This window comes from Mixophyes fleayi, chromosome 5, assembly GCF_038048845.1.
Source record: "Mixophyes fleayi isolate aMixFle1 chromosome 5, aMixFle1.hap1, whole genome shotgun sequence".
Classification (NCBI taxonomy): Eukaryota; Metazoa; Chordata; class Amphibia; order Anura; family Limnodynastidae; genus Mixophyes; species Mixophyes fleayi.
In genome coordinates, this window is record NC_134406.1 from 21,058,745 (window position 1) to 21,130,833 (window position 72,089).

The 72,089-nt window shown below is 39.9% G+C and overlaps 1 protein-coding gene across 1 annotated transcript; it reads right to left on the minus strand.

The window, feature by feature from the left end:
- Positions 1-18,811: 18,811 nt before the first annotated feature.
- Positions 18,812-54,457, minus strand: COL1A2 (collagen type I alpha 2 chain). Its single transcript, XM_075211795.1, has 50 exons — positions 54,250-54,457; positions 50,921-50,973; positions 50,027-50,110; positions 49,293-49,343; positions 48,905-48,949; positions 45,429-45,482; positions 45,294-45,347; positions 44,630-44,683; positions 43,557-43,610; positions 43,156-43,209; positions 41,968-42,012; positions 40,804-40,857; positions 40,034-40,078; positions 39,727-39,780; positions 38,886-38,984; positions 38,729-38,773; positions 38,118-38,216; positions 37,948-38,001; positions 37,760-37,867; positions 37,052-37,105; positions 36,862-36,960; positions 36,528-36,581; positions 35,810-35,908; positions 35,594-35,647; positions 35,088-35,141; positions 34,841-34,894; positions 34,375-34,428; positions 33,559-33,603; positions 33,219-33,317; positions 31,130-31,237; positions 30,797-30,850; positions 30,005-30,058; positions 29,869-29,922; positions 29,723-29,776; positions 29,516-29,623; positions 29,178-29,231; positions 29,024-29,077; positions 28,170-28,331; positions 27,275-27,382; positions 24,914-25,021; positions 23,972-24,025; positions 23,249-23,356; positions 22,407-22,460; positions 22,176-22,283; positions 21,968-22,021; positions 21,751-21,858; positions 21,232-21,481; positions 20,583-20,767; positions 20,040-20,282; positions 18,812-19,250 (listed from the first exon to the last, which is right to left on the minus strand). Exons 1-50 carry the CDS (start codon positions 54,317-54,319, stop codon positions 19,104-19,106), a joined length of 4,071 nt encoding a protein of 1,356 aa, XP_075067896.1. The 5' UTR covers positions 54,320-54,457; the 3' UTR covers positions 18,812-19,103.
- Between the last annotated feature and the right edge of the window lie 17,632 nt (positions 54,458-72,089).

The window sequence follows — 72,089 nt, forward strand, 5'->3', positions numbered from 1 at the left end:
AAATGCAAAGGAAACATCAGGTTAATTATATAGATTGAACAAATTTCAGGTCACAGGAAAGCCAGGCTTTCCTTTCTTGACGTTTCTTAATATGGAAACCTAACTAAGCTTTCCATAGCCTCGTTAAAGAGACTCCAGTCTGCAATCTGGCAATATCCTAGATTTACGTCTCTCAATCCTGGCAATCCCAGCATTTGAATATGAATAGAATTTTGGGATTTGAGAAATTAGGCCGGGAGAAGCCTGCCCAAAACCTGACCCTTACCGAAAATGTTGTTTTCTATCATTTTTATGGGATCCATTCTGCAGGGCTGCATTTTTAATCATGTTTGTATTTTATTACAATGCATAGGGTAGTTTCCCATCATACATAACCATTTCAACTAAATATTACCATCTTACTTAAACCAAATAACGACATGGACACCAATTTAACGTTTGGAAAAAGAATATTAAGTTATTGTTATAACTGAGGACTGGATGGCCGAGAACAGGGCAGTCAGACTATGCAAAGCCAATAACGGTGGAAAGGTCAGACCATAGTACCACCAACCCAGGATCAGACCTTATCTATTGGGCGGTGCTAAAAAAATCTGTCCAAACGGCTTGATTACACCCCCTCTGAAACTGCCGGGATAAACCTTTCCCTATCAACTGAGGGGTCCTCCCCACAGGCGGACCAGTAATATGATGACACTGAAAGGGGGGTAGTGACCTGTGATTAGATGAACCCAGCACCATATGAAAACCCACTGACTGCAATGCTCTCCTACCACTAATAGTAATGCATGTCCAGAATAAATACAGGGTGTAACCCAGTGGTTTCCAAACTTTCTCAGTTCGAGGCAGTCTTAGGGTCACCATCATTTTTCCAAAGCACCCCTAGGTCAAAATAATTACTGGGTAGTCCCGTTTTTTAAGTAGTTGGGTCAAAATGACGTAAGATGTATTTAGACCCCTTCACCATCACATTGTGCCCCTTATACATATCACACTCTGTGTCCCCCTTTTTGCCATCTTACACTGTGTCCCCCTCCCCTCCTTCAGCGTTCCTCTCTCTGTCCCGCTCCCCTCCTTTCACATCTATCTCTCTGTGTCCCCCTCCCCTCCTTCAGCGTTCCTCTCTCTGTGTCCCCCTCCCTCCTTCAGCGTTCCTCTCTCTGCGTCCCGCTCCCCTCCTTCAGCATCTCTCTCTCTGTGTCCCCCTCCCCTCCTTCAGCGTCTCTCTCTCTCTCTGTGCCCCCCTTAACTCTCCGTTTCTTTACTAACCTTATTTCCTCATTTTCTGCTGTCTTCTGTCCTGATGTCCTCTCTGCTGCTGCTCCTCACTGACACCGTCGGACATGATGACGTCACGCCCGGCAGTCAGTGAGAACAGTGGGGAGGAGGATCCGGCGCTGGATTGGTAAGTTCATTTTTTTTTTTTCAAGGGCGATCGCGGCACCCCTGTGACAGCGCCACGGCACCCCATGGAGCCGCGGCGCACACTTTGGGAACCGCTGGTGTAACCTTAACTAAATAAAACTGGTAGGGAGGGAGGGAGGAATCTGGATGCAGGAACAAGAGGGAGAACTGCAGACACTGGTGAGCTATAAAGGTTCAGCCAAACCCTCCTCTTCTTTCTATTGGTTGTTGCTTTTTGTATGTGACGGTTGAATGGTAAATTCTCCTGTCACTCCCCGCATGATTTTAACTACGTTCTGGCTAATAGCCTCACTTTAACAAGTAACATCACATATATATATTTTACTAAACACATAACAATTTTATTTGGATCAGAAACAAAGGTGTATATTTTATCTTTTAAATGGTGATGATTTGACGTCTTGGTCCTACCTTTCTTCATCTATTCAGCTTTACAGCGGATATAAAAATCTACACACTCTTATTAAGATTGCAGGTGTTGGTGATCTAATGCCTGAAGATAAGTCTGGTCAAACCTTTTTCCACCTTTAATGTGAGCTTTCAATCAACAAAATCCTATAAAAAAGAAGTAGACAATATTTTAGCAAAAAGAAGTGGAAAGAAAAACATACAAAACCCCGGTTGCATAAGTGTTCACACCACCTAATCTAATACTTTGTGGAAGTGCCTTTTGCTTGTAATTCCTGTGACCTACAGATTAGACCGATCTAATCCGTTATCTGGCAGTTCTGAGGTTGGCATCCAGTACCAAGTTCTGGCCAGTGTGATAGGCCAGAGGGAACCATCCACAGCAACCCTGATTTAAAGGAAGTGGTCAGGGATGCCCAGCAAGTGGGTATACACTATCAGTGAGAGTTAAGCAGAAGGAAGTGGTTCTAGGTGCCAGCAAAGGAGCCTAGTGGTGGCAGAAGGCCTCTCCTACTGCGGTTAGAAGGGCGTATTTGGAATAAAGAAAGGGAACGGTGGCTAGGCAAGCCCAGCCAGTCCCCAGCAACACGGACAGGGTGCCATAGGAGGTCCATCCTGTCACAATAGCTTCCATCTGAAATCCAATAGCTTTAATAGCCTCCTCCACCCCGTGCAGGAATTCAGGGACGTGCTACATAGCTATCACCTAATAACCTACATATTCTACTGTGTCATATATTCCTGTGACTTGTATCTCTGTGTAATAAAGCAGAATGTCAGTCTTCAGTGACCTGAATAATTGTTTGTGACAAAGTATGATCACAAAGGGAGGAATAATAAGTTGTGGATTCTGGAGCTGCTTCTCTCTCTGTTGTTTTACGACAGTGACCTACTTTAAAACAGCACTACCTCCTAGGAAAATATTTTGCTTACTTGCCCCCTACTCCTGGCTGGTGCCCAGGGTCTGCCACAGGCAGCCATTCGATCCGGGGTTCTGCCAATTTCTGTGATACAAACCCCAGCAAATTAATTTTTTAGCCAAACTTGAATGGGGAAGGAGGGAGTGTCAATCACAAACTGCCTTCTCTTGATTGTAACTTGCGATTGGTCCCCCTCTCACACTACCTCCTACCTTTCTGGTTTTCAGCCATCGATGTGATAGAAACGGAGGGTTCTATAGAAAAACCGCTGCACAGAACAGCCCCCCGGGGATCTAACTAAGAGGAGAATGGGGCAGATTAGTAAACTGTTTTCCTAGGTTATAGTGCAACTTTAACATGAAATAACATAGTTTAATATGCAGCAAACTTTTCAAAAGCAGAAGTGTACTCGTACTTGTCACATTTGATAGTAAATAATACAATTTTTTTTTTTAATCAAAGTAACTTTAAAGCATTTTTATCTTTGATCTTTATTTCATTATGTAATCTTAGATGACATCTCTGATAAATCACCTTCACATTAAGTAATTCTGTTTCCACTCTATCATCCTATTTATAAAATTATGAAAAATGCGTTTTTTTTACCTCTGCAAAACTAATGGTGACATTTTGACATGTTGTCTTGTTATCTATTATGAGCCAATCATATATATGTCCACTAAAAGAGGCTTCCATTTCTGCATATACTTTCTTATTGTCACATAAAACACATTCATATTCTTGAATAAATAATATGCACACAGACTGGTTGAAACTAATTGTCCTACATTTCTTTTATGTGCAAGTAAAATTGGGAGAAAATTAAACACTTCTGAAACAGTGGCCCTCACCACAGATCACTGAACAAAGGTGAGCTCAGTAAATACATTAAGCATTATTTTGATATGTTGTAACCTGTCCTCGAGTTCAAAAGTCTTGGTTGAGAGTAAGTGTGTGCGCATAACTTATGTTATACATATCTTGTGCATGCCGCTTGCACTTGGAGAGGCGGATCAGGGGCACAAATGCGGTAGAATGAGGGCGTACAGATACAAGCTCAGCACGTCCCTTTGAGATGCAACTTATTTTGAGTTACATGGATCTTGAAATATGTTAGCTACTTTAAGTAAATTTTGCATCAACATAAATGTGAAAATTGCGGAACTGATGATCTTTGCATCGATATGCCAGATTTAAGGTTGAATGCACCTAATTATGCATGCAACTCAAAATTCAGAAATGCAAGGGTGCAGACACATCTTTTCTCAAACACATACGGGGCACTTTACATTCAACCTTTGTTATGCACGTTTTGTAGCTATCCAATAATGATTGTCAAATCCCGATTTGTGTGTCCAACGCACAAATATTTATTCTCAAAAAGTAGCAGAATAATTCAAGTGAAATAATAATAAGTACAGCCGTTTCTTATCGCAGGCGCTCTGGATCCAGTGAACAGTCATTCAGGTCTGAAGTCTGTGGTCAAGATGACTGAACACTAGATGAAAAGCTCCTGCTTATATGCAGACAGAAATACAGTAAAACAATGTAGATGGTGTGGCTTGCTTCTATTGGTCCAGGTTTCAGAAAGGTCCAGGAGGTTGCAGATCATAGGCTAGTTCAAACTAAAGAATCCAAAGGTGGGGGTCATCTCTCCAGTGGATGTGCTCCGATCTTACCGCCAAGACTCCAGTTTCAACTAGTCCATTAGCATTTTATAGTCAGTATCACATTAAAGGTTTATTCCCTAACATCAATAACTAGAGTATGCAATGTGCGATCTCTTCCCTGAATGAACTGGATAGCTGCTGATGAATAGGGGATTAAAATGATACCAGACATAACACATTTCCTTTAACCTGTACCATATGTTTTACTAACATGCATATAACTTATAATATTACACATAAACACTACTATATTTCGACATAAATAACTATGTGTTGCAACTACAATTAATGTGTACTATTTATAAATGTGAGTGTTCGTGCGAATGTATATAAAAGTGTAAAAACTGTTTATTGCCACGTGTTGCGGCTGGATACGCCCTTCCAGGCCGTAGCGTGCTCTACGCATATTTTCGGACAAAGACAACCAAGTTTGCTCGATATTAATTGAAATGACTTTATCCAATTTGCTGACTTCGACACCTTAAAGGGTAGATTTACTAAAGCTTCTAAAAAGGAAAAGTGGAGGTGTTGCCCATATCAGCCAATCAAATTCCAGCTCTCATTTCTAGAATGTACTATGTAAATGATAGCTATAATCTGATTGGTGGAAAACCTCCAATTCTCCTTTTTAGAAGCTTTAGTAAATCTGCCCCTAAATCAAACCCAAAATGAAAATGTGGATATTTGAGAAAGGATGTTTTTTTTTTTTAAAGATGTTCTTATATTATTTTAGCATGCAAGTCACCTTTCTAAACATAGTGATGACGTTTGTCTTACACAAATAAAATAGTACTTATTGTGTTTATTGAACAGCTTTTATATGTTAACTTTCTTTCACTGGGAAATAAAATGAGTCTACTAACCCCTGAAGCACTACCAGACCTAGTCCAAAGTCTCCAATTTACAGTGTTTTTCACTGTAATAAAAATAAATAAATAAGGGAAGGAACACTCAGGGACTTTAAAATGTAAATTTGCAGGTCACAGTATTGAAATTGTTGGTTAGTTACTTCCTTGTCTTGCATGAGGAGAATGCTGGGTTGTTACTGACGCTTCTTTTACTGTATTAATGAAATTTGCACTATATCTTTACTGACATTAGCAAGCTGTAGGCAGAGACAAACAGACACATCAAAGCTGGGATTCCTTGTTCTGCTTTTCATTCATTGCTTAAACGATCACTAAGTACCTGCTACATTATGAATGCATACATCCAAGTTTGTACATGACAGAAGGATGACCGGATCCACTAGCATGGTGAAGCTGGTAGTGGGTTGTATACTGTGAGAAAATTCCAAGGGGTTGAAGGAAAAAGAGATGCAGTTCATGCTTGTACTCCCCTCTTTATTTACCCAACACCCCTGTTATAAAGACAGGAAACGATGCACACTACATCATCATCATCTATTTATATAGAGCCACTAATTCCGCAGCACTGTACAGAGAACTCACTTACATCAGTCCCTGCCCCATTGGGGCTTACAGTCTAAATTCCCTAACACACACACAGACAGACACACACAGACTAGGGTCAATTTGTTAGGAGCCAATTAACCGGCCAGTATGTTTTTGGAGTGTGAGAGGAAACCGGAGCACCTGGAGGAAACCCACGCCAACACGGGGAGAACATTCAAGCTCCTTACAGCTAAGGCCATGGTCAGGAATTGAACTCATGACTCCAGTGCTGTAAGGCAGAAGTGCTAACCACTACGCCACCGTGCTGCCCTACAGAGCCACTGTGTAAGACTTATGGATACCAGTCGACCATTTGGTGATTATCAGTGTTTGCCAGTTTGGACATCCATGCAGACTTTTCAGGACCAAGTTCCTCTAAAGCTGTGCATAGTAACGAACAACACTAAAGGCATATCAAGAATCAGTGAAAATGTTCATAGACTTGCCTTACGCAAACACATAGGCACGTGTCAGAGCTACAGACTTTGCCACCTGTGTTGAGTAAAACAATAGTAAATAACCACTCCTAATACTTTGTGATGAAATCAGACAGCAAAATCCAGATACAAGGTCACCACCTTCCTCAAACAAAAAAATCCCATAAACATAGAAAATAATGCTAGCATTTTGCAGGCCTTTACGATTTATCCTTGGTGAAGTCAGGTGAGAGGTGACTTGAATACAATGAAATTCAATCTGCTCGTTCGATTAAGACAACCGTAAGGTAGAGCATTTAGAGTTTTGAAGTGAAGGAACCAATAAAATATAATACCTTGTAAGCCTTGCCACTGAAAGTTGTTGTGTTTTCAGAATCATCAGATAACATTTTATAGGCCTTCACATGTAAGTAGATTGAATTATTTAGAAGTAAAAAAAGAAATTGAGTCATTTCTAGACTTGTTTATATCAAGAGCAACCTGTAAAACTTGTCCTTCCTTTATGTATAGTAACATGCTATGCCTATGGCATGTCTTTTTATTCATCATGTATACAGAGATTCAAAACTTTATACTTTGACAGACATATGTTCCCATGGTTCAATCTACGAAGACGCCCCCCACAAACTGATGAGCTGGTCAGTACACCTATAGTACAAAACTAAATGGCATAAACATGTTGCCATAACTCCCATCATTTAAAATTCTTAAATCGAGACTTTGCCATGACTCCTTCAAAAGGTGGGCCGTGGTCACATGACATTAGGAGCGTAACCACGCACCCCCAGTGGCGTGTCTTCTAAAGTGCTAGGCCACCCCTAACCCGCCTGCCCCCAAAACCCCTTGAGTTCCTGTGTACACTAGAAACAGCTGGACAAATGTGCTGACCAGCTGAACAGTGAAACACTCCCCTCCAAATGGGACAGTTGGGGGCTATGTGTTGCAAGCAACATTAGTTACATGTAGGTTCTGTGGAAGTACAGCTCATCTTCACTCCCCTCTCCAAACCCACCTAATCCAGCACTGACCAATGTTTAACAAGGAGAGTCCTAGGGGATTGGCGAGAAAGGGGAAAGCTCTGTGGAAATTAGAACATAGATATACGGAGCTACTCCAGGGGGGGTGGGGATATTCATTCTGGGACTGGAAGCTGCAGGGTGGCTGGTTTTCAGAGTTGCCGTTCTCTACCAGTGAAATACATCGGCGGATCCACAGGTCGTCAAGTCCGAATAGCCAGGTAACTGTAACTCCTTAAGCTAGTGGGGTAAGGGACAGATGATGTGGTAAACCTGCCTGGTATTTATTTACTGTGTGTATATAATATTCTAGTTATTGTTTTTATTACAATAAATGTATTGCTTTATTTTCTAACTGCATTTGCCTGAGTGACTATACGAATCCTAGAAGGTACTAGGTAGACTTCCCTGGCATAGTAAGGCCCCCGTGGGTGGCCAACCAGAGTGAAGTTGGTAGAATTGGGCCAGAAAACCCAGTATCTTCACAGACAGTAATGGAACACAGTGATAATAGTAGCGCAGTAACAACAGAGTCACCTAAAGCTGTAGTATTGCCAACCTCAACATCAGTGACAGTCAGAGATACCCCGAAGATGTGGAGACCAGGGGGAGATGTGGGCAGAGGTAGAGGTCACACGAGGACCTATCAGAACAAGGCCTCCTACATAAAAGATGTACAAAAGAATAGATTGTGTGTTTAATTGTGTTTGATAACTGTTTTTATCTGAAAAAGATTTATTAATGTAAAATCTGTCAACAACATAAACAACACAAAAGACAGATATGCACGTGTCAAAATAGTTCTATAAAGATCTGACCGATAACAGGGTCATATGTAATTATAATTTAAAGATGCAAAGCCACAGTTGACCAGTAACATGAAGACATATATTATATTTGAAGCAGAAAAAAGGTGTTTAGCTGTTATGCTTCTACAGCAAACTTGCCTACTCTACCACAAAAGTTATCCATCCGCACTGACTACATATGGAGTTCCCTTATATCAACAAACCCCCTAATCATCATTTAAGGGTAAATGTATCAAGCTGAGAGTTTTCCAACGTGTTTGAAAAACCAATCAGATTCTAGCTATCATTTATTTAGTACATTCTACAAAATGATAGCTAGAATCTGATTGGTTGCTATAGGCAACATCTCCACTTTTCAAACCTGCTGGTAAACTCTAAGCTTGATACATTTACCCCTTAGATTGATATGTTTGAGTCACATCCTGGGGCGCTACCTGTGCAGCCCAATCGTAATGTCTCAACCAAATAGAGAGGAAAGTGGTTGCCTGTGTATGGTGCACACTGTGATACTAAATAAAGTAGGTTCAAACTAATGACTTTCATTCAATCACTCTAAAATATTGTTGCAACTTTTGTAGAAAAAAAACTAAGTATTGAAACCCAAAGTAAAGAATTTGCAAAATAATAGACTATTGTGAATAAAAAGACTAATACAGAGATCTGCAGTAACCATTTAATGATTTATATCCAAGGTCAGGATTGATGTCTGCAGGGAAAGGGAACAGTTGTTATATTAGTCAATATTAGCTGGTTGCTATCTCAAAAATGTTTTATATGTATAATTTAAATGACATTGTGTTGATATGATTACCAGTCTCTCATATTCATTTTGTTATCAGTCTGTTATTTAGATTCTGCTCCAAACCTGTGAATGACCTTTAAAATGTTAACGCCCTTCTGTATGAATATATAATTCTACATATTCTATATGCCTTTTGTTTATCACGCATATTAATAGAACTTTGTCAATTATACTTGATTCCTAATACCCTTGAGGTATAGTATTATATGTCCTGGTGATTCAATAAAATTCATCAATGATTCAATAAAATCTTAGAGAACTGTCATAAAATCTTAGAAAACTGTCAGTGTCCCTTAATTAATATACTTGCTATGTGTAAGCCTAGTTAAGATTTTAGGAAGTGTGTTACAATGTAGCCAATTAAAACATAGTCAACAGTATTCTATCATTGGTTAGCTCCCATTTTCTGATGCTCTCAAATGCCCAATAATTGCACATATACAATTAAATAAAACCTTACAAAGTTAAAGCAATTGGGTTTTCTGTCAGTTAGTATGCTAGCAGCCACAACTATTTATTGCAATATTATTCTTTCAGACAGCTCATTGTTTTATTCTCAGTATAAATGCTCACAATGCCGACAGATTATAATATAGTGCAGATTTGTGTCTAAAGCCACCGTGTGTTAGCCCCTGTATAGTCAACCATCTCGGACTCCCAAGTAATTGGAGTAGTTTCATTCTGCAAGAGTACATCTCTGATAAGGATATAAGTATAAAAGATCTGATTCATGTTTTGGATGCAAGTCGCGTTTTAAAAAAGAGCACGGAACTTCAGAGTAATTCCAACTGTATTCAAATGGAATCGGATCTCAAGATATGTTTGGATTTGAATCTAGGTGTAAGTACGCTCAGCCGGTACTTGCCGTTTGTAGACAGAACAGACTGCGTATGTAATATAAGGTCACATCAGAATGCATCAAAAAAATATATTATAAAATAAATGAACTACACTGTATAATAATTATTACAAATATGGCTTTAAAAAACTTTTTCTTTAAATTATTTATATAATAAATACAGAAATAAAATTGATTAATTGCATATTGTACATACAATGACTATTTATTAGAGATGCTCAGGCTCGGTTCCTCGAGAACCGAACACACCCGAACTTAGCAGATCCGAGTACTGAGCTGAGCTCGGACTTTTGCGCTTTTTCGGAATCAAAAACGAGGCAAAACGTCATCGTTACATTGTCAGATCTCGGATCTCGCGATTTTTGGATACCTTTTTAAGATCCAACATAACTGTGGGTGGGAGGGAGGTCGTACCCAAGGACAATTCCATCATGCACCAGTTTTCTTTTCTGCCACTGCTGTGTGCCAATGTGTCCTAGATGTGCTAGGAACTGCCGTGTGTTTGTGTCATTGCTCTGTCACTTACCATCCAGCCAGGTCGCTGCAGTATTTGTCCAAAAGTGTATGAAAATAATATTGTGACCTGTGAAGTGGTCAAAATTGACTGCAAATGACTTAAAATTAGTGTTATTGAGGTTAATAATAATGTAGGAACAAAAAAAGAGCAAATTTATGTGATTTTAGCATATTTTAATATTTTTTCTAAAAAATTCAAAACCAAAACACAAGAGGGCGTTTTTGCCAAAACAAAAACCAAAAACACAAAGCTAATCCAGATCCAAAACCAAAACCAGTTCACAGGGGTCAGTGAGCATCTCTACTTTTTATAGCATCTATCTTACTTGCATACGCATGTTCTGTGCTATTTAGTGGCACACACATATGTGTAGTCATCAGTCGGCACTTACACTGCCCTGTAGCTGGTGCAAGTGATACTGGTGAAACTCAGGACTTAAATCAGTCTCGTAGGCAGACGTAAGTGTTGTTTCCGTTTGGACATGAATTGCACAACATTGCATTCATTGGCATAAGGTCCACTTCTGAGCATGGGAAGAGCTATTTCACACAAGATATGGCACACACATGGACTTACGTCTGAACATGAATCGGGTTGGGTACCATTTGACGATGGCGGTAATACCGACATCGGTTAAACCTACAAAAAAATTCCGATTTCAAGAATGCCTACATAAAGAAAATAATGACTTACAATAAAAATGACAGTGTAGATAGCTGATATGCTTACGCTACATAACGATTGCTGTGAATTCCGGCACTTTAAATTGACATCACTCTTCATAGTCGCAGTGATATTTCTGTATTTAAAGCGCCAATGCCAGGACCTCATGACTTTATTATCTCATTTACAAGTTAGGGTTAGGCTTTGACGCTTTAACTACAGGGATATCACTGCGACTATGAACAGTGACGTCAATTAATGACTACCGCCGCATGAATTGGTGTGTATTATTTTATAGATCAACAACAATGGTAAAACATATGTAAAATAGTGAAACATATTAAAAAAGTGTAAGTATATGAAAGACTTTCAGAACTGCTTGTATATCTTTTACATGCTCACCCTTATTACTTGGTTATAATACATAATTCCACTATTTTTGCAGCACCATGGAATCCTGACCCTATACCTCCAGCCACACCCCATCCCCACATACACTGCTCACATGCATAACATATTATGGTTTATTTTCCCCAACAAGCTTACCAACAGGTAAATCTCTGTATCATACAGCTATGCTATGTTTACAGTTATTTATGTTTTCGCAAGTACCCGATGGTTAATTGCAATCTTCATATAGTCTATGTTTATGGCATTGTTTGCAATGCTTTTTTTTCCTGAAAAATTAAAATAAAACGTTTTTTTTGTAGAGTATTTGAGTGTAGTATGTTTGTTTTCTGTGTTTTATTTATATTTTATTATAAAGAAACGGATTTAAATTTCTGTATGTCAATTTGTTGTCAACATTTTTATTCAATAGGCATTGTGACCCTTTATCATACTAGTTCACATTTAAAAAAATGTTCTGACTTTGTGTTCTTAAATAATTCATGTAACAGAATGGCCTGGTTTTTATAATGCTATATTAATGCAGATAATTGTTTAGTTTACAATAACTCTGATTACATTAAACTGTGATTCCATTTTGGGATCAGTCAGGGAGTAGCAGAAGAGTTCCTAAGAGTGTCAGCTCTTGAACTAAGTCTTAATGGTTTCAGAACTTTGGGTTTAATAATGAGTGTGAAATGTAATTTCGGGGGATTTTTTGATTTTTTGACAGACTGGGTGGGTTTGTTTTAATTAATCCTTCCACACCTACATGTCACGTATGCCCAGGTGTGTCCTTCCCAGGCAGGGCACTGGCACTGGCACTTAGAGACTGGTTCATCTGGTTGCCTGTTCCATATTTACAATCCTACAATCACATGTATAACACATGTGCATTTATAAAGCAGAAATTCATGTTATATCTGAATCTTTTCCAACCAGGCCCATAGGAAAGAACATCATTTTTGTTTTATTGATAATCTTATTGTTTCATGCCAAACCATATTCTGAATGAATTACTCAATGATTCCATATGCATACATATAATTATAAAAATGATGTGCAGTATGTGGAACCAATGTTGATCTCACCGTGTATCTTTAGACCACTTGACCAGAAGTAATTCAACTGTTCCAAAATATATTATACATGAAATAATGTCAGCTTAGCGGTCACTCTGAGACAGGGAGGTTCCAAACGTGAACCTTTATTGTCAGACGTACCGGGAACCTCACACAGCGACTGGTGCACAATGAATAGGAACCATACTTTACTGGATGCAGAGCGTTATTAAGCTTGAAAACTAGTGCATTTTTATCATCTGATCATGTTTGGAGTTTACAACAAAGTGTTTCAAGACTTAAGTAGACACATATCCGATCATTCCCCACAGGGATGGTAATTATAACCACACTACTTTGAAGTTCTGACTCTCTATCACCTAAGCTCCGTAAATCAATTTATTACATATTTTAAGACTTTTCTTTACTCTACACTGCTCTCTTGGGTCAACTTAAAGGTACTGCATGCCAACGAGCATACTGACTACTAGTTTTTATTAGTGGACTTAAATCTATCACTTGGCTATTAACTTGCATTTCGGTGCCTATCTCCAACAAATTGATGTTTATGTTTTACGTTGTACCAATGTAATGTTAGAAGTTTATCCCTGATTAGCTTAGCTCTCAGATTTTGTTTTACTTTCTGCATTTTATATTCTGTAATACATTTTATTGAATTTTTATATAATGGGAACGTGGTATATTTTTATTGGTAGTCATCTCCTCTCTATCCTCTCACTACTAGGAACCAAGTTTGCCTACTCTCCCAGAAATGTCCGGGAGTCTGACAAATTAATTGTTAATTCTCACGGTCCCAGGGGGCAGCAGGCCATGCTCCTGCAATGGAATCCCGTCCACTGCTAAGTAAAGTGGGTGGAACAGGAGACTCAAAGACGTAATTCGCTGCAAATCGCATTATTTCGGCCCCCCACCCCCCTGCAGAGAGCTGAAGCAATCGCGAGACTGCATCAAGGTGGGGGGGCAAAATGACGCAATGTCCCGGAGTGGGGGAATCTCAATTCTTGGCAAGTATGACCAGGAGCACAGCACAACAAGGAGTGCACCGAAAACAAGTACACAGCAAAAGCATACGTGCCAACTTGACTCCCGAAATCCAGGTCGGTCTCCCGGACTCCCAGGAGAGTTGGCAATTCTCCCGCTTCCGGCAAATACCTGCTCAAAATAATGTGATTCGCTGTGAATCGCGTCGTTTTGGCCCCCGCATAAAAAAAATAATCATTTTCAATGTGGGGGCGGGGCTAAAATAACGCAATTGACCGTGTCCCACCCCCTCCTGCCCTCTGGTCACGCCCCCTGTCCGGGATTTCCCGTACTGAAAAGTAGGCAAGTATGAGCAAAAGATAGCTGGAGCCTGGATGTTCACACAAGGTCTAGCATAGGATTCGTACCAACAATACTCTTCCTCCTAGCAAAACAACTCATACTTAATGTAGGCCATAAACAAGTGTGTGTGAGAAAGGGGTGGGGCTATTAGACTTCCTATATAGTTGAGAAGTATGTTGCATTCAAGTAGAAAGTACAGTAAATAAAGGTACTCACAAGTCTTATTTTAGATACATTGATATTTTCCTTTCATGGACAAGCACTGGAAATGACCAGCTCTGCATGATCACTAAATTAACTTTGTAGATGTCGCTGTAAAACTGCAGGATGTTAAAGTAATAGCCACTTTGTACAGTACGCCTGCTGAGAGACATCCTCTTTTACATAAAAGAAGTTTTATCAAACTTAAATAAACAATTGCCCTTAAGTCAGTTAAAATGCATCAGGCTAATTTAAAGGAAGGGCTAGTGGTGTTTAGCACTTCTGCCTCACAGCACTGGGGTCATGAGTTTGATTCCTGACCATGGCCTTATATGTGAAGTTTGTATGTTCTCCCCGTGTTTGAGTGGGAAACCTCTGGTGTTCTCCCACACACAAAAACATACTAGTAATTTAATTAACAGCTATTAACTTGACCCTAGTGTGTGCTCGTGTGTGCGTGTGTGTGCGTGTGTGTGCGTGTGTGTTAGGGAATTTAGACTGTAAGCTCCAATGGGGCAGGGACTGGTTTGAGTGACAAATATTCTCTGTACAGCGCTGCGGAATTAGTGGCGCTATATAAATAAATGATGATGATGATGATGAGGATCTTATCAGATTGATAATAAGGATGAATGTTACCCTCTCTGCACTTTGTATAGTCCAGGTTAATCAAGTTTGGATTTCTGTGGATTTGTGTACTCTATGACATTGATGATATGTCATATCAGTAATATGTCATTAGCTTTACTTTATAGATATAGATACTTTATACTTTATAGACTAGCCACAAAAGAATTGCACACGAATGGGCTCTCGCTTTGTCTAGTAGTTTTCTATACTAGCAGACAGCAGAGCTTTGTATTGCAGTCCCTGGAGAGGTGAGACTGAAAGTGGGGATCCTATTTTTCTGGTTGTAGGGGTCCAAGATTTCTCATTGCAGTCCTGTAAATGTGGGTGAACTGACTGAACGGAACACGGAATCTTGTTGGCTTTCCAAAACTTTTCTTGTTACCTGTAACTCTGCGTCACTTTGCTTGTACCCAATAAAAGAGTTCGCCTCACTCAACTTTTTATTCTCCACAATTCTTTTAAACTCATTAAGTCCTTCTATAAGTTTGACTTTTTTAGATTTTTTTTTTAAAGTTGATCTCCATCTCATTTGTTTACTCTTCTATCATTTATTTAGCACATTCTACAAAATGACAGCTAGAATCTAATTGGTTGCTATAGGCAACATCTCCACTTTTTCAAACTCGCAGTTTAGTAAATCTATCCCCTAGTGTCCACGTAGTCCTTTATAGTCTTATAACTATCTCCTATTTGCTGTTACGACTATGCAGCTTTTTTTTTAATCTTTTGTCCTGCACACTCCACATATGATCACTCTTTTAAGGCTGCATTTGAAAAGTGTCAGTGTGTCAATCATCTGCTGTTACTGACCTACTGGTACTGATTGGCCATCAGACACTCACCCACTCTGTGTCCGCTGTGCACCAATGTGGTTCCCCCAATTGTAGGGGAATAGCCACTGCCATTACCATGGTCCTTCACCTGCTCCGGGAACCACTTGCTTCTAGGTGGTGTTTGTAGTTGCTGCAGCACCTCTTTGCTCGTTCCTTTGACCGCTTACTGTGGATCAGAACCGCTGGTTAGTGGGCAGAGTGCTGACCTTGATGCTGGGATCAACACAGGGCACCCGGGGGGTAAGATGAGAATATCATGTGTAGGTCACAAGAATGCATCACTATATTACCAATGTTTCATTCTGCAACAAGACAGTATGCAGGGTTATCAGTGGTCGTAGAAACGTAGAGCTTCATGGCAGGAAACAACCTACAGCTCTATGGGGGGGTATTCAATTAGCCCAGAGCTTCCGTCGCGTTAAAGCTATTACCTATATCCCCCCCCCCCCTAGTATAGGCAGCCCCTTTGAATTTTCAACAACAAAAATAGTTATTTATGCATCTGCAATTTCTTTACCTTATTCAACGTATCCATCTCCTTCAAGTCTTACTATTCCTCCCTTTGCTTTTTCCTTTCACTAATGTATCTGAAGATCACTTTATCACCCTTTATTACTGTCTGTACCATGTTTTCTTCTGTTTGCACTTTCCATTTTATTGTGTTTTTAGGCTCTTTTAGACTAGCTTTATATGCGTCTTTATTCTCCTCTGATCGGGACTATCTCTGTTTCTTATATGCAGTTTTCTTAACACCATATTTGCTGAATTTTTTGACCCCCCCCCCCCACCGTGGGGGGAAGGAGTTAGCAATGTGTTTCGTGTCATCACGGATTACTACCCACTGCGCAATTGCGAGATTTACATAATCGCGCAGTCTGTATATTGGACATTGCTAATCGATGGTCACTAGACCAGAAATTCTCTCCTACAAAAACATTTGCTAGTGTGTCTCTATTTCTGAGCTTCTTTGTATGTTGGTTGCCTAACTAAGTACATGGAAAATGCCTCATCCAAGCAACCCAAAAGCTCCGCTGTCATGGCTGACAAATCGTTATGTTTTCTGTAGAGAACCTCAGTTTAGCTGACAGCCATCCATGGCTCCAACATACCAGTGGTTATCCATATACAAAATGTGCACTGCACCAATATAATCCTTAGAGTAAATTATGAAGACATAATTAATCAATGAGGAGTTATGTTACCCTAGATGGGCAAAATACATCAAGTTTCTGTTATTCAGGAACCTGTAAGGTGACTTCCTTATATTATATAGTGGAAGGCATGTTATTGTGTATAGAAATGTACTCAACTGTTCATAATGAATATTGACGTGATGACAACACTGCTTATTGGTAACAAGTGATAACTCTTCTCACCAGGTATACAGTTGTTGAATGTTTACATGTTTTAGTGTTACTACTATTACAGTGTTGGGCAACAGGCTGCTCTACGGGCCGCCAGAAGCCCGCTGAGCCTTCCCCTGCAGCCCACCAGCCGACTGCACCCTCTCTTATTCGCAGAGAATGAGGCAGAACAGGGGCCAGCCAACTTCAGCATCACGTGACCTCCTCCGCACAGTCATGCTTCATATCCGGAGGAGGGGAGGGGGGGTGCACTGTGCTCTCCCTCTTTCCTCTGTGCAGCGCTTTTGACCTTCCTGAGCCTAGGGAGCTGTACATGCAGCCCTCTAGCTGAGGGGTAGGCAAACTGCGGCTCTGCAGGTGTTGTTAAACTACAAGTCCCAGCATGCTTTGCCAGTAGATAACCAGCAGATAGGTGGCAAGGCATGCTGGGATTTGTAGTTTCACAACACCTGGAGAGCCGCAGGTTGTCTACCCCTGCTCTAGCTAAACCAAGTCGGCCACCACTGTTCTATTACACCAATGTAATTGATTGATTGATTTAACCGGTTACTAAATGCAAACTATCAAGCAGGAGTGTCTGATTGGACAAGCTGCAGCAGCCGTCCAATCAGCTCTCACCAACACTCTAATTCATTCCTGCTCACTTTCAATACCAGGATCTGTTGCTGAGAGGGAGTACCGTTGTAATATTGGTTGGGGGGGGGGCAGGACTGGGGTTAGTAAAGTAAAAATCCCAGACTGGTGTTCTTCATCATGTATCTACCTTTTTTTAAATCTGTGGCCAAAAAATGCTTCATAGATCCACATATACCTTTGTTCCTTTGACACATATCAAGTAAATCACAGTTATTAGAGAAGAAAAATGCAAAAGCAATTTTAGCTTTAGCAGAATTAGCTAAGACGTAAAGCAGTATAACAATGACATTCACAAGGACATTTAGAAAAACTGGTGCAGCAGTAAAAGGTGCTATAATCCATGGGAATGATTCAGACATTCAGTTTCATTGTATATACTCAGGGGCAAACGCAGGATTTGTAGAGGGGGGTTTCCACACCACACCGCTAGTGGGCGTGACCAGCATGCATGGGGGCGTGGCTATAATATTAGACAGTGCTCAGCTGCTCTCCAACTCTTCCTATCCCCATAATATACATGGGCAATGCTACATGCACTACTGTTAGCTGCAAGCAGCTCTCCATTTTTCAAGCAGAGCTGTGTGAAGCGGGAGCAGGGTCCAGCCACCTCAATTATACAGTGCCCCTGGCTTGGAGGGGGGTTTCCAGGCACTGGGAAACCCCCCTCGGTTTGCCTATGATACTACACTAGAACAATGACAGCATCTGATTGGTTGATTTGGGGATTCATCGCCTTTTTTTTTTTTTTTTTGCCAGTTTTTATAAACGTCCTCACCATGGCATACACATTTCACCTCCATTCATATATTATTAAAACAAAGCAAGCACTTATGCCTCCGAGCTAAAGCTTCCAGCCAGTTCTAAGCAAGAAACTTTACTCACCAATAATAACTTGGTTGTGGACATTGGACATGCTTTATTTTTCATATTTTTATCCACAATTTATTAAAACATCTCACATATACAAAACAAGAACACATTGTTGAGAGATTGATGTCTCTTTAAGCCCAATTGAGATGATCATTTTGGAGATACTGTAAGACAGTGAGCACCTGATTTAAAGGAAGGGCAGACATTCCACGTGCTTTCCTGGTTTCCATGAATAGCTTTTGTTTAATTTGGAGACGTATCCTCCCAAGAACACACAATACAAGGATGTATAGAAAACCGGGTCTTACTCTTTATTAGCACCATTTCATTTGTTCAAGTACCTTTAATTAGCACCTCTGAAAAAACTGCCTTCTTTTCTGAACACCATTTTTACTTGCTGGAAACATGAAGACACTTTGGAATAAACGAATGAGGTAGTTAAAACCTGTGGAAGTCGTGGTTTTAAACTTCCTCCGTGGAAGGTATTCAAAGGCCACAAATGGTGCAAGCTTTCACGGTTTTTATTTAGGTTTTTGATTTTTTTTTTTTTCCATTACAAAAGCTGACATTTCCCCCCCCCATAACCGGATGTTAAAATCGTGAAAAACTTCCATGTCCTCCGATTGCATTGCACGATACTCCCTTTTTGATTTGTTTGTTTTGCCCAGGATTTAAGCACGTAAAGGAGTGGAATAAAAAAAATGGAAGGAGTCAGCTTTTGGTATAAAAAAATAAAAGAAAGGGCAAATACAAGATGTTACTTAAGTTAGTTTTTTTTGTTTGTTTAAATTGTTCATCTATTTGAAACAGACTGGGCCAATGTCCAATCCGAACTCTTGGTCTGCACCGCCAATGTCTAAAGGTGCAATGTCCAGGATGGGTAAGCGTGATGGTTTGTTTGTTCTGTATTCGATGACGGTTCTTCCCCATTCACCAGTGTGTTGCTGAAATAAAGGGTTAAATCGATTAGTTATGGCTTATTAACAAAAAACATAAAAGAATGACGCGGAAAGTCATAGTTTCCAGCTGTCCCTAATTTTCAGGGGAAAGTACTGTAAGATTTCTTCCTGGCAATGTCCTTTACAGGGGCGTACCGAAAAAAACCCCCAAAAACCGCGAGAGAGCTGCTGCGCATGCGCCCTCTCGCATGCACAGCAGCTGGTAAAGCAGTGGCGCACGCAGGGGGGGTTTCTGGGTCTCCAGATACAATACAGCACCGCCGCGGACGCTTCTTTGACAGCGCCGCGGCTGCTATATAGTACAGTGCCGCTCTGTAGGGCACTTCTTTAACGGAGGGGAGGGGTTTCTGGAGACCCAGAAACCCCCCCTGCGTGCGCCACTGCTTTACCAGCTGCCCCATACACTTCTTCTGCTGTACACTTAATGCATTACCCGCTATGAGTCTGGTGGCCCGGCAATACAGAATCACGCTCTCAAGGCTCATAAGTGCAGAGAGGGGCCTGTTTTGAACAGACAATGAGCCTGTGTATGTTCAGAAGAGCATAGGGGGCTCTAGAGGGGTGGAATAGAATCACTAAGTCCTCCCCCAAATTTTGCCATGGGCCTCGAAACACTTTTGGAGACAATAAATCATCATCGTTTTTAGGATATCTTCTGTAACACATATGTAATGAAATCTCAAATACATTAAATGTGTGGATGTGTTTTTTCTAAGGATAAAGTACATTGTCTAACAAAATCGGAGTCGTGAAAGGTATCGGCCCTTTGCTTACCGTGCAGCTGTCTTCAAGGACGCTGAAAGTGAATCTGCTGTTGCCTTCTGCTCTCAGTTCCACGTCGTTAGATCCCTGCAGGAGAATGGCCTTCTTCAGATTGCCAGTCTCTCCGTCCATGTAAGCGATGCTGTTCTTGCAGTGGTAGGTGATGTTCTGAGAGGCATGGTTAGCCAGAAGGCGCATGAAGGCAAATTGGGTAGCCATGTCCTTAGAGGTGATTCCTTCATCGTTGTATTCAAACTATTGAAGGAACAGAACATGTATTAACTTTATATATCTGGACAAACATGATGTACTAGTTAATAAATATTGTACATTAAAAAATAGGAGTTATTAGAGTTGCAATTATTTATTGTGCTCCAGAACCTCTCTCTACCTTAATTTCTTTTTAAAATTATAACAGAATAGTTATGTTTTGAGTCACAGGTCAGCGAGTATATTACACTACTATGCAGAGGGACAAAGCACGAATGAAAAATTTGCATTTCCATGCCTGTGGTCTGGTTATAATATTACAAGGCTCAGGGAAAGGTGACTTACCTGTGTGCCACCGTTAATGGTCTCTCCGAACCAGACGTGTTTCTTATCCTGGCTGGACTTGTACCAGTTGTTCTGTGAAATGCTATCTGGGTTGGCGTGGATGCAGGTCTCACCAGTGGAGAAGTCGCAGAATACTCTGATGGCATCAGAAGTGCAGCCTTGGTTGGGATCAATCCAGTAGAATCCTATGAGAAAAATTATAGCCATGTGATGTGGGAGTGGGAAGAGGTGGATGGACTAGCATGCTGGCTCAGTGGTTAGCACTGGCTTATTGGTTAGCACTTCTGCCTCACAGCGCTGGGGTCATGAGTTCAATTCCCGACCATGGCCTTATCTGTGTGGAGTTTGTATGTACTCCCCGTGTTTGTGTGGTTTTCCTCCGGGTGCTACGGTTTCCTCTCACACTCCAAAAACATACTGGTAGGTTAATTGGCTGCTATCAAATTGACCCTAGTGTGTGTGTGTGTGTGTCTTTCTGTCTGTCTGTGTGTGTGTGTATGTCAGGGAATTTAGACTGTAAGCTCCAATGGGGCAGGGACTGATGTGAGTGAGTTCTCTGTACAGGGCTGCGGAATTAGTGGCGCTATATAAATAAATGGTGATGATGAATGGTGATGATAGATTCGCTTGAGAACAGAAATATACTGACCGCTGCTCCATTCAGGGTGGCTGAGTCTTAAGTCGCGGCAGGTGCGGGCAGGGTACTTCCTTGAGCCTTCTGGGGTAATGATGGTCTCGATTTGGTTATTCAAAGATTTCAGAGTAGAATCAACTTCGTAATCCTTGGGTCTGCGGGCAGGCTGGTCAGCTCTGTAGTATTCATCTCCGCCATGACCCATGTCGTATCCACCTCCAGATGATCCGGGGTGACCAGGAAGACCTTGAGGTCCAGGGGGACCCTATACAATATAATAGAAAACAATAGGCATGTGACCAAACTTCCAAGATGTAAAATCAAAGTTCTAATCTAGTTAAAGAACAATAAGTATAGGAGCTAAACCATGAGAAGATTTACTGAGGTTAGACCAGATTTACTGAAGTTAGACCATTGCCCACCCAAAGATGTTACTATTAACCTTGCAGGTTCTTCTCAAGCAGTTGTCAGGAGGACTTAATAGAACAACTTATAAGCCAAGATACATAAATATTTTCTTAGGTTGTTACTTACAGCGGGACCACTGAAGCCAGGAGGGCCACGAACACCAACGGGACCGATGGCACCAGCATGTCCAGAACGACCTTCTTTGCCTGGGGGACCGGAAGGACCTGATGGACCCTGAAATATAAGAATTATTCAGACATTATTAACACCATCAGAAGAAAAGCCTAAGGCCACACTTAAATAATAATAATTTACATTCTTAAATAATAATACATTTACATACCCGTGGACCAGATGGACCAGTTGAACCAGCGACACCAGTTTCTCCTGGAGTACCCTGGGTGAAAAAGACGAAAAAATATGCATAGTTAAAATCTGCCAAAAAAACAATTGAAGTAAAAATATTGGGGTGTGCGTCAATGTTATATGATTTGTCAGCTTGCTGCGATTGTTTTCTGAAAGTTTATTTGCCTGAGAACTGTTATACTTACAGCAGGACCGGGCAGACCAGATAAACCGTTGTGACCTTTAGCACCATCGCGACCTCGTCCTCCGGGCCCACCGCCCTCTCCTTTGTCACCACGTGTTCCTTGTGGACCCTAATAAAGAAGAAGGCTTGTTAGCTAAGCTCATGGACTCAGGTCATCCTATATAATGATCCACGAGCTGCGTATGCTCGAAGGGATGAACGTCTATCAATTAGAATCAAACAATATACTTACAGATGGACCTCTAGCACCAGCGGGACCAACAGAGCCGACATTACCATGAGGACCCTAAAATAAAGAAAATGTGTGTAAAGTAGGTTAAGGATATACTGTATGAAATCTATAAGGCAATATTGCTAAAAGACAAATTGTTCCCTCAGGGGAGGGCTGGCAAATTTTAGCCCGGGGGGGGGGGGGGGAAGGGGGCAAGACTCGATTCAATAGCCTATTAGGAACATTTTAAAGAAAAAAAAAATGCAGGTGGCCCAGTGAACCAGCCCAAGGAAGCCAGTTATGGGGGCGGCCCAGGGGGCAGATGCCCCCTGCCCCCTTGCCCAGCCTAACCCTTAGTTCCCTTAAGTAGATGTAATATCATGTATAACAAGGTAATGCTATTAATACTACTGTATCTGCAATCATAGAAATAGCTAGAAAGTGTTGGTCAGTGTTTAAGACCACGTGTTATTGGTGACCCAAGTTCAAATCTTATTATCTCACCACAAATTCATCACTTGTGTGTGTGTGGTCAGATTATCCATATGAAAACCAATAGGTGTCATTATTATTATTATTATTATTAATAATAATAATTTAGAATGTTAAGTGTAACGACTGCAAAAAACAACGACTGAGAATTTTGCTGGAGAACCTTCATCTGAAACCCTCTGTAAGCTCAGTAAGGCCTTGGGAATGAACAGCATGAAAATAAGAGTGTAAGCTCAGCTGCGTCGGAGTACAGCGCCATCACTCATGCAAAGTGTATTACTTACAACAATCATTCTTAAAATTTAAAAAACATTTTAAGTTCCAGAGGAGGGTAAAAGCTGTTAATATCAAAATAAGTAATATCAACTTACAGACTCGCCACGGTTTCCAGATTTACCAGAGGGACCGGTAGCGCCGGGGGCACCAAGAGCTCCAGCTCCACCAGCAGGGCCAGTGTTACCAGGATATCCACGTTCTCCCTATATGAGAGCGACATTGTTACACGCTGTTGGGTAAATGTCATAGAAAAACAGAGTGATACGCTGACGGTACAGACAGAGGGCCTCATCTAAGAAGTGCAAAGGTCGTGGTGCGGCACAAAGCCCCCTTTGGTGATGTCATGCGCCTTGGTTTGTGCTGCTGCACTTAGAATTATGCCAAAGGGCGCTGGTTTGAGGAGCAAGATGGCCGAGGGATGGAAGTTTAGCAGAGTTTGACAATTTTTGTGGCAAAAATGAGATGTAAATTTTAAAATAAGACGAATGAGTGGAAAGGGGGTATATTTTAAGAGCACTTCCCGCTGTGTAGAAGGGCGTACAGCCAAACAAAAGTTTGATTTTACCCTCAACGTTAAGAGGTTTCACCAAGTAGTATTGTAAGGGAATGAAAGGGATTGTTCTAAAGTTGAAGGAGGTTGGACTTTAATGTGACGTTTCCAATTTTGCACAATGCACCTCTAAAGAATTAGGTGTACTTTAATTTTGCATCTGCGTTTCCAAATACCGAAAGACAGGCATGCCCCTTGAACCAAAGTGATTTGGGGTGATTATGCTACCTAATAAAGCCCAATATAATACAATTGTTGTCTCACTTACCTTGGGGCCTGCAAGACCGTCACGGCCGGGGGCACCATCGTTTCCGGGGTGGCCCTAGAGAAAAGGGAATGTTAAGTTTTATTACCAGATAAACTCTGTAAGTAAAAAAAGCTAAACGACAATAATACAATTAAACACAGGTGAGCTCAAGCTGCAAAAGGATAGGTAACCTGTATTTTCAGTGTATTATTTGGGTTTGGAAAAACGTTTCTATGAACAGATGTGTTTGAGGACTGTGAAGGATGGGGGACTACTGTGGAGTTTGTGGGCACCGGGTAGTAAATTCCAGAGGTAGGCTGCCACGCTGGAAAAGTGTTTAAGGCATGTATAGAAAGACTTGATGTAACGCATCGTGGGTGGAGGGAAGGATGTGTTTTGAGTGTATTGTATTTGTAGAAGACATCACACATGATGGAAGAAATAAGGTGTGACACAATTAACAAGTATAAAGAATGTGTGGCAGAAAAGGAACAGTCAATGTCTAGAACATTTTTTCAAACATTCCAAAAGTAAGGATACATGGAGGCTATAAAATGTCTCATCTACTTATAAAATGTCTCATCTACTTATTATTTAAAATGCAGTTACACCCAAAAATGGAATTGTTTGAAAAATAGAACATGAAGGACAGATTCACTATTCTGCTTGAGGCTGACCAGCTGTGGTGTTGAAAAGTAAAAATGTAATGGAGTATTTTCTGCCTCTCCATTCCGATCTGAAACACCCAGAGCTTTTTAGACAATGACTAAAGCCAGGTATCACCGTGGGGCCAGAGAATTTCGCCTCTTCCTGTTTTATGCTTCTTGTATTTCAGGTCTTTGCAATCTGATCTAATTAAGTGTCAGCCCGTACAGGGGCATCAATGGTCAAGGTTGGGTCAATGATATTTTTCACCATATACTGCCTAAAGGACATTGCATGGACTCTTCATATTGTACTTACATCACGACCAGCTTCTCCAGCATGACCGACGGGACCAGCAGAACCAACAGTACCTGGGGGACCACGGGGACCTGCAGAACCAGCCAGACCAGAAGGACCAGGCTCACCCTATAAAGTCAAAAGTAAATTTATCAACAAACTATAGATTTCCACATTTGGTTATATATGGTTCTTATGAAAGATCAACACATATACCTCTATCCCTTTAAATCTGACATGGCAGATTGAAATAAATGTGTGTACTTGCCAGGTATGTGATCATCTAAAGATCTCCTTTTAAAATGTAATTAATTTGTATACACTTGAGGCAGCCATTTTGTGGGCGGAACCATAAATCATGTGAATGTGGCCAATCATTTCACTTGAGCTAGCAATATCACAAACTGGCTTATGACTGTGCAATACTTGTCCCTTCATAACGGACAGGTTCATTTCTCAAAAATATTGGTTCGGGCCACAAAATGGCTGCCTCTACTGTGTGTGGGCAATAGAGACACACAATGTCTGCCTGTAACCGTTGCTATGGCAACTGCTAAACATTGCCCCTCAAAGAATGTGCTAGGGCTTTTGTTTTTGATAAATCGCTCCATTTATACTTGTGTCGTACATTTATTTTAATCAAAACATCAGCACCCTAGAAACTAGAAATAAGATATACATACATATATATATATATATATATATATATATATATATATATATATATATATATATATATATATATATATATATATATTATCCCTAAATATATAACACTATGTGGATATCTGTATTGTATTGAGGAGAAAAAAAAAGAAAAAAGGGGGAATAAAGTATTTCTTATTATCTCTTTGTAGCATTTCATGCCTCGTTTAATTTATATATTACTGCTCTTATATTTGTCTTATTATACTAGCAGTATTTAATTTCTCTATATCAGTATAACAACTTGAATGAAAAATCCTATTTTAAATGTTTCTCTACACACATCCTGACATAATTAACTATCAATAAGACCCTCCTCTACTGGCTCCTTTTAATTTTTGAACCAATCATCTTTCAAGGAGATATATTCATTTGTAGTATGTGCTGTAACCACATTAAGCCTTAAGGAGGAGGTCCTCTGAAACGCGTCAGCCCTACGTCACAGAGCCTTGACGCCTGCCCTCAGTATGAAAATATTGGATCACTGGATACTAACGAGTACTCTCTTTAAAGCCTATTTAAATAGTACTTTTTATTTTTTTCCATTTAACGTTGTTTTGCATTTAATATCTCAGCAGACAAAGTAGATAGCCTACTACAGCTATCAAATGCTGCTGAGGGAACTGCAGCAAATAAAATCATCTGCTTCTTGTTAGACACATCTACTATAGTTATAAAAACATGTTTTTTTTATTGAATATGGAGTGACTGCAATTGAACTGAAACGCCGGCCTTTGGAATTAGAGGAATGCGGCTCTTCATTAGTTACTAGTCATAAAACAGTTGTGTTTGAGTGATCCCAGTCTGGATCATTTGCAGCAACGCGTTTTGCTCAGGTTATGAGTCATACAACGCAGCTGATAAACTGATAAAGGACTCTTCAGCTTATACTGTTGGACTCTGTTACAATGTTTCTTCTGTGAGAATTATCGGTCAGGTTATAAGCATCCCGGTGATACATTTAAAGCATAAGCATTGACATGTATATAAAGTTTCAACTGCTACATTATATTTAGATATAATTTCTATGACAGATTGAGGAATACATTTAGCACTTCTTATAAGAGTGGGTAATATATGATTTTTGATGTATAAATTAGATATGTTTGATTCATAGAGTTACAGTATATTCATATATATATATATATATATATATATATATATATATATATTTTAAACTTGCTATATAGCGCACTCTGACGGACTAGGTATAGTGTTTTTCCTTTTTTATTTTCTTTTTTTTTAAAATTTCATATTTTCTTCTCTGGTATTATTTGTGTATATATTAAATGTACTTGAACATCAAATTGTTTCTAAGAATTACTCCAATCGGTGACACTATTATGATTATCAATTTTGTACACTACATTAGAACTCATATTGTAGGGTGTGTTTTTTTATTTTAATTTGAAATTCCCCCCTGTATTGGATTTAGAATGATATAACATCTCAGCTCGGTAACACATACTGTCTGTGTATCGACTGATCTACTAACCGATAACATTCGTTCAGTAGAACTTAACACAACACAACGTTTTGGAAGTACTGTATACCTTGTAGTGCGTTTATTGTGCGTTAAGAAATGTTTATTTCCATATTAATTGCCAATGTGTTTCTATGTGTTCTATGGTATAATAATGCTATTTAGTTTTTAATAATCTGCAGTCGTTTGCTTACGTTTGACCCAGCGCCACCGTTAAGACCACGGTCTCCTCTTGTGCCAGGAAGACCAACAATTCCACGAGAACCGAGAACACCAGAAGGACCTGAGGCACCTGGGGATCCCTAAACCAATGCGAGAAACAGGAGATTATTATATATATATTTCCATAGTAGATAAGCAAAGCATATAACCCTCTGTAAATTATATTGTTATAATATACGGGTAATGTAATATACGTGTAAACTCCTGTTAAAAATATCTGTCTAAACAGAGAGTTTTGATGTAATTGCTTATAATTTGCGAGTTCTAATGTCATCACTTCAGTTTTCATTAGGAAAATGTGTGCATTGGAATAATGCGCACTTAATGCGCACTTACAGCAAATTATTACGGATACTAAATGTCACTTCGGAGATGTATAAACCTATATAAAGATTATTGGCCCGTGACTTTATGGTTACATTGGTAAACTATAATTGGACCACTGTCTATGACTTTTTAACTTAAGCATTCATGACGAAACTACTTCATGATATCATTAATATTACTAACATGTGTCCCTGTACAAATATGTTATATTAAAATTCCTTAAAAGCAAATCTCTATAATTTTATTTATCTGTAAAAAAAAGTCATGGCAAACTTGCTGAATTGTCATTACATCAGCGAATTTTTGCTAAAATATCATAAACTGGTTGTGTTTTACAGATTGTCTGGTAACAACAAAGTATATTATAGTCAAAAAACCAAGACTGTAAGGAAAATGTGTTGCTATCATGACAGATAATAAAAATCACTTTGTCTACACATTATTGGATCATGTACGATTTTGTTTTAACAATGATCGTGGTGGAGCTTTCTCTTAATCAAACGTGATCTATTCCACAAAAGTAATTTGAGAGTCACTTACAGCAGTGCCAGCTTCTCCAGATGGACCTTTGTCTCCGGCAAGACCTTGTGGGCCGCCGTGTCCTTGTTCACCAGGGCGACCAACTGGACCGCTGTCACCACGTGGACCTCTGGCTCCATCTTTGCCGGGTTGTCCAGTTGCACCAGAAGGTCCAAGAATACCCTATAAACAAACAATGTAACCTGTAGCTTGAATTTTATTAACAAGACAGGACAAACGTGGCAGTCTGATTTAGAATCCACCTTATGAACATATTTGTTGGGTTTTTTTTAAGCTTAATTTTTAAGGATGTTATTAAGTGGTATGACTAAGTATTGCCAGAAGGCATATTTTTGTGGTCTAAATATTACAACGTTTGTGGATGTTTTGTATGAGTATATTCAGCAGAAAGAGGAGGATAGAGTGTCACCTACTTTAATTCTCAACTACCCTGCATGGGCAGCTCACCGGTGTGCTGTATTGTCTATAGGTATATACATTATTTATACGCTATTTCTAATTGTACTAGAATTGTTCTAAAACGTTGATGTTTTATCCACTGGGAGCACAAAATAAGACAATTACTGAGACAAAATCCTTACAGATAGAGTTTCTTGCCCTCTCTAGGTCTAATTGCTGCACGGAAGAAGACACTTGCGCAGCAAAAATAATGTTATGTAAATAGCAATATCAGTAGTAGCAGGTCCTGTAATGGAAATGCTAATTTGCTAATTGCAGTTCTCAAACTATAAATACTCTTGCAGTTTAATAATTATAATTCTATTTAATTTTTTTTTCAGTTTGTTAACTAATATCTTTTTAAAAAACAAACAACTAAAGACTATGTGATATAAAACAAAAAAAAATGTACTTACAGCAGGACCGGGTGCTCCTACTCTTCCGGCAGAACCAGGGAATCCAGTTGCACCCTAGAGGTGAAACAGAAAAATGTTATGAGGTTTAAAGGTAACATTCCATGGTAAGCTTGATATACTGTACGTCATTGGCTAACAACTGTGTTGAACTTACAGCGGGACCGGAATCACCACGAGCTCCAACACTTCCGGCAGCACCACTTGGACCCTACAAAATTCAACAAAGACCTGTTAATCATGGAAGCGATACAAGCCACTACCTCCAGGTGACAATCGAGTTATAGCCAACGCCTGAAGCTCTACAGCCAGATCATTTAAAAGTATCATATATAATTACAAATCCCATTGATTTCAGGACTACCACCAAATGACTAAGACTGGGAAACGTAGTTTGACCACGATGACCAAACAAATTTCAGGGCCTGTAACCAGTTAATATATTACTCTGAGCTATGATGGTATCTGAAGGAATTTGGAGGTTGTCTAACTTACTGCTGGACCAGAAGAGCCAGCTGGGCCGAGGGCACCGGGTGCACCGAGTTCTCCTTTGGGTCCTTTGGGACCTCTGTCTCCCTTAACTCCGGCATGGCCAGCTGCACCCTGTTGAGATAACACATAACAATCTCCGTTTACTACATTTTTTATTACGGTTATTAAAGGAGGTTGCCATTTTTAATAACAAGAAGCCCAGCTACTTACAGGAGGTCCAGCAAAGCCTGTGGATCCAGCGGGACCGGCTTCTCCACGTTCACCCTGTCAAGAGAGAAAGCAGAAAAAATCATTGCTTAGACCCATTTACTTGTTAGCTATGAAATGCGTCCAGCTCCATAAAGGGTTCTACTTACAGGGGTACCACGGGGTCCAGCGAGTCCGGAAGGACCATTGGGTCCAGATTCACCCTAAAGAGATAACACCAATATTAAGACAAAAGTAGCACTCAAAATGTAATTGCTGTGCTATACAACGGAGCAAGGCCCTTACTCTATCTCCGGGACCACCAGCGGGACCAGGAGCTCCTGAAGCACCAGCTGGGCCCTACACGGAACAAAGGAAAAAAAAGAGATAGTGTCAGAGTGGAGACATCATGTGCAAGCAATACGAGCCACAACAAATACTGTTCTTTCAAATTGGAACTATAGGTATGTAATCTTTAATCTGCAAACCTATTATCAGGAAAGTTTCAAACACTGGGAAAAATGTCATACACATTGATATTACCACCGAGCATTTCTTGCTACGGTTACTGTGAGGAGCACTGCCAAATGGTTTAATAAGGAGAAGTATGGAGATAGGCATTTGAATATTAAATTCAGCATATTTTTATGTATTTACTATATTTGTACACATGATGTGTTTATATAAATAAATATATATATATATATATATATATATATATATATATATATATATATATGAATATATGTACCTTTTTTGGAAACTATGTTTTAGAGTATACCCAAAGGAAGAGATTCATTGATAAGAATGACTTTTTGGGGGTGGAAAGGTGGAATTGTTGCCCATAGCAACCACGCCACCAATCAGAGTCTGGCTATCATTTTCTAGAATGCACTAGTTAAATAATAGCCTGAATCTGATTGGTTACTATGAGTAACACCTCCATTTTTTCTTTTAGATGCTTTAGAAAATCTGCCCCTTGAGGTCTAAGGTTTCTAAAATATTTACCTTTAAATTAGTTGCCTTATCATTTATAAAATGAGTAGTGTCATAAAGAAATACATTAACCGATTAGCGTAAGCAATGCGATGTACTCACACGGGCACCATCTCTTCCTGAGCTACCATATTCACCACTGTTGCCATTATCACCCTGCAGAGTAAAAATGAAAAAAAAATGAATCAGAATAATCACATATCTTGATCATAATTCCAGGTGTTGCTTTAAACAAAAAATTGTTTCTATGTATTTGAACATATAAAACATAGATAGTAGTATTGAACTAGTACATAAATGACGATGTCTCACTGCAGGATTTTTCTTAGCATGCACAATTTTTAACACTATAATTTTTTGACTGCTCGCCTCAGAGTGGATTCTCTATAAAGCATGTAGACCAATGAACAATGTCCGTCATGTCTGACTAATTACCTTTTCTCCTTTGGGTCCTGGAAGTCCAGCTGTACCTCTCTCTCCTGGAATACCTCCGGGGCCTGGGGGTCCAACACCTCCGTTCAGTCCACCAGCACCAGGCTCTCCCTAGAAACAGAGGAGCATCATTGTGTTACCTCTCCAATTGAAAATATAAAGTATGAAAATCATTGCTGACCTATAATAACCATGAGTAGGAGCACATGATTAGTCATGACTGCGTCATGTGACCATCAATGTGATACCTGAGTAACAATACTGAACTATACATCATTGTTATCATGCAGACATCAATGGGACTAGATAGTACTGCTATCACTGTACTAACACTCAACTATTGATGATTTCGCTTAACTAGGTGTGAATTTACATGAGCACTACCTATTCATAACCTGGGAGTACTTTTTTTTTTATTACTCAACAAGATAGGAGTATTAGGAGGACTATCACTCAACAAAACATATCACTCAATGATCTGTATACACCACCACCTGAATGTATGACTGAATACTGATCATTACTACCATATTATGGCCAATGGGTACTATCTTCTGATGTTTTATGAGTATTACCACAGGATCATTAATGTTTATGAATACGTGATTATCTGTGAGCATTATAACGTGATTATCAATGAGTAGTACAACATGATTACAACATGATTGTTAAGATTGTTAAAGCGCTACGGAATTTGCTGGCGCTATATAAATAAATGTTGATGATGATGATGATGATGATGATGATGAAGAGTAGCAGTTTGTGATTAAAAATGAGTATTTGCTACTCTTCGTCCCTCCAGTGACCATATATTGCCTTCCCTTCTCCATAATCACTGTTCTTATTACTATTATTATTATTATTATCCTTTATTTGTTAGGCGCCACAAGAGTTCCGCAGCGCCGTACACAGCACAAACAGTAGACTAACCAAGGTGAAACATTACACACAGTAAACAAAAATACCAAAACTTCAGAGACTCCAGGCAGGCTAATGCAGTAAAGACGGAGCAGAAGAACAGGTATGGAGAACAAAGGGAAGAGGGCCCTGCTCAAATGAGCTTACATCCTAAGGGAGGGTAGACAGAACACAGGCACACAGGGAGCAAGTTGAAGAAGTGGGGAGAGAACAGGGGGGCTGAGAGGAGAGAGGGGGAGAGCAGGCAGAGGAGATAAGATGAGGGGGTTAGGTGTAAGGTTGGTAGGTTTTTAGGAACAGATAAGTTTTGAGTGCCTTCTTGAAGGAGGACAAATTGGGAGAAAGACGGATGGAGCGAGGGAGGTCGTTCCAGTGAAGGGGGGCAGCACTTACAGCAGTTCTTACAGCAGTCATTCACAATTCCCGCGGCAGCTCTAAATGTTATTCCCCTACCATATGTACAAGTATTCCCACGCCTCTTAGACCATAAGCCCATAGGAGGTTAGGGCCGTTTCTACCTTCTATTTCATGTCATTGGATGAATTTGTTTGTGATGATTGCCTTACTGTACACTGCTGCGTACTATATTGGTGCTTTATAAACAACCATTAATGATAATCAATGAATAATATAATAACGAACAATGTATAATATAATATGGCTCAACAATGTGTATTATTAAATGAATAGCAATGAGTAGTCTCATAACCGTCAGTGACTATTGTCACATGATCCCGTAGATTGCAAGCTGGGAGCAGGGCCCTCTTACCTCCTGTCTGTATTACCTAGTATTGTTTTATCGCTGTGTTTGTCCCCAATTGTAAAGCGCTATGTAATTTGCTGGTGCTGCATAAATAAATACTATCATATTTGTATCCATGTTATTATCCAATAATCACAGAGCAACGTGGTTGTCCATAAATATTATCCTTTGTTCACTTAAGAGAATTATATATATATATATATATATATATATATATATATAATATTTATTATTTGACTATATTTGTCATGGTATGTGATCATTAACGAGTATTATTACATACTGTACTGTGAGTATTATTACTACTAATGGATGAACTGTGCTGAATGACTGTGCCCCCAAAAAGTAACAGTATTTCAGTGGTCTACATATTCTGGATCTGATACGATTACATGTAAACCGTAAAAGTACCTTGTTTCCATCAGGTCCGGGGGCACCAGTTGGGCCACGTGGTCCAAGAGCTCCTTGAGGACCAGCTCCACCACTCTCACCAGGAGCACCACGTTCACCCTAAAAAGCAGATCGTTTAGTGGCATTAGCACCATAGCTGTCACAGTCCTTTACATGTCAAACGGGTAGAACGTGCCAACCAAGAACTAGGCTAGTCCTCCGTATAGATCTTAAGGTGTGTCTAATTTAAAAGAATTAAATACAATAAGAACAATGAAGGTCTACCAAAGAGGACAACTACATCTTGTGGTTGTGTGATCAAGTACAATCATTGAATAACTCAATTTAAAGTGATACTTACTCTAATGCCAGCAGCACCTCCGGGGCCAAAGTCACCAGGGGCACCCTAGATAAAAACAAGAAGAAATATTAGCTTTTTAAAATGTTGCATTTCAAGGAGGCTACTGGAACCTCAGTTCAGACAGACAGAATAGGTCTGGTTCTACGACAATGCTAGATAACATAATGTTATTCAGGGGCCTCATATGTGGCCATTATTTAGGGCTGCCAGGTGTTCTGACAAATCTCTTTTTCCCACCCCAAATGTTTTACTTACAATATAAATTTTCCCATCATTTAAACGGTTGATTAACCCAAATTAACAGGACAAGTTAGGTTCCTATCTAAGTGTCTGACCTTATTTGGACCTAGGACGATGTTTGGGGTTGGTTTTATGGCCTGAGCACCCCAGGTCACATAGTTGCCCTGTTTTTTCACTTCAGAATTTTGGGAGCCCTACTTGGTTCTACAAGAAGCCTTATGTTACCTTCATTGTATAGCATTGGTTCCAATTTTGATGACTACAGCACCCGCCTAAAGCGCTCACACAACCCAAAGCAGTAGGTTAACCAATAGCAGCCCAGTCAAGCTGGTGAGAAACATCACCATCCAATCATTTACTAATCTTCTACGTAGACTGAGTGACTGCACTGATTTCATTTGGTGACATTGGGAACACTAATAAGAAGGCTGAAGGTGAGAAATTACTTTGGTGACAATGGTCATATAAGACTCTTTGGAGGCCAGGTGCCAAACACTGTTCTACTGATCTATAACCATCTGTCTTTTTGTGATATCTACCAGCTAATTACTACTACCATTTAACTGGTTTACTTACTCTTTCACCGGGTTTGCCAACTTCTCCTGGGGGACCTCCGGGTCCGGGAAGACCCTAATAAAACAGAAGATGACATTATTAGACAATTGCATTGCTATTATGGATTAAATACACAGTATAATATATTTATAGAAGCACTGTGGCATATGTGATAGTGACACTAATATTTGAATGCTGTTATTTATTAAAACTATTCAAGAGATTATCACCCAAAGAACACCCATGCCCCTTTGACATTTATAGTAATCTCAGCATGGAAGTTACAATGGTCTTCTTAAAAATAGTCCTCACTATTAAAATCGAGTCAATGGAAAGTGTATGTTTAGGAGAAATTTTGGGAAAAGTGCAGTGTCTACATTGATAAATAGTTAGCGCGGTATAGAAATTAGTTTAGTTTTAGGTGTACAATGTTCCTCCGCTTGTTTGTGTTGTATTTCGGTGTAGAAGACAGTAGTGTGAATCTTACCTGGAAGCCTGGGGCACCAGTTTGACCTTGTTCTCCTTTCTCTCCTTGAGCACCCTGTGGATCAGATGCAAGGAATATATATTAGCGTTTAGGCTATTACGTGGAAAGAAGTTTTGCATTATTGCTAGGTGAATTTATAATCTTCATTCTAATGAATATTTGATGGTCCGGGACACACAAACACAATGCGTAGGGGATTGTTACATGCTAACAACAACTAATAAAATTATTGAAAGTCTCTACTTACACCAAGACCTAGGGGACCTTGAGCACCGTTGTTTCCATCTGGACCAGGAGCTCCCTGAAAACAACAATCAAAAATTATACAATGATTTTAAGGCAGAGAAGAGTCAATGAACTTACTGGAGTTCTCTTCCATTATAATAAAAAAGTTCCATTATAAGAACACATAAGAACCACTTTATGACTTTTATACCCTTATAATCTATACCAGGGGTGCAATATCCACATAAAATGTACAAGCCACAATAATATATCTAAGAGCTCCTATAAATAATATTCTTATACAGGTGGAGCAGACTTTATGGAAGTACTTTGCTCACCTAGCTCATCAAATAGCAACAAGTATTGTCAGTTATCACACCTTTTCTGATAAAATAGATTGTAATGGAGTATGTACTAAAGTCTACCCCATCTGTACGTATACAGGCCTCTATGTACCTAGTTATCTTTGCCTGCAAGTTTCCAACCTTCCAACTGTATCTATTCCACATGAATATACATTGCACTTACTCTGTTTCCTGCAGAACCTTGGTTTCCTTTCTCTCCGTTCTTTCCAGGTTCACCCTAAAAAATGGACAGAGCAATAGGATCAATAGGGATAATTCATATTCTGAATCTGTGCTTTAGGTTGTCAGGTTTGACTAGAGCTTAATATGGGGGTAAACTGCAAAGATTGACTTTCATATTTGCTAAAGGTGGGGGAAAAGGATTGTAGACAGCACTTACGTTTGGTCCCTTGGGTCCAGGGAATCCAATGCTACCGGGTTCGCCTCTAGCTCCAGCTGGACCAGCAGGGCCGGCGCGACCCTCGGTACCTTGGGGACCCTTGAAAATAAAACAAACTGGTTAATTCACCATTGCAAAGGAAAAGTTTAATGATATAATTGGTGATAATTTTCAGAGGATATTTATTAAGTAATGCAGTCCTAATCTCAACTATCTTTACTGTTGTTTACATCCAGGTTTGGAAATAAAGCTTACACTGATATTGGCGTTATTTGTTTTTTAAGGTTTGGACTGGCGGTAGGTGACACAAATATGCCAGAGTCGCAAACCTTGGCGACATAAGCTAAACCCTAGCAACTAGCCACAGACCTATCATTCCTCCTTCCTGGTGGAAGAGCTGCATCTCAACTTCTGCTGCTTGTAAAAGCTCTGGCCCAATGGGCTTAGTCTTGCTTTGAACACTAACACTAATTGTGCAAAAAGTAGCCAGGTAATCCATGTGTGTGTGTATTTGTACAGTGGTAAATTATGGACCCCTCTTTATTGTACAATAAGAACTGCTCACTATGCAATGGGACATCTTGACATATGCAAAAACTAGTAAGCCCGCCAGTAGGAAGCCTAGTCATTAGACTATCCGCCTATTGCCAAAACCTGATCAATGCTTGGTGTTTTAAAAACAAAAAAAGTTGAAAAAAGTACTATAAAAGAAACTTACAGCAGGGCCTTCTTTACCGTTAGGACCAGTGCTTCCAGAGAAACCAGGAAGACCCTAAAAAAAAATAATATTTGTTTACCAAATGATTACTTGCGTATTTGACAGATACATACTTTTAAACATTAAATATTAAAATAATGGTTATTTCATCAGCAAATAATTAAAGTTTACAAAATCTGAAAATATAAATTCAGCCACTTTGATTAATTATCTCTTGATAAAGAATGAAAAATGCATCAAATACGCTAATATATTGTGCAAGGTAAATTTCCATACAATGTTAATACTGATGAAGTTGAAGATTGAAGATTACTTTATAAAAAGTCTAACTTACTCTTGCACCAAGAAGTCCAGCCTCTCCAGGGCGACCAGCATCTCCATTGGGACCTCTTGCTCCAGAAGGACCAGAAGCACCACGGCTACCAGCTTGACCCTTGTGAAAATAAAGATACGGATTAAGAGATGTGTTTGAGCAGTAGCGGTCGGTAGTGAAGAGAAGATAACATTCTATTGAACTAACTTACAATTCCACCAGCTCTACCATCAGGTCCAGGCAGACCGCGAGTTCCGGGAACACCCTAGAATATCCAAAACACAAATTACCCAAGGAGAACAACATTTCATAGATCATAAGCTTTTGCTAAACCATAACTTCGGACACCTCTACTAATATAAATCACAATCTATTCTTTGGCATTTTTAAAGTTTCAATCATCAATAGCTTTTGATGACAATACGTTTATAAATAATACAACTTTCACAAATATTTCCTCTATAAAGGACATCTATGTCCCTTAGGTACTGGGGCAACATGATTTGGTGTGTTGGTGACAAGCCGTGTTTGATGTGGCGTGTTTGTGATGAGCCATGTTTGTGATAGGCTGTGTTTTTCTTGAACACACCACATCCATAGTTTACTGTAATCCCACATCCAGTTGGACCGAATGCAAGAAAATGGACACAATGCTGGAGGTAGTTTAGTATATATGTAGGTTTACATGTGCATAAGAGTGTATATGTTTAAGTATGTTGGTGTGTAACTATATATATATAAATATATACATGTGTATGAATACAACTAACAAATGAAAACGCATTATGCGTTAGTTTTGATTATTTCCACGTATATTTTATTTGTAGTCTTTCTGTAATGTTCCTTAATACCACAATCAGCCGGTAATAATAAAGAAATGCAATGTTAAGGAAAAATAACATATTTGTAGCACACGTACTCTAATTCCAGCACTTCCAGTGGGGCCGGAAGATCCAGCTTCTCCATTGGGACCTCTCTTTCCTTCCTCTCCTGAAGGACCAGCAGTACCTTGGGGACCAACGCTACCCTGGACGGGAAAATAAACTCTGATGAGCAATGGGACAAGCAGCCGAATGGAGAACACTTGAGACAACCGATGATACTTACAGGCTCACCCTTTGCTCCAGTATCTCCTTTTCCACCAGCAACACCAGGGTCTCCCTGTGATAAAAGTTTTCTCGTTAGTTTGGCTACTTTAAGAGAAGTAGAGTTCACGCTTTACTCGTCAAATTGCTGATACTTTAAACTGAATAATTTGCTACAATGGTGTGACTTACAGCAAGTCCTCTACCACCAGATGGACCAGCAGGCCCTGGAGGTCCAGGGATACCACGACCTCCGGGCAGACCAGGAGCACCACCTACACCAGGAAGACCCTGAAATAACACAAGAACACAGTATTAATGGCATGTATATTTGAATAAATACATGTCAGCGTGAAATCATTTACCCTGTGTATTGGACCACTGACGGGAGACAGTTCATTGCTCCTGCAGTTCCTCCCCACTCTCCTCCCAACAGCTCATATTGATCCTGTAGCCCCACCCAACGACTGACTCATGAAGTTAATTTTGACTTTTTACTGGGAGTAACTGAAGGGCAGGAAACACAAATGAGTAGATGGGACAAAGAAGCCTAGATGCTCCACCCCTTCAAAATTTATTATGGAGAATACCGGCTGCAGGTGTGCAGGCAGCGCTCCACACAGTGCTCCGCACTTAGTGCTCCACACAGTGAACTGTGTTTGGGCGTTTTATGTTTGCAAATTAGTGACTTATTACTAGATGTAGAGTTTTATGTGAAATGGGTTTAATAATTCTTTAATAAACACATTTTTCATACAAATAAAAGGAAAGCGTTAATAGAATCTGGTTAAATCAATACTTACAGCTGCACCTTTAGCTCCATTGACACCATTGGCACCAGGGTTGCCCTAGAAACATTAAAAACATTTATAAATAAAGTTGTTAAAAAAAACAAGAAAAAACCCCCATATATATAATATAATATCTAAGCTTAATTTTTAAAATCCCTTTGCTACTTACAGCGGGTCCGACGGGTCCAAGAGAACCAGGGGGTCCAGGCTCACCTCTACCTCCAGCAGCACCGAGGGGACCATTGTTTCCAGCAGGTCCTACTTCACCCTTGTTGGTTAAAAAATACAAACTGTGATTGAGTGGTAAAATAAACAGGGTTTGTATCAGTAACCAATCATGTGGGCCGAACATAAGAGTCATGTGAAGGCAGCCTATCAATTCACTAGGAACTAGTGACATCACCAAGCCTCAGTGATGTCACCAGCCCCTAGCGAACTGATTGGCTGTATTCCTTAAGTCCCTGTATTCCTTAAGTCCCTGGAGGACTTAAGTGGTTACAAAAAGTAAATCACTACGCCATTGTATAAATACATGCCCGCGTCTCAATATGTCAGATTGGTAATATAAAAACAACAATCAAAAAGATTTAGGATAAGACTAAAGAGAATAGTATTTGCCATTTTAAAGTGTGTTGGTTGCTTTAAATTACAGTATATTTCTACACATTACATCATATTTTTAAGTACCGTCGGTTTCACTGTAAATGCTAAATGGATTTAGCATTGAAAAAATACAAACATAATGGAACTAAGTTGATCCGATCATTAATTTTAAGACGTCATAGGGACTTTTTTAAATTGAAATGATGTATTTTGATCTGTAAACCACGTCATGCTTGCAATAACTCTATATCTGTTTTATAAAAAAAACTGTGGTTTGAAATGGTAACATGTTTATAAAAAAAAGTTGTCCATTTTAGGGGAAAAAATACGTATCATTGTAACTAAACAGTAACGCTATTGGTAACCACGTTATGTTACTTCAATGTAGACTGAATTGACCGACTTACCTTAGCACCAGGAGCACCGGAAAGTCCGGGAGCACCGCCAGAGCCGATGGGGCCCTGAAATACCGCAAACAAACAGATTAAACATCGGTAAAATATGTTTTGTCTTCAACAGTTTCAATCAAGAACTTCACCCAGAAACTAAAATGATATATTAAATTCCATTCCTCTAATCCATATAATTTTCAGCATTAAAGTTCATTCCAATCCTAATAAAATGTAATATTATATAATTTATATAAAATACAATATATCATTTATATAAAATTCTACATGTAACCTTTATAAAGTATGATAAGTGTGTACTTACAGCTGGACCGACTGGGCCGGAGCTACCATCACTTCCGCGGGCACCCTATTACAATGAAAAGTATATTTTACTCTTCTGTGACAATAATGACTGTAGATTCATCCTATCTGTAAGTCTGAAACAAATAATGCCAAACTACGTTATCAATTCTTTAGACTTTATATATGAATGTCCATAGTGATCCGATGTATGATGGGGTTTTTATATCTGGCATTAACACCTACTTTAGCATTTTTCCTGTGTATTAACAGAACTATAATATACACTTAATCAGTACTTTTCTTTCTATGAAAAAAGGTACCGGTACTCACTCTTAAATTAAAGAATTTAAAAAATGGTAACAGTACTGAGTATCATTGAGTACCCTTAATTGTAATGGTTATACTTATTAACAATGCTACAATTGGTGAGATGCCTTTTGATTACTCATTGAAAAGTTCCATTGGTGTTCCATCACCTGAACAAAAACAGTGTCACCCTCTGAACTTATATGGTCACAGGTCTATGGTAATATCCATATAATGTTCAGTACAGGTATAAAAATGTATTATTTGTTGGTGACATTACAGACAATCTAGTAATGCAATCAGGAAGGTAGTTATACATTAAAATACTAGCACAAATTCTCCGACTCATGCCTTGCTAAGGTCAGACATAAATAATACATTTTTAGAAATAACTATAGTTACTAATAATAACATTACATCCCGTGCCGTTGTATAATATATAAATGATCTCAGCCATTAGTAGAGGTTTTGTGATCCACTTACAGCTGGGCCGGAGGATCCGATACGACCTCTTTCACCGGGCATACCACGAGCACCCTTTGAAATAATGAAAAGAAACATTAAGTATTTTAAAACTCAATTAGTTACTTGGCTTCATAACAAGTTTATATGATTTGGAAAATACTAAAAATGAAACGACTGTATGTATAGATCAGACCAATGTGCCAGGTTCACTACTAATTAATACTTTGCCCTATTGGATAGTGACTGGAGATTGAGCAGACATTAACCAATGGGGACGAGGCGTTCTGGTTCACCAACTTCACCCAATGGGGACGAGGCGTTCTGGTTCACCAACTTCACCCAATGGGGACGAGGCGTTCTGGTTCACCAACTTCACCGTTAACATCAGCGCCATAACTAAATAACTCATTTTTAGCATCACTCCAACTTATTTACTAATACCGCTAGACTACTCTGCGGTTGGACTGATGGTATAAGTAACAACCTAAGTAAATACCCATTGGAAATCTAAGCCTTCTTATTATTCACATCTACTGTTTCCAGTAGAGTTATTCCATTGTCCACTTTCAGATGACCCTAATTTATTGGCTTGCAAATGCCTTACTGCAACTTTTAAAAAATACATTTGTTTTATCATTCTGGCTTCCTTTAGTGATTTTCAGCCAATACTGTATATAATGAGGGCAGTTCTTTTTTGGTTTTTCATTAGCCTGGGATATGGCCACGTCTAAGCTGTTCTTCGTTCTTTGGAAACAATTGCATCCAAGGAAAAGCTTTATGTCATATGTGGAAAGCCAAATAATCATGAACTTTTGTCGTACTTGTGTACTCTCCCGGGGTTCTCCAGAGGGAAACCAACCCTCTTGGTTCCTGCCTCCTTTTCTATTAAGGATGGCGGGACGGGGCCTCGACGAGGCAACTCGCATCACCAGGCCTTGTAGTTATTGTACAGAGACGGACGGGGCCACGGTGATGTGAATTGTAATGTCACACTCCCCCGCACTTGCTCTTTGGACCTTCCCCCCGGGATCTCCTGGAGGGGAGGTCGATAAAGTAGGCAAGTATGACTATCATTGGCATAGCCCTGCAGCCACAAGGTCGTATTTATTATTATAAATGAAAGAAACAAACCAAATAAATTTCAGCCAACCACTAAATACTAATTAACAAATGAATACTTACAGCTTGTCCTGAAGAACCGTTCTCGCCGTTAGCACCATTTTCTCCCTGTAAGAAACAACAAATGTAATTAAATTACATAAATAAATTAATAAATAATTGAATAAATAAATGCCATTAGTACAGGCTAATATAATGCAAGCAATAGGCTAATGATGAAAACGCCGTCATATAATGTGGTTTGCTTTGGTGTGTTCAAAGCACCACAGGAAATGACATCACTTGCAGGTAACTGTGTGGCGTGATGGGAAAAGCACCAGGCAATTAAGTACCAGGGTATTGTTGGCAACATTCTCCAGTAGCTGCTGACCTGGTGCATCATTTCTAGGTGAGATATTGGTTCACTGGACTCGGGGGCGCTGCGACGCCACAAATATCACGTTTGTTCTATTGGACTATAAGATTCTTTTTTTGCATTTTCAATAATCTTCCTCAATAAATGTTATATATAAATCCAAGAGAATAAAAAAACAAATGGTAAGAATTGAATCTAACAAGCAGGGGCGCTAATATGTAGGGGGCGCCTAAAACATTGAGGGGCTCATGTTAAGTTGAACGTAAATTGCGTTCTTGATGTATTATAGACTTTTTTTTACTTCTTGGCACAAAGTCCGAAATGAGTGGTCTGTGCGTATACTCGGATGTGAAGAAGCGTATTATACGCCAAGAACGCAACTTGCTTTCAATTGAACATGAGTCCCTGAATGTGTCTGTATTGTTACCGTGTTCTCCCCTACACTACATGCTCAGCACATGTTTGTAATTTATGGTACAGATTGGCGCTAATGGGGGTGGGTGCTTCAGGGCACCGCCTACGGCGCTCAGAACGCAGGCACTGGCCCTGATGTTCCTTATACATTTCTACACCTAGTTAATTAGATCAACAGATTTAATGGAATCTACACGTTTGAAAGTTGACATGTCATTTGATTTTGCGTCCTTGTTTTCTATATGGGAATATAACTATATGTTTTATATATATATATATATATATATATATATATATATATATATATAAAATCTGTCTGTTAGGATTAGGGTGTAATTTAACCTTTATGACAAGAGATTGAACATAGAAGCACAAAGAGCAGTAAAGTCATCATCACAGACTTCTGATGTTAGTGTATGTGGGGGTCTATGTGCTTCAGGATAGGGTATAGGATATAAAAAGCATATTTAGCTAATGGTTACCTTGACACCACTGGTACCGGGAGCTCCCTTCTGTCCGTTATCTCCAGAGTGTCCCTAAAATAAAAGATAACAGATTATCACCTTTCCTATTAGACTACTAGCAAACATTTTGTTCATAAAAAATTGCTTTCACATTCATCTGGATGCCGACGGGCCAATAATAGCGCCAAAAGTAAGCAACATAGACAATGAAACCGCCAGATGGGGGTGTGCATGATATATGCACTGTACGGTAAAATAAAATAGCGCAATTACACATACCAAATATGTGCTGCCTACCCGTGTTTTTGAGTAGGTAAATTAGCCCAAATGTTGGATTATTTGTATAAACCCATTTCCCGTCCCTTTACAGCAATTTCATGGCATGCACGGATTACACCAATATGTAGAATGAAACTCACTCTAATGCCTTTGAATCCGGGGAGTCCAGGAGTTCCGGGGAAACCGCGAGCACCCTAAAAAAGGAAAAGAGGGTATGAATTATTAGCTACAGTATCTGCAAATCAGCAAAATAATCAGGAGCCACATATTGTTTTGGGTGATTGTTGCCTACACCTAAATACATAATATAGGATCATTGATCCCTCCTTTTTCCATCCCTTGTTTGAACATGAATCTGCTAATCCAGTGATAAGCATACTGATATAATTCAGTGACCGGGGATCTAACTTCTAAAGAACCGTACTCTCTGTAATAAGTTAAAACAATACATTTAAGCAAAGAGACACCTTAAATTGTATTAATTGTACTAGTTGTATTAAAGTGATTACACTAAACATGTCAAAGCTCCCGGTGATTACCGTATGCAGTATATTAGAAGGTTGCTACATATCAATCTGTGTATAAATCAAACCTGTAATCTACGACCAAGGGAGGCCGCCATTTTGTAGGTGGCGCCACCTAGAGTTATGAGAATTCACAATTCACAAGGAACCAGTGACATTAAGGAGTGATGTGTACACCTGAAACGCACCAGTTTTCAGGATACATGCCACACACACTGGGGCTATTTTCTAACATTGGTGCAGTTACAAAGAGCAACCAATCAGCAAATACCGTAGCTTTGATCTGTCTAAAGCTTAGCAGACAAATTACATCAGTTATCTAATTGGTTGCTATGGGTAACTACACCACAAGTTTTTGCACTTCTGGCTGATGAACAAACTCTACTCTCTACGTTGACCTATTAATGTAGAGTGAAGGCACCATGGAAATAAGAAGTTGTGAGACTAAATGATGTAGATTTGGGGCCCTAGACAAGCTACTGGTTTGGGGCCCCTTTCCGAACACATAAAAAATGTGTAAGAATAATCCGGGACCCTCCGTGCCCACTGGGCCTTTGATGGGAGCCTTGGATAATACGGCTCTGTTTAAAGAAACAGGAGCACCAAGAAATGCATTGTGTAACATGGCTGCCTACACTGCTTATAATCCCATACAAAGCACACGTTAAATAATAATCATGTCATCCTACCTGAGAGCCAACTGTGCCTCTCTCGCCAGGTCTTCCAGCTTTGCCAGGGTGGCCCTAAAAAGATAAATAAACAAAAACAAGTTGATGTTAGTCACCAGTAGATGAGAGTAAACACCTGATGAAATTATTATGACACAACTGAATGAAAGATATATCTAAATTCTCTTATTAGCTTAATAAGGGCAATCAATTGATCTCCAAATGGCTCTATGCTATGTATAGGAACAATGCTATCACAGAAGAGCATACACTTATATACAGTTCAGAAAAGTTTTTGAAATGTGTCATATTATATATGTGGATGTTATTTGTAGTTTTTTTTCATATAAACATATGTATTTTCAATTTAGAGTTCCTTTAGGATTGCATAATAATATAATAGTATGTAATGTTTTTTAAACAAATAGTTCTTATCCTCACTGGAAGTGAAGAATAACGAAGAAACTGGAATCCATTCTTAGCTAGATATAGCAGGGTAGTTGGAAACTTTTAACCAAGAACCTTTGAGTTTACTTTAATCTGGAAAGTGTCTTAATTATAGACCATTAACAAATGTTTTAAGCAATGACATTACTAAAGGCATCATCCTTAGACATAATTTATCATGTGAACCGCAAGTCCCTGGTAGATTTTTTTATTAAATGTCTATGTTCATGGTACTTACATCTTCACCTTGTTTTCCTTGGGGTCCAGCGGGGCCTCTGGATCCAAGGGGACCCTAAGAAAATTAAGTTATAAAATTCAGGACAATGTTCTTCTTTAATTTGTAGAAATTATTGGATTATTATTGGGATCTTACAGTTTGACCGGGTTCACCAGGCTCTCCGGGAAGTCCTTGAAATCCTTGGGAACCCTACAAGGGAAATTAAAAGATGACAACATCAATTGTACATAACAAAATATAAAAAAAACCTCTACTATACCCCCAGCATTTAGACTGCATCACCCCTTATGCTGGTGCTCCATCACACTTATGAACTACATAACCTCTGATACCAGAACTAAATCAACTCTTATCCCAGAGCTACATCACCTCTTATCCCAGAGCTACATTACCCCTTATTCCACAGCTCCATCATACTTATTCTAGAGCTACATCAACCTTATTCCAGATTTACAACACCCATTATTCCAGTACTGCATTATCCCTAATGAAAGTGCTGTATCAGAACTCCCAGAGCACCCCTTATCTTGGAGCTACATCACCATTTATTCCAAAGCTAGCTCACCTCATATCCCAGTGCTACCCCTCCTTATTACCAATGCCACATCACCTCTTATACCAGAACTAAATCAACTCTTATCCCAGAGCTACATCACCCCATATCCCAGAGCTACATCACCTCTTCTACCAGAACTAAATCACCCTATATTCCAGAGCTAAATTAACCCTTATACCAGAGCTACATAACCTCTTATACAGAACTAAATCACCCCATATCCCAGAGCTACATCACCTCTTATACCAGAACTAAATCATCCCATATCCCAGAGCTACATCACCTCTTATACCAGAACTAAATCACCCCATATCCCAGAGCTACATCAAACCTTATATCAGAGCTACATAACCTCTTATACCATAACTAAATCACCCAATATCCCAGAGCAACATAACCTCTTATACCATAACTAAATCACCCCATATCCCAGAGCTACATCACCTCTTCTACCAGAACTAAATCACCCTATATCCCAGAGCTACATAAACCCTTATACCAGAGCTACATAACCTCTTATACCATAACTAAATCACCCCATATCCCAGAGCAACATAACCTCTTATACCATAACTAAATCACCCCATATCCCAGAGCTACATCACCTCTTATTCCAGAACTAAATCACCCCATATCCAAGAGCTACATCACCTTTTATCCCAGAGCTACATCACCCCATATCCCAGAGCTACATCAGCCCATATACCAGAGCAATATCACCTTATATTCCAGAGCTACATCACCCCATATCCCAGAGCTACATCAACCCATATACCAGAGCAATATCACCCTATATCCCAGAGCTACATCACCTCTTACACCAGAACTACATCACCCTATATCCAGAACTACATCACCTCTGATATCAGAGCTACATCACCCCATATCCCCGAGCTACATCACCCCATATCCCAGAGCTACATCACCTCTTATCCCACAGCTACATCACCACATATCCCAGAACTACATCACCCCATATCCCACAGCTACATCACCCCATATCCCAGAGCTACATAACCTCTTATACCAGAGCTACATCACCTCTTATTCCACAGCTACATCTCCCCATATCACAGAGCTACATCACCCCATATCCCAGAGCTACATCACCTCTTATACCAGAACTAAATCAACTCTTATCTCAGAGCTACATCACCCCATATCCAAGAGCTACATCACCTCTTATACCACTGCTCCATCACCTCTTATACCAGAGCTACATCACCCCATTTACCAGACCTAAATCATCTCTTATCCCAGAGCTACATTACCTCTTATACCAGAGCTACATCACCTCTTATCCCAGAGCAATATCACCCTATATCCCAGAGCTACATCACCTCTTACACTAGAACTACATCACCCTATATCCAGAGCTACATCACCTCTGATATCAGAGCTACATAACCCCATATCCGAGAGCTACATCGCTCCTTATCGTAGAGCTATATCACCCCATATCTCAGAGCTACATCACCCTATATCACCATATATCCAAGTGTTACATCACCCCATATCCAGCAGCTATATCACCTCTTATACCAGAGCTATATCACCTCTTATACCAGAGCTACATTACCCCATTTACCAGACCTAAATCCTCTCTTATCCCAGAGCTACATCATCTCTTACACCAGAGCTATATCACCCTATATCCCAGAGCTACATCACCTCTTATCCCAGGACTACATAACCTCATATCCCAGAGCTACATCACCCCATATCACAGAGCTACATCACCCCATATCACAGAGCTACATCACCCTATATCCAAGTGCTACATCACCCCATATCCAAAACCTACATCAACTTTTATCCCAGAGCTACATCACCCCATATCCTAGAGCTAAATCACCTCTTATCCCAGAGATACATCACCTCATATTCTAGAGCTACATCACCTCATATCCCACAGCTACATCGCCCCTTATCCCAGAGCTACATCACCTCTTATACTAGAGCTACATCACCTCTTATCCCAGAGCTACATCACCTCATATCCCAGAGCTACATCACCCCATATCCTAGAGCTAAATCACCTCTTATCCCAGAGATACATCACCTCATATTCTAGAGCTACATCACCTCATATCCCACAGCTACATCGCCCCTTATCCAAGAGCTACATCACCTCTTAAACCAGAGCTATATCACCCTATATCCCAGAGCTACATCACCTCTTATCCCAGGACTACATAACCTCATATCCCAGAGCTACATCACCCCATATCACAGAGCTACATCACCCCATATCACAGAGCTACATCACCCTATATCCAAGTGCTACATCACCCCATATCCAAAACCTACATCAACTTTTATCCCAGAGCTACATCACCCCATATCCTAGAGCTAAATCACCTCTTATCCCAGAGATACATCACCTCATATTCTAGAGCTACATCACCTCATATCCCACAGCTACATCGCCCCTTATCCCAGAGCTACATCACCTCTTATACTAGAGCTACATCACCTCTTATCCCAGAGCTACATCACCTCATATCCCACAGCTACATCGCCCCTTATCCCAGAGCTACATCACCTCTTATACCAGAGCTACATCACCCCATATCCCAGAGCTAAATCACCCCATATCCCTGAGCTACATCACCTCTTATCCAAGAATTACATCACCTCTTATCCCAGAGCTACATCACCTCTTCTACCAGAACTAAATCACCCTATATCCCAGAGCTACATCAACCCTTATACCAGAATTACATCACCTCTTATACCAGCGCTACATCACCTCTTATACCAGAGCTACATCACCTCTTAAACCAGAGCTACATCGCCGCTTATCCTAGAGCTACATCACCTCTTATCCAAGAGCTACATCTCCTCTTATACCAGAGCTACATCACCTATTATACTAGAGCTACATCACCTCTTATACCAGAGCTACATCACCTCTTATACTAGAGCTACATCACCTCTTATACCAGAGCTACATCACCTCTTATACTAGAGCTACATCACCCCTCATAGAAAGAAAAGTTAAGGTATGGTAAAGCTTAGGAAATTTTAGTCCGGTCCAGTGTACAATACTTACAGGTGCTCCGGGTGCTCCTGAAGGTCCTCTTGGTCCCATTATACCCTAAAAAATACAATGTTTTTTTTTTTTATTATTTAAACTATAGAGTGAACTTAATGTGTTGACTACCCCTCAGCCCCTTCATCAGGATCGTCTCAGCTGGACTATGTTACAGGCTGAACCAAGGAGAATATGTCCTATCAATTCATCATGGAAGCATCATGGAGGCATCAAGCAAAGAGTGCCTCATGCCTCAGTGACGTCAATAGTCCCCCCCCCAGCAAATCGATAGTTCAACTTGCACAATGGTCCCTTCCACATGTGAAGGTGACAGTTACATAAAGCTAGTCATTAAGAGCCCGTCCCTTCTATAGACATTTATTTCACAGACTAGGGATCTACTCACCGGTGAGCCGGGATCGGCAGATTTGGATGGATCATACTGAGCAGCAAAATTCTGAAAAGATACATAAATGATCCATTTATAGAGCGTCAAACATTGGGGAGTAACATTTTTATACATTTTAGTATATTATTACATTATTCTCTAACTCAATAAAATGGCTAAATACATAAAAACACTGGTATGTGAGTGTCTTCTTGGAGCATTATTAGATCTATCAGAAAAGTAAAAATCACTAAATTCTATCACGAACAAATTGCATTTTGAACTGATTTTTCTTGATGTTGCTGTCCCCAAAAACGTCCTGCCTCAGTTTAACTTTTTATAATAGTACCCTGGCCTTGAGTTAACTTCCCTTTCTAAACAGGCATGAAATCTAAGTAACTAACTAACTAACTAACTAACTAACTAACTAACTAACTAACTAACTATCTATCTAACAAACTAACTAACTATCTAACTTACTAACTAACTAACTATCTAACTTACTAACTAACTAACTAACTAACTATCTAACTTACTAACTAACTAACTATCTAACTAACCAATCAATCAATCAATCAACCAACCAATTCAAATGAAGTTGAAATTGGAGGTTAATGAATTTTAAATACAATATATATATATAGTGATTTGGGGCTTCTCAATAAGGACAAATAATGAGAAATTATACTATCCCAATTAATGCATTAATACGAAGCTACATTAATTTGTGAAAATGTATATATAAGTCTTACTCCGCCAAGTCCAGGGGGTCCAGGAGGGCCGGGTGGCCCAGGTAAGCCGGGGAGTCCATCTTGTCCATCTCTGCCAGGTAGGCCCTAAACGACACAGACACGTATAATCATGTGGCCAGATCCTACTAATCACACACTAAATTATAGTGCACTGATCTACGATTTCTGGGCACGCTTTTGTTTTTATCCTTGTACAACGTGGTAAATATATTCAATATTCTGCAATATTGCTCCCATATTAAACACCATGAGTCCTTAAACATTCTGATCTCAGCTTCCCTTCAGCAGAGAGATCTATACATTAAAGATCTGATAAGAATACCAACACAATTTAATGTTGAGCATAATTGATATTTTTATCTAATAAATTTAGGTTTTCACTCTGTCATTTCCAGATCACTCATGTTAAAGAACAATGAATGGAGATTATGGAGGATCTGTATTGTTGTGTAAGGTAAAATCATTGGATGCCTCTATACTGTATGTACTGTATGTTCCAAATATACTCATTGCCCATTACAAAATAAACCACCCTCCCCTTAACCCATGAAAAGTGATTGGCCACCATAAATATGTACAATTCTTGGGGAATGAGCCTATTTGACTTAACAATCACTAAACTGACATAAAAGATTGTTTTAGCTACAAAATTACAAAATATATCAAACATGCTGGACTATTTTATTTCAATATAAAATGGGTGAACCAATGACTCTCACATAAGTACCTTTTGTTTTCATTAAGTTTTTAATTTTTTTGTTTAAAAAAAAATAAAAATAAAATAGTGCATATTTAATATTTGTTCCTAAAACTTGCATTTATGGCAGCACAATCACTTCCTCTGGCCGAGTACTCAGATTACTAGTGTAATATGAGAGTAGTAGGACTTCTTACCTCATCTCCCTCTAGGCCTCTGTCTCCTCTGGGGCCCTGTGAATATGGACATACTTAGTAGACGCACACAGATCGTTAAGCAGAATTATTACAGCAGTCTACACCAGCAGCACTGGGCTATACCATGCTTCATCTACAAAGCCCAAACTCAACAATTTAACAATTTTATCAGACTAGACTGATATTTATTCACTATAAAGTAACATCAAATAAGTACTCTTAATATAATCATTTCAAGACCCTAACATTGCACATATCAACCCAAAGCTGGCTAAGGACAGCAAACTGCACCAAAATAGCAGCTTAGAATAATGCAGTAATCAAGTTAGGAGCTATTATTGCTAATTTAAAAAACTGGTCTGATCGACAATTCTAAAGGCCATTTTTAGGACAGTACTCTAAGTTTTGGATGCTAAGGGGACAGCGACATTGGGCAAAACTGTATATATTTCATATAGTGAAAAGTGAGATAACACACAACTGCAGTCTATTCAAAATCAGTTGATGCATTGAAATAGGATTCAATATCATTTCTGTTATTATTAGTGGAAGTCTAAGTAAAGTCATCTGAACTTCTGCCAATACTGATAAGACCTCAGGGCCCATGGTTTATCTGAGAGCTATTTGGTAACACACACACCTGTTGCCTAAGGTGCTAACATTCCTCCAACCTCAGACCTTAAACTTGTAGCTTTACCTGCATGCAAAGCCCTTGCAACATCCCCATGTTCTCAAATACAACACAAACTAGCTAGCACACACAGCAGATAGCTACAAGCATGCACAATGCTTTGTAAGAATACAAGATGCTTACCCTTCGAACCTAGAGAGTAGGAAACGATAAAATAAAAAAATAAATAAAAAAAATGAATGAATAAATAACACAATAAATCAGAATAATACATTTTTGTACTGTGCCAACAGATGTTTTTATATTACATTTTATGACTATTCCATATCACTGATTCCCATAGCAACTAAGAAGAGGAAACAGACAGTCTATCCAACATATTGTTTCAATATATCCAAAAAAATGAAGAATCTGGAAACAATAAAAATAGAGGAGAAATTCAAAGTGAGCTTCGGGGGTAAAAGTATTTCCATCAAGTTGCAATTTTGTATCCACACCTGAGTTCATCTTGCGGAATCTGTGTACAGTCCAATGGTATAAATCCATTTGAGGTGGGGGTTTTTTTTTAATCTCAGTTCCAGATTCTCCAACAGATTTTTAAAACTGTGCCATGTTGCCCCCTATATGAATGGAGCCCACTGCTAAGCCAGCCCACTCAGGAAGTCTGGGTGGGCTTAGGCAACCCAGTCTGTGGGTCATCCATAGTCTACCCTCTATTGAAGCTTAAAATAGTCTTCCCATTAGTATAATATAAGCAAACAAACAAGTGTAAGAAATAGACTGGGAAAAAAAGTGAAATGTACTGACCTCATCTGTTGAGGGGGGATGCAACAATGGAGAAAAGGGAGAAAAAAAGGAATCAATATAAATAAAAATAATAAATAAGTAACATAAATAAATATAAAAATATGCTTTAAATGCTAATGCATTTATTAAAATCAAATCATGCCATGGTATCTACAGTTGTGTCCCACTACTATTTACTAATTGCATATTAAAAACAAACAGCAAATAGCAAACACTGGCCTAGAATTTCTTATGGCTAATAAATATGACAATTAGCATAATAACTATTAGTGTGGGTGTAATGACTGAAGTTTATATTTACACTAGTAGCAAAATGACACTAAAAACTACCAAATAGTAAAAATACTGTAAGATATATCATAAGGATTTTTTTTTTACTAGAATGTCAAGATAGGCAGGTGGCTTTAACTTCAGGTAATTATAGTGATGGGGAGAATCATCCAATATACTGATCACCTGAAAACAACTGTTGAGTTACAGTCAGTGATAAAAGTTGTGGTTGTCTTATTTGTGATTAAAAGGAGAAGAAAGTTTTTCTTACAGAAACTCTGTAACTTTAAAATGATCTTTGAAGTACAATGAGCTAGAACATATATCTGCTTCTTGTACCATAAATGGCATTAAAAAAGCTTTTTTAGATTTGTAATTAAATCGAAATTCTGAATCTTTCTGTATTTGAGAAAATATGTATTGTAGTCCTGTTATAATCAAATTATACAATAGTCTGAGATATTGCGCAGGAGTTTGTGATATTACAAAAAATAGCCACCAGGGGGAGCAAAACTCCATTTCCCAGACCTAAACGACATTCCTTAGGGAACTAGTCCGTGCTTGGAGTTGTCTAGAGGCAGCTTTGGGAAAAGTCAGAAGGCATATTCATTAACCCATTCACTCCCTAGTGCAGGCACGCGTGGTTCTCCAGCAGTTGTGGAACTACAAGTTCCAGCAAAGACTGGCAAGGTTTTATAGGTTGCCAACTTTTGACCTATTGGTTTTGTTCCCAAAATATAAACATGAATCCTTTGCATGGGGATATTCATGAGTGTCCATAAGACTTCAATTCAGAAATAATTCTTCAAAGTTGCAATTTTAAGTGCTATCTGTAACAATGTAACAATACATAGCAAGTGAAATGCTTTGTTCTCGGATTTGCTGTTTTTCTTAGACAACGCACTAAAGAATTTACCCATGAGAGTTTCTTATGTGATGTAATGTCTAGTTTTTGTGTATACAACAATGACGTTAATGTTGTGTTAACACAATTTCCACTGGAGTGGAATGCGTGTAACTGGTACTACAGAGTGACAAACATGCTAATTCATGCAGGAGTCCTGGAATACCTTTATATTCGAAAATGCAGATTTTTGTTTAATATATCATTTGCAATAATGCCCTAAATAATAAACGCATCTGGCTTGCTAAAGCTTCTGATCTAGCAGTTAAAAAAACAAAAATCATCGAGGTCCTCTGCAGTAACCGGTTGTTGCCACAAGATGGCGCACGGCGTGCGGACCTAGCGGCAGACAATAGCGTACAACGCCCTTGACTTCCAGATGTGTCAAGTACCAAAAACTTTTGTTTTCTACATCCCTAAACTTTACAAGAATAACTTGAAGCCACAACATTAAATATTATTAAATATGAAACATTATTGCTGATTTAAATGCATAGCTCTAATACAGCACATGAAAAAGAGTTAATCTGAAACAAAGTCTTGGCCCTTTGCCATGTTATCTGTATACAGAAAACATCTGCTCACTGTTTCCATTTACAACTTAAGAACTAACAGGGCTGGTGAGAATGTATCCAGAATGCAGCAAGCTTTGATAATGTCCATACCCAACCCCATGCACAGAGCCCCCGCAGGAAGAATAAAAGCTGAAGCACTTACTTTGACATGTTGCTAAGTATAAAGTTACTGCAAGCAGCAGCAGAGTCCGTATATCCACAAAGCTGAGCATGACTACTGACTAGACATGCAGACTCCTTGTGTTAAGAGCCGGTGACTGGTTAGGTCCTATTGGGTTGCTGACATGCAGTTGTAATTCAATAACTCCAAACTTAGCAGAAACCTGCTGCCTTGATGCTAAAGTAATAATGCACGTTCCTCCCCATTTATACGGCAGGAGGTTCCCTCTGCAGAGTGTCATCAAGCCCCTCCACACCAATGGGAAGTTAGTGTAGCTTGCCTGCAGGTCATGTGTTGCTTTCACCTCCAGCCTTCCCCACCACTGTTGGCAACAAAAGAGAGGTGGTGACGAGAGCACTGTTGTTAAATTAGTTCCATTCTTTTTGAGGACGTGGACAGTGGTGTTTAAAAAGATCTTTTTTTCCCCCTTGCTCTATAGTTGCAGGGTGGATCTACACCACCAATGAGGAGATGGTGATGTGTCTTCTTGTGGCGTCCAGGTAGATGGACCTAGAGCTGATGGACCTGACCAGACACTGCTCCATCATCATGGCAGGTGCCCAGTCTAGCCTTTACCTGTATGCCCAATGACTATTGTATTCTCCACATCTGATGTAAATGTAGGCAAGCTGTGGCTAGCCATCTGTTAATGGCAGGACATGCTGGATCTTGTAGTTCTACAACAGCTGGAGAGCCCCAGGCCGCCTCAATCTAACTGATTCAGCAGATAGTTGGATACAAAAATAACAAAGTGTGTTTTATATGCTGCATTTTTGGTGACAGGGACAGAGATACATTTCAGTCATTAAGGTATAATATATATATATATATATATATATATATATATATATATATATATATATAGTGGAAGATATGATCAGTGCAATGAGAAACAGATTTAATTCTAAATAAATAAAAAAAATCTGCTTTCTTTTCTTTTATTACTCTTTTTTTTTTATTGCCACATTGAAGATTTTGCTGTTCCAGCCACAATAATGGGGGTTGGAGAAAGTGAGCTTGAGTTTGGCAGCTGAGATACAGTTTTCCACTTTGATGATGTGTTAGATTGTTTAACCCCTTCAGTCCTGGACAGAGTCTTGCACTGGGTGGGGGCAGGCATGAGTTAAACAAATATTTTTCCATTTTAACTTTTTTTTTTTGTCTTGCAGCTCCATGAGCTGTCCCCTCTGCTTCTCCTTCACAATTGATATGAAACATGTGTTTGTAGAGTGTATCTTACAGATACAGGTTGCAGTCTCACTGCCCCAACCCCCCAGCTCCATCTAAGCAGCCGTGTCATATTTTCCAGGAGTGTTAACCAGTCTGTTATAGGGGCTGCAGCACACAATATAAATAAAATACTGTATAACAAAAGTCAGCGCTCATTTATACAGACCTGTTTGGAATCTAAAGGGGTTTAGCCCTTATGATGATGGATGATAACTAGAAGTAGAAATGCATAGAAGAGGTTTTACGGCACAGCAATCCAGTCACTGGGGAACTACAAATTCCAGCATGCCCTACCTAGCCAAAGGCAGACAGAATGCAATTAGCATAGTTTGATGTATGGCTGTACACTGGAAGTAGAAAATCTGCGGCTTACTAGCTTTTGTGTAACTGCAAGGACCAGCATGCCCTGCAAAGTCTGCCGACATGTACGGCTAGCCAAGTTTCAACTTGAAACTGCACCAGAGCGACTTGTGGCTCTTCAGCGGTTGTGGAACTACAAATCCCCGCATGCCCTGCCAGCCTCTAAAGAGCCAGGAGCCATAGCATAGAGAGTCATACTTTGAACTTGCTGCCTCTCAAGAACACCTTTTAAAGAACTGTCTCTCAAACTCATCATCATTCTTTTACATGACAGTGAGAGGGAGGGGTGAGAGGTAAAACCAGCAAGCTGGGGGGATTAAGACTTCCCCTCTAGCTATAACTATTTTTTCTTCTGTTCCACACATTCCTGTCCAGGCAGCCAGACCTGCAGAAACATGTTCCCTCCTTCACCATAGAGCTCCATGTACATAGGACGTGGCTACTGACTAGATATTGCTTTGGTTCTAATTTAACTTTGCAGATAAAGTACATTGCAATGTATTACAAACTGGTAGACACTTACAATTTCACGAGTACTAATTATAAAGGAAATATTGTAATGTTGGAATACTACCAATTCTGAGATGCAAAATATTTTCTTGCTGTCTACGTATATTGTTTAATTTTATACATATGGGGTTAAACATTTTAGGGCACAGTTACTAAAATCGCATTTAGGGGCAAACAATGGCAGCAAATAAGGTTCTTGCTCGCATTGTCTAACTTGCTGTATACAAATAAAAGCTGAATGCTGATTGGTCGTTGTGGTCCAGTGCAAATTTTGCACCTGAATGAAATTTTGGCAAAGGCGCCCTCTCTGAAATTCCTGATTCCCCTTTCATACATAACAACGATGGTGAAACACAGATATAAGTTTGCATCTTCTAAACAAACACAGAATAAATGAAAATTAAAATCAGTATAAGGATGGATTTTCATTACTTAAACTAGAGATGCTCAGGCTCGGTTTTCTGAAAACTGAGCCCATCCGAACTTAGGGGATCCGAGCTGGCTCGTTTCTTTCACGCGTTCTCGGATCTGAATCGAGGCAAAACGTCATTGTTGAGTTGTTGGATCTCGCTGGTTTTGGATTCCATAAGTGTCTTCCTTCCCAGGAGATCCAGCGCCATTGCTCACACAGAAACAGGAGAGGTAGCAGTGTTCTTGTCACTCTCCAGTCTCCAGTGCCATTGCTCACACAGAAACAGGGGTAGCAGTGTTCTTGTCACTCTCCAGTCTCCAGTGCCATTTGTTCAGTGCCATTGCTCACACAGAAACAGGAGGGGTAGCAGTGTTCTTGTCACTTGACAGAAATTGACTGGAAATGATTGGACATTAATGTTATTGAGGTTAATAATAATGTAGGGATAAAAAAAGAGCCAAATTATGTGATTTTAGCCCCAGAAAATCGGGAGTTTAGAAAAAAAATCGGGATTCAAAAACAAAAACACAACACACGAGCGGAGTTTTGCCAAATCCAGATCCAAAACCAAAACAAAAAACACGGGGGTCAGTGAACATCTCTAACTTAAACCACATAATAAATCTGTTGACAATGGGATATAGCAGTAGTTTAATTGACTGCTGACAAAACCTTTGTCTATCTGTGTATTTTAGGGAATTTAGACTGTAAGCCCCAATGGGGCAGGGACTGATGTGAGTGAGTTCTCTGTACAGCGCTGCGGAATTAGTGGCGCTATATAAATAAATGATGATTATGATTGTATAGTTATATGTAAAAAACAAACAATCCATCAGCGTTGAACATAATTATAATATAATCTTCAGTCTATATATAGATTATAATATAAGTAGTATACCATATAAAAACACAAGTAATAATCAACAACACTGGGCAGCAATCACACATAGTATGCTAACTACTAGCTGGATCCATTAAAGTGCACATGATAAGATGTAATGATGAAATATAGAGTCTCAGAATGTAGAACAGGGCTTATGTTTGGCATCTAAAGTCTATAGGGGGAATTAAATTAGCCGCGAAGTGTCCCCGGAAAGTCCGTGAGACACTTTGTGGCGGGAATTTGACCCCATGGAGGTTCAAGGAAATATGAGCGGATATTTCTACCGTAATTGCCAGCAATGTGCTTGGTGCGATGCCCGCAGGTCACACCACTGGCAATTGAATTCTCCCCTGTAAGTCAAAGAAATATTGTTATCTTTATAGAAAAAGTAATAGACTATTCAGCAGCCGATTTGGTTCCCTCCATCTCTTCATTCATGATGTGCTTAATGTCTTCTCTGCATAAAATGCATTTTTACAGTTGCTACTGATTGCAAACACATGTTTTAGCATGCATGCAAGACCATACTTGCCAACACTCCCTGAATGTCAGGGAGACTCCCTGAACTAGGGGTGATCTCCCTCACTCCCTGAAGAGTCTGGTATTCTCCCTGATGCTGAACCAGTACAAGACGTGGTTGGCTTCGCACAGCTCAGAAATTGTGTCTTATGTCTATATATTGATGCCCATAGATGTGGCCATTTTCATGGAGACCAAGATTTAAACAAAGACTGACAGGTAAGACAACATGACTTCAGTAATGGAGACAGAAATGTAAAAGACGCTTCAGTCTCTAGAGATTCAGAGTTGTCTACTCTCCCGGAATGTCCGGAAGACTCCCGCATTTCTGGGAGACCTCCCAGGAGCAGGGCAACCTCCTGGTTCTCATCTCCGCAATAAATAAGTGGCGGGGACGGGGCTTAATGACGCAAATATTGCGTCATCTTGGTTGTAATTGGCCAAAATTGTGACAATTAGGGGTGGGGCCAAAATGATGCGATTCATCAAGCCCCCCCCCCACACACACACACGCCCACCTCCCCCGGGATCTCCCTGAAGCAAACGAGGAAAAGTTGGCAAGTATGTGCAAGACTGATGTCACTAGTAATCAGGACTTAGACTAGTCCTGTAGCTGGAGTAAGAGAGACACCAAAAAAACAAGTACTTTTAAGATGCTCAAAGCTGGATCAGGCGTGGCTGTGTGAGCTCGACTTTGGCACGCCCTTACTGTACATAGAATACGGGCGAGCGACCCTTCCACGCCCAGTTCCCTCCCACACATCGTAAGCTGTAGTAAGTGCCCTTTGCATGCGCAATTACGTTGCTTGTTCAATAAGGTCTTATTTGTATAGTCCAAAGAGAGTTTATCCAAATAACGTCTCCCAAACACGTGACAATTATTGACAATCTTACTGAAGCGTTAGAAGAATTTCCATATTCCGTTAATCCGAACAATCCACCTGTATTGTGATGAGATAGATACACTTCATAGCAGGACGTCTGTGTCCAGCCAATGGCTGATTTCACGCTGACAAATACGTGACAAGTATTTACAGTCTCACTGAACTGGTGTAAGCATTTCAATACTCTCTTTAGTCCGCACAATCCATCTTTGTGGAGATGAGGTCTATATATGTACATCCAGCAGACTTATGTGCTGACAGCTTTAATTGTGTGAGTATCACAACCCGGCTCTTGTCCCGCTGCAATTCAGACCCAACACAGGACAAGCGCAAAGTGCGATTCATCATCAACATTTATTTATATAGCGCCAGCAGATTCCGTTGCGCTTTACAATTGGGACTAAACAGTAAGACAACAATACTGGGTAATACATACAGACAGAGAGGTAAGTAGTCCCTGCTCGCAAGCTTACAATCTATGGGACAATGGTTTGATACACAGGGGTAAGTGCCACATCATTTTAAATATTTGTCCAGCTAGAATACAAAGGTTACAAAGTAGTGACTGTATTCTCAGTCACACAACAATGTTGGTCAGAGGGTTGTTGTCTTGTGTTAGCTATGTAGAGGGTGGTAATAGGGTAACCTAGGGAGATTAAGATGGTGGTTGAGGAATATTATAAGCTTGTTTGAAGAGGTGGGTTTTCAGAGAACACTTGAAGGTTTGAAGACTAGAGGAAAGTCTTGTGGTGCGTGGGAGGGAATTCCACAAAGTGTGTACAGCGATTTAGGGGACTTTTATATGAAGTTTTGGTGCAGTTGTTATAAATGTAGTTTCATTTTCTGCCCATTCATGTCTTGCTGTTCTGCTTTTCCACACGTTCTCTGTGCAGACGTTTTTATAAATGTCCCCGATTGTTTTTTCCCCCTTAATATCTATCTTAACTGTGCTTTTTAGCTGTGTAGTTATATAATCAGACAGAGCTATGTATTGTTGTCGGCCCATCAAAGAATTGCTCTCTAGATACATTTGTATCCAGAAAAAAATAGCATATCTCAGGGCAACTACGTGGCTGAAAAGCACAAACGGAATCTAGAAAAGAAAAAGAAAAAAATAATGTAATAAAAAACAAAACACAAAATGCAATAACATCATCTCAAGTCTGAAACCCCTGTAATGCGTATTTGGAAGATTTAAGTTGCTATACAGTGGGGAGACATTTCTCATTACACTCAGTATTACAGACCATGGGGTATATTAATTAAACTGTGTGTTTAAAAAAGTGGAGATGTTGTATATAGCAACCAATCAGATTCTAACTGTCATTTTGTAGAATGTACTAAATAAATGACAGCTAGAATCTGATTGGTTGCTATAGGCAACATCTCCACTTTTCAAACCTGCGGTTTAGTAAATATACCCCCAGAAATATGTGAAATCATTTTGTGTACATTTTTTGTTTACTTTACTTATATAAAATCTAATTGAATGTTGCATAGTTTTAATTTAAAACTAAAAATGGGGGAAGTTGTTCAAAGTGGACAGTTCATTGACAGGTGCTGGTTGGCAAATTTTAGCCCTAGGGGGAGGGGCCGAAATCAGCTCAGCAGCCTATTAGGAACATTTTAAAGGGAAAAAAATGGAGGTAGCCCAGTGACCCAGCCCCAGGTAGCCCAGTAGGGGAACGGACCTGGGGGAAGAGTTGCCTCTACCTCCCAGCCCAGCCTCCCTCTGTGCATTCAAATCAAGATCAAGTGCAGGATTTCGATGGGTTGGTTTCAAAGTTTTAGTTATAGTAGAAACCAGGGGCCCTATAGCAAAGTTTGCAGAGAGGGGCCCCTTCTGAGCATACGTAACCGATGCATGCAGCCAGAGCGTATACTCGTCTCAGGAGTGCAGTAGCCTTGAGGGGTAATGTGCGGGGTGCGAGGTGGTCCCCTGTATGGGCATCAGAAGGGGATCGACATTGCTGGGCCCCATCACTTCCAAGCCCCCTAGAGGCCAAACACTCTGCACCCAAGTTCCGCAGAAACATATTAAATGGGAACTATTACAAGGGCAAAAACAAAATATACAGCATTTTTAAATATGCCTAGCGTACCGTACATATAATGCACACAAATATATATAAACACCAAATGTATATAACAAATCTTCTGTACATACTGTATTAACCATGCCCCAGAATAAACCACAAATATATTGTAACATGATTAGTTCTAGTGAGACCGTAAAGGTCATTTGCCAAAGTGCGGACACTCGGAGCTTTGCTGTTTGCACAATTGTGAAGACGTGTTCCCGTAGCCCATCCATAGGTGCACCCACATCTCTTCTGTTTCTTTTCAAACTACACCTGGAAAATAAATTGGTGCCTATATTCTATCATTGCAGATCTGACGGGAGATGTGAATGGGCTACTGTACAATGATATTCATCTTATCTTTTCTACTTATCTCCTGTATTACTTCTGGGTTCATCCTCATTTATGTCTTAAATTAATCATGAAAGAATAGGAACTTGGGGCTGGCTTTGATATTTGTATTATGTTTGTCTTTTAAACGTTTATATAATATTGGTTGAAAAGTAGAAATCCGCTCTGTCGTATAACCGTGAAGTTGCAAAAGGCATCGCATTGTAAATTCTGGATGACTCCTGAGTTCCAGCACCTCCTAATAACTCAAGTAGGGGGAGAAATATGTTGTGCAGCCCCCTCCCCACAAAACAGGGGACGTCCTCTTACAGCTCCCTCTCCACCCCCTCAAACACATTTAATGTTGCCTCTCGCTCATGCTCTGATCGGCCCAGCTACTCCCATCTACAGATGCTACATTTTACACCCCCAGATGTAAAAGTGGGTGCACTTAATATTGGTGCAAATGGCACAAGTACTGTGTGAGGGGCTTACTTTGCACACTCGTAAATGACCTTTACTGTAGGGAACAATTTTCCATACATTTAACTCTATTTGAAGTACATCAGATAACTTTGCCTAATCAGATTATTTTTAGTGGGTTAAATGTGCAAAATACACTGAAGGTTTATGCTTTATCTACTTGTTTGCTAGATACACTCTGTCATAGAGTGTATCTAGCACTTACATTTCCTACAGGTTCTTTGTCTTTGTCAGGCCAGGAGTGTTCCGGGCTCCCATTGCCGCATCGTTTGTCCAACATCAGTGACATGAAATGAACAGTGTGAAAAGTTAATTTGCGCCGTTGAGTTCTAAAACTTGGACAACAAGTTTGGGGGCTGAGCGTGGGCAGAGGACTGAGTGCACCAAGCCCACCAAAGATAAAGATTTTGCAGGAAAGGTAAGTGCTATATGGGTGATTCCCAGCCGCTCCGTCATGGCCTATTCATGTGTCATCAGGCTGGATGTGTCATGAAGTTTGTCTGTTAGGATTGTATTCTAAGTGAGACAAATTGTCAGTTATTCACATTCATTTCCAACAATGCTGATATTTAAACAATATTCTGTTTTAACTTATTACAATACTGTAACACTGGTACCCTCAATCGCCTGTCATCCGTGTTGGCTGATGGGTTTTATCCTAGACCAAAGGCTAGATTTACTAAACTGCGGGATTGAAAAAGTGGAGATGTTGCCTATAGCAACCAATCAGATTCTAACCTACACTTATTTAGTACATTCTACAAAATGACAGCTAGAATCTGATTGGTTGCTATAGGCAACATCTCCACTTTTTCAAACCCGCAGTTTAGTAAATATACCCCCAAAAAAGTCAATGAACTCTGCCTGATATCATGACTGAAAAGCACAAAAGGAAGCCTAAAAGAGAAAGCAACATCATCATCATCATCATCATTTATTTATATATCGCCAACAAATTCCGTAGCGCTTTTCAATTATATTCAGTAAAAGTTGCAGGTGGGTGTGTATAAACCAGTAAGCTAAAGTCACGTGAAGGTGGACAACTGTAAGGCTGCGTGGACAAATGAATACCAATGTTTTCAGCTCATCCTATTTCCAATTGAGTATTATAAATAAAAGTGTGGATATATTCTTTAATTCTACAGTACAGATAAATATAATCAGTCCCGGCCGGTTTGCTTTAATGACTGCCCAATCTGCTAATTGTCCTTCACTAATAGTTTACCTACATCTGCTCAACATAGCCTGCAAAACCAGTGTTAATGGACCGTACAATAAACAGCGTAAACCACCTCCGCAGATGGCAGAATTAGCCCCATTTCTCCCTGTACTGGTGCAGCTCAGATAGGAGGCAGTTAAAGCATCTCTGGTTTAGCCCTCCTGGCTGTAGATTGAAAGGAATGTAAAGACTGGAAGGGGGAGCTGGAGGAGTGAGTCAGTTAAACTCTATTCCAGCTGCTTTGGGTGGGAGGAGAGGCTTTGTTGCTGGCAGGAGAGAATACAACTTGAGAACTAGCTCTGGTGGGGAGGGTAAAGCCACAAATCACTGGGCGGCTGCTCTCCTCCATCCTGAGCAGAGATGCAGAACACTGGGCCTCCAGCTCTGTGTCTGTCTTCTTGAGAACGTTCTATCGCTGCTTGTCCCACCCATTATATAATATAAGTGCATGTATGTATGTCGTTATAGGTTAGGTCTTGTAGAGATGTCATAGTTCTGGGTTGGGTTGGTCATCTTCTACTGATCCCCTTGATCTTGTTCTCCAGAAAAAGCATCTTTAGATCACAGGGCAGGAGAGAGTTGGCATTTTTTGACCCAGGAGGAAAGCTGTGAAGGGGTGGCTGGCAAAGGGCATCTGCCCACCCCAGCTGGTCCCATAGGGCTACCTTGGATCACTGGTCCACCTGCAATTGTTTTCTTTAAAATATTTCTAATAGACTGCTGAGCTGAGTTTCGCCCCCGGTTTAAAATTTTCTAGCCATCCCCTGAATATATGTATGTACCTCATGATACCAGTACACTACCCACTCCTGTAGTTACGTGGCAAGTTATGACGAGACAGACATAATCGTGGTTAGAATGTTTTCTCGTCTGGACTGTCCTGGAGCTGTGTGAGACAGGATGATTATAACTGCAGCGGGCGCGTGATCATTGTACCCAGCTACAAGAGCCACAAAGGTCTAATATACAGAGCGAGCGTGTTTCATTAGGACAAATAGGAGCCAGATTGCAATGTACTAACCACACATTAGAATACATATTGTGGTATGACGTAATAAAGGGGGAAAAGGGGCAGTTTGTCAGGTGCTCAATCACTCCATTTACCCAACGGAAACACACTTAGGGCTAGATTTACTAAACTGTGGGTTTAGAAAAGTGGAGATGTTGCCTATAGCAACCAATCAGATTCTAGCTTTCATTTATTTAGTGCATTCTACAAAATGACAGCTAGAATCTGATTGGTTGCTATCGGCAACATCTCCACTTTTTCAAACCCGCAGTTTAGTAAATATTACCCTAAATCTGTATAGGGATTGCACCCAAAATGTTACATTGAAAGAAACCCAGTCTTATTGGTAGAAACCTGATTTTCCTTCAGACCCTTTGACAAGCTCAGAATAATAACAAACACTGAAACTTCCCATCAATAAATGGTTTTTGCTGCCTTCATCTTTCTGCTTTTATATTGTCCTTTCTTATCAGGCTTCAAATACCCACCATGAATAGAAATGCTCCTTATGCAACAATTGTTATTTGGTATTTAGTACTATCTTGTTGTTTGCCCTCTGTACTGCGCTGCGGACCTCATGTAACGCCCTATTAATAAAGGTTAATAATGATAATATTAAAAATAATAATAGTACTATCTGCTGAACATCATTGTATGACTCAGACTTAATACACGTGTCAAGTGGCTTGTCTGTTTTAGTGTGTGTGTGTTGTGAGACTTTGGTGCCAAGCACAGAGCACGTGCAGCTGTGGGGCTCATTTTGCTGAGCAATGCAGACACAAGATTCCAATTTACGAGCCAAGATGATTGAAGTCAGATGAAAGATTGGAAAGTGCACATTATTAGGGATGTTACTTGCCGTGATTTTATTTTAAGGAAAGGTGTAGTGGCTGGATTTTTATGTGAAGTCTATCTATCTATCTATCTATCTATCTATCTATCTATCTATCTATCTATCTATCTATCTATCTAACTATATATCTAATTATCTATCTATCTATCTATCTATCTATCTATCTATCTATCTATCTATCTATCTATCTATCTATCTATTATATCATATCTATCTATTTGGCCAAAAGTTTTGAGAATGACACAAATATTATTTTTCACAGTCTGCTGCCTCAGTTTTAATTATGGCAATTTACATATACTCCAGAATGTCATGAAGACTGATCAGATGAATTGCAATTCATTTCAAAGTCCCTCTTTGCCATGACAATGAACTTTATCCCAAAAACAACATTTCCACTGCATTTCAGCCCTGCCACAAAAGAACCAGCTGACATCAGGTCAGTGATCCTCACGTTAACACAGGTGAGAGTGTTGATGAGGACAAGGCTGGAGATCACTCTGTCATGCTGATTGAGTTAGAATAACAGACTGGAAGCTTTAAATAGAGGGTGGTGCTTGAAATCATTGTTATTCCTCTGTTAATCATAGTTATCTGCAAGGAAACATGTGCAGTCATCATTGCTTTGCACAAAAAGGGCTTCACAGGCAAGGATATTGCTGCTGGTAAAATTGCACCTAAATTAACCATTTATCGGATCATCAAGACCTTCAAGGAGAGAGGTTCAATAGTTGTGAAGAAGGATTCAGGGCACCCAAGAACGTCCAGCAAGCTCCAGGACCGTCTCCTAAAGTTGATTGCGGGATCATGGCACCACCAGTGCAGAGCTTGTTCAGGAATGGCAGCAGGCAGGTGTGAGTACATCTGCACGCACAGTGAGGTGAAGACTTTTGGGGGATTCACCACCAGTTGCTGCTTGTCTGGAGATCACTCTCTCATGCTGATTGAGATAGAATAACAGACTGGAAGCTTTAAAAGGAGGGTGGTGCTTGAAATAATTGTTAACCATGGTTATCTGCAAGAAAACACGTGCAGTCATCATTGTTTTGCACAAAAAGGGCTTCACAGGCAAGGATATTGCTGCTAGCATCATTGCACCTAAATCAATCTGTGGTGAAACAAGGTATTAAAATCACCTCAACCAGTCTGCACCTCGTTTCTCACAAACTGTGAACATTAAAAACATATACTTTTTTGAGCCCTCTGGTTCCCCATATTTGTCAGTCATATTTAAACCTGTATATATTCTATTTGAAAGTAGTTAAAATGTCTTCCAGCATGGTTTTCATATCTTGCAGACTAGTCCATTGTTTCAGGCTAGGCAAAAGGATTATTGTCCACCAGTCCTGTATGAATGTGCATCACACCACGAGGTCTCATGTATTAAGATAAAAAAAAGGTCCACAGACAGAGCTCTATGGTTAATTACAGAGTTCTGCATTGTGTATTTAAATGTAATGTGTCTGGATTGTGATCTCTCCTGTTTAAACAAACTCTGCTGTATAACTACAGAACAATACCTGTCCTTAATTATATCAAGAGTGGTTCATCTGCTATCACTTTGTCTGTATGTTTACCTGTGAAAAGGTAAACACAGGAAAGGACCAATCAGGCAGGTCCTGAAATTGCTGAGGTACATTTTGGGCTTATAAGAGAGTTCCAGAGGACAGCAAATTGGCATTCATTACCCAGTGATTGCTGAAGTCAGGCTGGTGTTGACATCCAGATCTCTGCCCCTGACAGGAAAGGGACAATCGGTCCCTGGAGTACTGCCCTTGTCCTGATCTACTTCTCCAGGTTTTGGGGAGCTGTGTGTCCGTCAAAAGCGGAATGACAGTGACTCAGGATCACTGCCTTACTGATAGCCTCAGTGGATAGAGGGGGAGAAGCTTGGATGGACAGACAGCAGTCCCTGAGAGTGGCTTGGATACTGGTGAGGTGTTTTCATTATGTCCTGTATGTTGCCTGTGCCAGACTGTAGTGTTATTTGCTGCAGATTATTATTAAAATATTGTCGTTTGGTGCTACCATTTTGTTAAATAAACAAATTTATTTCATTTCGGATATTTACCTGGGTGATTTTGAACCTTGGATAGGTACCAGGGAGGCCAGCTGTGTGGCACAGAGGGTTACATTAAACCCGGTATCTTCACACAACTATTTATCGGATCATCAAGAACTTCAAGGATAGAGATTAATAGTTGTGAAGAAGGCTTCAGGGCACTCAAGAGTGTCCAGCAAGCACCAGGACATCTCCTAAAGTTGATTTAGAAGCAGGATCGGGGCACCACCAGTGCAGAACTTGCTCAGGAATGGCAGCAGGCAGGTATGAGTGCATCTGCATGCACAGTGAGGCGAAGACTTTTGGAGGATGGCCTGGTGTCGAGAAGGCCAGCAAAGAAGCCACTTCTCTCCAGGAAAAACATCATGGACAGACTGATATTCTGCAAAATGCACAGGAATTGGAATGCTGAGAACTGGGGTAAAGTCATTTTCTCTGATGAATGCCCTTTCAGATTGTTTGGGGCATCTGGAAAAATGCTTGTCTAGAGAAGGAAAGGTGAGCGCTACCATCAGTCCTGTGTCATGCAACAGTAAAGCATCCTGAGACCATTCATGCGTGGGGTTGCATCTCAGCCAAGGGAGTGGGCTCACTCACAATTTTGCCTCAGAACACAGCCATGAATGGATAAACCATAAAGAATGGTACCAAAACATCCTCCAAGAGCAACTTCTCCCAACCATCCAAAACAGTTTGGTGACGAACAATGCCTTTTCCAGCATGATGGAGCGTGTTGCAAGAAGGCAATAGTTATAACTAAGTGGCTCGGGGATCAAAATTTTGGGTCCATGGCCAGGAAACTCCACAGACCATAATCCCAATGAGAACTTATGGTCAATCCTCAAGAGGTGGGTGGACATCTATCTATCTGTCTATCTATCTATCTATCTATCTATCTATCTATCTATCTATCTATCTATCTATCTCATATCTATAAGTATCTGACAGATGGAAGATACAGATATTAATAGAGGCACATAAGTTTCCGGAGCAGAAGGCCGCACAGGTTGAGGGGAGGAATTAGGTGTAGTGAGGGCGCTGGTGCACCTAGTTTTGTGTAGAAATGTAGCAACAAGATCTCCCTTTGCACATTATGGAAACACAATTTGATGTGTGCTTGGTGGACCATCCGGCTGCACTGATGCAGGAACGGGGCATTTTGTAGTGGGCTTCTTATGTGAGGCCCAGTGAGATTTGAGTTTGGAATGTTCCTGATTTACAGAGCGGGGATAAAGAAGCCGCTGCATTCTGCTGAACTGTGGGGGTCATTAGCGTGGGACCCCAGAGTGTGACAGCAGTAGAAGTACTGTTATATAGCCTTCACCTTAGTTTGAAAATCCGGACAATCTTTTCTCTGGCGAGGGCTACTGCTGTCGCCGGTGGTGACCATTCGATAGATCGGGAGAAGCCCTATTTGCAGCGGATACATCCACATTCACAGAACACAGGTCATTTCTCCATTTGATAAACAAGCTTGCTAGTACATAGATGTCACAATGTAACGTCACACAATGTATGAGGACGGAATCGTATGCACAATCTAAGCAGCACTAGTAGATGCCTATAAAGTGGATCATATAGTAGCTGTATGACCTGATACATAGAACTGCAGGTAAAAAGTCATCAATTTGCTGCAAAAAGTGTCTGATTGATCATATCTGCTACATTGGAGCACTGGGAAACGGTACAGGGGGCGGTACAAGGCAGCGCAAGTCTTGTGCTTTTGAAAAGTATATCACAGAAGCCTTTCATACTCCTATTAACTATAATTAGCAGTGGTTATATTAATACGGAAATTGGGTTTAGTTCATGTTTTTTCATGTAGCACACAAATATCAATTTCATTTCAGTGTACAAATAAGCTATCAAGTATTTGTGTGCTACATGAAAAAACAGTCAGTATATAACTTATGTGCAAAACAGAATACTAATTTGCACCCCTTGCATTGTAACATGGTTTTGTCCAGGAGACTGAAATAAGAAGTTTCTTACGTTAAGATCCTTAATGAATCAGGCCCACCGTCTGTAGTCCTGTGTAAACAGCAGTGTAAACTTGTTTTTATTGTCAGTGTGGAGTGAAATTGGTGAAAATGAGAATGGACTAGCTTCCATCTTCAAAAATAAAAAATCATTGGTCAAAGTGAAAAATAATGTTTTTACATCGTTTTTCATTTGCAAGAAAAACAAATAAACAGAAATGCAAAACAATACACAGAGAAGCCTCCGTTGTTTGTATCTTGAACGTTTCTCCATTGACTTCTGTTACATCTCTTTTCCTAATCGATGATAGTAGATTTCTCATAAAAAAAAGTAATTAATTTCAATGTGTTGAACGCAACTTCTAACAAACTTTTAATAAAAATGTCCTCTGGGTCCGGCTAGTTTTATGAGAGAATATTTCCAGTTCAAACATCCAACGTGTTGTCTGCTTGTAGTGCTGGATAAATATGGAGGCCCTTTGGTCTGTCGACATTGATGTTGCTTAGTCTATGGCCCATTTATCTGATATGTTACATTATTGTTCAATAGGTAAAAGTGAGAGTGTGGGCGTCCTATGTATTAGACTGAAGCCTTGCAGTAAAGTCTTTCCCTGCTAAGGCTAAGTGATAAGATTTTCCATAGCTGCTCCCAATAGTTCCCCCCACACACACACTTTGCAGATTCCACATACCAGATGATGATTTAACCATACTCGCTCAGCTGAACTGTGCTCGGTTCCTTCCCCCTCTCTCATATTTCTTCTTCTGCCTCAAGCTGCAGGGAAACACCAGCTGCCAGTGTGGCGATCAGAGCATCCATCTATTGTGTACGGGACCAACCATCTATTGTGTACGGGACCAACCTGCAGGATCCTGGTGCTGGCCACACATAACAACATCGCTACTTCTCCAACTATGGGATTTTCGCGAGTAAAATGTAAAACAAAGCAATTTTAAAGTTCTTGCAGGTTATATAATAAGATGTGTAAGGAAAAACCAAGTCATTATACAAAAAAGTGTTTGTGGGGCCATTTATGATGTAACTGCAATGTGAATGCTGTACTTGTTGGCATGTAATTGTCACACCGGGGGCGCCTGAAAGCAGTCAGCAGTACACAAGAATTCTCTCCATGGATGAGAGACACAGTCATCAAACACTCTGTACCAGGAGGGGTGTGTCCGGGGCACCGGGCAGGGATGAGATATTGGAACCTTAACCCGTATGCCAACACGTTGATATTTTCTCTAGCCAAGATGGGGGGAAGGCGAGGTGCCCTGGTCCAGAAGGCTCTATGAAATGTAGACTTTTCTCACCCACCGAATCCTGCAGAGGAGAATCACGTTACTTGCCGTATGTAGACAGACATAACTGCAGGATACACACATGCATATGTGCAATATAAAGATTTTAAAAAAATTCTAAAATAATTTACAACTCTTAATACTATAATCATTAATTAGAAATATGTGTTTTTTGTACATCAAATACATGAATCAGACTGTTCTTAAGGCCTGTTTAAGGTCTGATCAACCAATGGCCTGATCAGGTTGCAGCCTGGGGTGCTTAGTTCTGCTGCAGAGTAAGAATGCTTTCAAAAATAGAAGTGTTAATAGTTTATTTTTATAAATTAACAAAATGCAAAGTGCATGAACAGAAGAGAAATCTAAATCAAATAAATATTTAGTGTGACCCCCCTTTGTCTTCAAAACAACATCAATGCATCAATTCTTCTAGGTACACTTGCACACAGTTTTTGAAGGAACTCGGCAGGGAGGTTGTTCCACACATCTTGGAGAACTAACCACAGATCTGTGGATGTAGGCTTGCTCAACGCCTTCTGTTTCTTCATATAATCCCAGACAGACTCGATGATGCTGAGATCAGGGCTCTGTGGGGGCCGTATCATCACTTCCAGAACTCCTTGTTCTTCTTTACGCTGATGATAGTCCTTAATGACATTGGATGTATGTTTGGGGTCGTTGTCCTGCTGCAGAATAAATTTGGAGCCAATCAGACGCCTCCCTAACGGTATTGCATGATGGATAAGTACCTGCCTCTATTTGTCAGCATTGAGGACACCATTAATCCTAACAAAATCCTCAACTCCATTTGCCGAAATGCAGCCCTAGACTTGCAAGGACCCTCCACCATGCTTCACTGTTGCCTGCAGACACTCATTACTCTACCACTCTCCAGCCCTTCGACGAACAAATATTCTTCTGTTACAGTCAAATATTTCACATTTTGACTCATCAGTCCAGAGTACCTGCTGCCATTTTTCTGCACCTCAGTTTTTATGTTTTCGTGCATAGTTGAGTCGTTTGACCTTGTTTCCACGTTGAAGGTTGTTTTTTTGGCCACAAGTCTTCCATGAAGACCACTTCTGGTCAGACTTCTCCGAACAGTAGATGGGTGTACCTGGGTCCCACTGTTTTTTTTCCAGTTCTGAACCAAAGGACTAGAGAGTGGTACAATAATGAGTGTCTGCAGGCACCAGTGAAGCATGGTGCTCTGAAAAAGAAGTGTTGAGCCCAGTGGAGAAAAGCAGGGCCTGAAGATTGCTGCTGGAGAGGGTGTATTATGGGTGTATTAGCCTACGGCAGCTGGAACCCTCAATCAGGCCCCGTGCGTACTGTACATAAAATGCATTTTTTAATTTTTCCTAGTTTCTATTACTGGCAGGCATACGTGTAGTCATCACTATCAGTCAGCACTTACACCTGTCTTATAGCTGGTGCAAATGATACGACTAAAAAACACGTACATACAAGATGTCCTGAACATGAATAGGCCATATCTGCATGTGCACGTCCTTACTGTACATTGCTTACATTAGTCCACCCCTGGTCCGCAATTCAAGGTGTAGTGTAATTTGCATTCGGACATGAATTGCATGCGCTTGCGTTCACTGGCGTAAGTCCTGTTCTGGCTCATGTACAGAGCTTTTCGTGCAAGATACGCCAAGCAAATGGACTTACAGTGGTGTGAAAAAGTTTTTGCCTCTTTC

Excerpts from the sequence above, each read along its gene's own strand:
- COL1A2 (XM_075211795.1), bottom strand. The coding sequence starts at position 54,319 with ATGCTCAGCTTTGTGGATATACGGACTCTGCTGCTGCTTGCAGTAACT. Across the intron at positions 44,684-45,293 it reads AAGGAAAACAAGGTGAAGAT|GGCCACCCTGGCAAAGCTGG; the intron begins GTAAGTACCATG and ends TTATCTTTTTAG. Across the intron at positions 38,985-39,726 it reads CCGGTGCTCCTGGTGCTAAG|GGTGAAGTAGGACCTGCTGG; the intron begins GTAAGTCGGTCA and ends TTAACCAACAAG.